The 72,089-nt window shown below is 29.5% G+C and overlaps 5 protein-coding genes across 10 annotated transcripts; 1 reads left to right on the top strand and 4 right to left on the bottom strand.

The window, feature by feature from the left end:
• Positions 1-5,014: 5,014 nt before the first annotated feature.
• Positions 5,015-6,950, bottom strand: LOC137814955 (nudix hydrolase 18, mitochondrial). Its single transcript, XM_068617933.2, has 5 exons — positions 6,625-6,950; positions 6,118-6,229; positions 5,918-6,001; positions 5,694-5,822; positions 5,015-5,602 (listed from the first exon to the last, which is right to left on the bottom strand). The coding sequence occupies exons 1-5, from the start codon at positions 6,720-6,722 to the stop codon at positions 5,444-5,446; spliced, it is 582 nt and encodes a 193-aa protein (XP_068474034.2). The 5' UTR covers positions 6,723-6,950; the 3' UTR covers positions 5,015-5,443.
• A 20,575-nt stretch (positions 6,951-27,525) lies between these two features.
• Positions 27,526-34,121, bottom strand: EMB2656 (ARM repeat superfamily protein). The gene is made up of 12 exons (XM_068617910.2): positions 33,679-34,121; positions 33,227-33,430; positions 32,603-32,748; positions 32,238-32,506; positions 31,762-31,859; positions 31,015-31,162; positions 30,500-30,939; positions 29,462-29,976; positions 29,308-29,368; positions 28,910-29,188; positions 28,238-28,499; positions 27,526-28,033 (listed from the first exon to the last, which is right to left on the bottom strand). Exons 1-12 carry the CDS (start codon positions 34,054-34,056, stop codon positions 27,720-27,722), a joined length of 3,114 nt encoding a protein of 1,037 aa, XP_068474011.2. The 5' UTR covers positions 34,057-34,121; the 3' UTR covers positions 27,526-27,719.
• A 13,023-nt stretch (positions 34,122-47,144) lies between these two features.
• On the top strand, positions 47,145-50,916 carry LOC137814954 (glutamine synthetase PR-1). The gene is made up of 12 exons (XM_068617932.2): positions 47,145-47,339; positions 48,190-48,229; positions 48,325-48,428; positions 48,552-48,600; positions 48,866-48,972; positions 49,060-49,147; positions 49,273-49,401; positions 49,538-49,612; positions 49,694-49,747; positions 49,890-49,927; positions 50,027-50,186; positions 50,478-50,916. The coding sequence occupies exons 1-12, from the start codon at positions 47,266-47,268 to the stop codon at positions 50,628-50,630; spliced, it is 1,071 nt and encodes a 356-aa protein (XP_068474033.2). The 5' UTR covers positions 47,145-47,265; the 3' UTR covers positions 50,631-50,916.
• Positions 50,917-54,802: 3,886 nt separating this feature from the next.
• Positions 54,803-55,519, bottom strand: LOC137816106 (uncharacterized). Its single transcript, XM_068619200.2, has one exon. It carries the CDS (start codon positions 55,385-55,387, stop codon positions 54,917-54,919), a length of 471 nt encoding a protein of 156 aa, XP_068475301.2. The 5' UTR covers positions 55,388-55,519; the 3' UTR covers positions 54,803-54,916.
• Positions 55,520-56,173: 654 nt separating this feature from the next.
• On the bottom strand, positions 56,174-70,045 carry LOC137814951 (Tetratricopeptide repeat (TPR)-like superfamily protein). Of its 6 annotated transcripts, none has more exons than XR_016514917.1 (19): positions 69,745-70,045; positions 68,682-68,780; positions 67,226-67,413; positions 67,037-67,141; positions 65,396-65,496; positions 64,431-64,509; positions 63,801-63,812; positions 63,584-63,649; positions 62,768-62,881; positions 62,198-62,266; positions 62,023-62,079; positions 59,644-59,721; positions 58,746-58,843; positions 58,627-58,672; positions 58,097-58,224; positions 57,582-57,690; positions 57,431-57,493; positions 57,257-57,319; positions 56,174-56,555 (listed from the first exon to the last, which is right to left on the bottom strand). XR_016514917.1 is itself a non-coding variant. In XM_068617928.2 (18 exons), the coding sequence occupies exons 1-18, from the start codon at positions 69,875-69,877 to the stop codon at positions 56,454-56,456; spliced, it is 1,596 nt and encodes a 531-aa protein (XP_068474029.2). In that variant the 5' UTR covers positions 69,878-70,045; the 3' UTR covers positions 56,174-56,453. The 6 variants fall into 6 exon arrangements, 3 of the variants coding, with proteins under 3 accessions (XP_068474029.2, XP_090150151.1, XP_090150153.1); XR_016514918.1 differs by having other exon boundaries at positions 56,280-56,555; positions 62,765-62,881; XR_016514916.1 differs by lacking the exon at positions 62,768-62,881 and having other exon boundaries at positions 58,746-58,821.
• Positions 70,046-72,089: the final 2,044 nt, after the last annotated feature.

The raw sequence follows: 72,089 nt of genomic DNA, 5'->3' as shown, positions 1-72,089 counted from the left end.
CCCATTTTTTTGAATTAAAAGAATAATGGTAAACTAAACCCTTTGTAGCTTTTTAAGTGTAACCTTTATCAGTATTTTGAGTTTGAATATACTAGCGGATTAAGATAGCGAAAGTCGAAAGTCGAAAGTCGAAAGTCGAAAGAGAAAGGTACATGCTACGTATCCAGAAACAAAGTGACGAACACAGCATGGCTCGTAGTTGTATGATAAAAATCATATCATCATATTAAACTAAAATTTGCAAGACATAACTTAGACTTCTCGTTACTAAGGAAGGTTGAGAAAACAAGAAAAGCCAAGGATGAAGTCGGTTCACTGTTACCAAGATCTCACGTACGTACGCACTAAAACCAAGTTCTAAAATCTAATGACAAATATTAAAAAATAATTTTATCTCCGATTGTGGACATGCCATATATAGATATGCATTGACATGTATGGAATCCAGAGTCTCTGAAAAAGAACAGAAACCAACACAGTTCATAAGAAGGGGCTTTAAACTTTCCCTGTTACTCACTTTATCATAGATTAATATATGTATTAATTGTAAAGTAAGGCTATGCACTCACATAGGAACGAGCTTTTAACACTTTTTGCCCTACTGGCACACGATACCTTTTTTTTCAAGTGAAGACGCAAGAGTACAACTGTGACATCGCACTACACCACATCTTCATGATCTCACCTTCAGTTTAGCAAAACTATAGCTACAGTATTCAATTTAGTGTAGCTTTAATTATTGAGGATTGCAATAGCTAGCACTGAACATCGAGTTTGTATAGCAGCATGAGAGTTATAGAAGCTAGTTTCTCGTGTGAAGTTGAAAGAGAAACGTAGTGGGCCTTAAATAATGGCATAACTGTTGAGAACACTACAGGAAAAAGTCACGAGAAGGTTTAGAATACTGGCAAAATCACAAAAAGGTTTTTACCTGTTATTCCCATTTTCCACCATGTCCATTGCAGTTAGTGAATTACAGTTTCCAATTTCAAAATGGTCCCCTACTGATATCACCTTTAACTTCCAACATATAAAGGTACAAAAAACAATAGGTCCCTAGTAACAACCATTATCAAATTTCTGCCTTAAACAATATTTGGAACTCATCTCAAGAGAAAATGATAAGAAAAACAATGCATGCATCGAAATTTGAAATTTTATTTTAACCTGAAATTTGACTTTACCACCAATAAATCATGCAAGAACTAAATAAAGACAATCCAAATAAAGCAATCTGTAAGTTGTCCAGTTAAAAACTGAAAAATGAATTTACAAACAAGCTATATATTTTGGAGAACTAAAGTTGAAAACGATGCAATCAAATAGGTCAGAAAATATTGGAACGAAAATAGCTAAAAAATCTGTCTAGGCTGAACTGTTAGTATCACAACAAAAGGGCATTTAGTATGGTAATTATTAAGTTGATGACAATTGATGTTCCCTCTTTTTCACTCGGGTCAAATCCTAATCAATAGACTAGACGGTTAATTAAGAAGCAGACACTGCAAATTTAATGCATTGTGAGGTCTTGCCCTCACTAGGGAATGAGGGAGATATGAGAGGAAAACGTAACTTTCAATTTTGTCTTCATAACATAACTTATGCTGCGCTGTCTTGGTCTCTTTTCTTATAGTTTCTAGTGCCCACCACAACTTCAAATCATATGGGCCAGCCCATAATTATGCATGGGCCCAAAAGAGTCCAAACCCTCTAATTCATATATCCAAACATCTATCACACCCTTCTTCTTCCTCTTCACCTTTTCTTTCTTCATCTCCACTTACTAAACCCAACACAGTATGCCTGAGATCACCATTTTAAATCACAAGGTCTTTTGCGTATTTGTTGGAACAACTTTCCTCATTAACGTTTTTAAAAGAGAAAGCTGAAATTAACTCATGCGTAAAAAATAATTCTCTAATATAACTTCTTTAAATTGTTGTTTTTTAATTTTTGTATAAGCTAAATTTTAACTTGTAACCAAATTCATTTAACTTCTTTTTTTATTCTTTTCTATGGAAATTTTTGTTCAAATACACACCTTTTATGATAGCTTACATCTCTTCAAGGCCGAACATGATAGAGACAAATGTGTGAGCCTACTTGGATAGGCTTATCTTGTGTTACTTAAGAAAACTGAGTCCATCCAGCTCAGTGCATGTTTTTCTATTGAGAAAAAAAAATATATTTGTACTTAACTCATCAAGTTTGTGGGTCCAGTTAATTGACTCCTATGAGTTGGTTAGCTTTAATTTTTAAAAAATTAGAAGAATAGGAAAACAAAAAGACAACAAGCTCAATAACAAATTGTACTTATCCGTAACAACAAATTCAAAATATGGAAAATAAAAATAGGAAGAAAACTTAAAACATAAATCTTCCTCTAGAACCGCATAATTTCTTATATTTAATGTTTTTCCTTTTTTTTAGGATTTAGGTCTTCTATCTCAAATTTTTAGTCTTTGTTCTTAGTATGTACAGGATTATATTTCACGATTATATTTCAAGTCAGTTTTTGTTAATATAAATGATATATAACAATAGGTAAAAATTTATTATCTTCTACCTTATTGTGTTTATCTTCTTATATCAAACGTATTAAGAGTATTACCAAATAGGTTTTGAGGTCTTTAATAATAATTTATAAGTTATTTATTGTACCATATTTATTAATTATGTGTTTAGACTTTAATTTTGATTGACAGTGTTTGTGTTCGGTGTTGCTGAATACCAAAAAATCTTGATACTCGTAACAATTTTAAAATTAATTAAGTATAATAAAAATTTACTTTGCTAGCCTAACTTAGATAACTTTGACAAGAAAGTCAAATAGATAGGATAAAATTAATTAAAAAAATTATAAACTAATAAATTTCTAACCCTTTTAATCAATGAGTCAACTTTATACGGATTTTCACATGAATATTTTAGTTCATATATGTACGAATGACAATGAGATAGAGTGGGTGTGAGTTTGACTATCTTATCAAATAAAATTCACTCTCGTTTCATCCCTATACTCAACATATGAATTTTTGTTTCATCTCATCTTCGTCAGCTGTACATATCCATTACTTTTTCAAATATTAATTATTTTTTATAAAAATGATAATATTATTAAGTATTTAATGTTAAAATTATATATATTTTATTTTCTCTAATATCAAATATAACAAAATTATAATTAAATAAATATAAAATAAAAATAAAAAATAATAATTAAATAAAAGTCAAATAATTATAAAGAAACTTATTAAATGAATGACGTAAAAATAAGTTACGAAATTAAAAAAAAAAATTATAAGTTTGAAGAAAATATTTTCAAAATAACTGCCTATAACCTTTTTTTTATATTTCATAAAAAAAAAATCAAACTATACAAAGGAAACATATTTATATTTATAGAGAGATATAACGAATTGAAGTGTTGTAGGAGTGTTTTGAAAGGTTAAATGCTTAATAGCAAATTGGGGGATTTCAATAGAAAGGATCTAACACAAACTCAAGTCTTCCTTAAACTTCAGCACTACTAGGCTTAGTCCAATTCATTAATTGTTGGACCCTAGTATTCAATCACATAGCAAAGGAAGAAGTCTTTTCACACCCCATGCTTGCCTTCTGCACGTCCTGAATGTTAAAAAAAACTTTAAGATTATACAATTTTAGAATAAATTTTTAGATTAATTTTCAAACTATGCAACTCAGAATACCGCTCCTCTTCTTTAGCTTAGACCTATAGTTAATAACTCTACGGCTGTTTTTTAGATAGTAATTATATTTTATGGATTGATCTACACCACTTTCAAAATAAATTTCAGATAACTTTCAAGATAACTTTCAAAATAACATCCTGATAGTGCAATATACAATAGACTTCCAGGTCCAGAAATCACTTTCAGAATTTGGAAATTATTTCAAAAATCTATAATGGATTACACAAATCATTTTTAAGAAAAAAAAAAAATTAACTTTCAGATTGTGCATTATGGAAGTCAAAATAGATTTCAAATCTAGAAGTGAGTTCCGAATTGCATAATCAGAAGTTACTACTCCCAAAACAAACACTTCCAGATTTTACAATTGGAGAAATAAAAAATAACGTAATCCAAAAAGGTGAAAAATATGGCTGTGCAAAACAAGTTTGAGACTGAACTTCAAATGATCTAACCGGACCTTATCTGAGTTCGTGCTTTTGCATCAGTATGTAATGTATCCTTGTTAACTGGAATATGGAGGGTCTTGTAGCAGGCACTCTAGCTAAGCTAAGTGACTAAGTTATTTGGTGATCCATTAAAATAAGCACGTTTTGTGACAGAACAGAACTTGTCGGACAGAAAAATGGAGCATCTTGAGTCTTGAATGTCATGGTCCTAAAAGTTTATTGAGCTGGTATAATCCGTTTTGTGCCCAGGGAGACTAATTTGATTCTTAACCAATAGGTCAACTCATAACTGATTCTTTTTCTTCACAAAGGAGAGAATATTCAAATTTTAAAGTGTAAATTTCCTGAGCTGGCTTTTGGAATATGTCAAGAGTTTCCTTTGATGCTCCTCCACATATATATATATATATATAGTGGGTGTTGAGTGTTTTCCCAACTCAGCAACACCTTTTTCGTGGGGTCTTATTGCTAATGCAATCATCTTCCTCCATTTATTACAACCACAACTTCATTGCTCAATATTAATGCTAACTCTATGCCCCACAACCTGTTTAGTTACATTTCAAAACTCTAAAACCACTTGCACTCTGTCATGCCAAGACTATATCCTCTATGAAACTCTCAATTGCCATTCCTCAAACAGCACTGTGAATAATGAACATATAAGTTTTAAATCTTTCCTACTGATTAAGGATCCAAGTTTAACGTCAGATAAATCTTCAGATCAAATGTCCCCAAGAAAAAGTGTTCCAAAATGCAAGATGGTATGATCTCAAACAACAGGTCAGGCAATATGATCTAGTAATCACCCTCACCCTTGATAAGGACATTTAATCACGCTTGATAATGACATTTGTACTTAATGGCGCCAGATAATAGCCCTAAAGTTTTATTTGAACAAAGTCCATATACGATTAACATATCACTTTTTTTATTGCAGATTCTCATTTTTGTTTTCTCAACACAGCCTCATCGATTGTGTTGCTTGACATTAGCACAACTCTCTTGCTTGAAAAACATAGCAATTCGATTGTGGACTAACTGATTTCCACAAGTCTCTCAATAATACAGATACAGTGAATTCCCACAGATAGATGTAAATTCCTTTTCTTAGGGAAAAAAATTGGGAAATCACCAATTTCTATTGGATCTACTACTACTAATACTAGTTTATAATATTTATATACTACGACTTTGGCTCAATTCTTTTGGATCCTACTCAACTTTGTGCCGTCGGAGAAACTCAAAGAAGTTGAGCTCTGCCCTTCATGATTACACTAATTACAAGTCAGATTTGGCATCTCTTGTGCAGTTCATAGAACCAAGAACTTGCTTATTATCTCGACCAACTTTTTGACCCTCGAGACGGTTTACTAATCTGTCTAGAGCTTCCTTCATCCACCAGTGTTGACAAACATCCCTTGCTTCAGTGACGCTCATCTAAAGGGAAAGTTTCAAACAAAAATCAGTGACCCTTTCAGAAAAGTACAACCCCACCAAATTCATTCAATTTGTTCATCTGCTTACTTACCCATACTCTTTGACGAACGTTTTGCTCAGGCCAGAACTCCAATTGCTCTTGAACAAGTAAAGGGAACATGTAGCCTTCATAGAAAGTGTCATGAGTCTTACTCTTGAAACTCCATTTACCCAATTTACCCTGCACCACCACAAAGATAGAACATTTTTTTAAATTTACTAAGCATTCTTTTGTAATCAATACTTTTAGCCCAGCATCATGATTAAATGGCTTACCCCAACAATGCCTCTCACCCCAGCTTCCTCTATGGTTTCTCTCAAAGCTGCCTCCTTTTTTGATTCGTCTAATTCCCAACCTCCCTGTTATCGGTCAACCAAAATAAATACAAATGAATAAGATAAATCCAAAAAATGTGTAACTTGGCCCATTTGGGTGTTGGTGTTGATTATTGACTAATAATGGATTATGGGTCTACCTTTGGAAATAGCATCCCTTTTCCTTTCTGAGAACTGATAACCAGAACTTCCAATTCATCAGAAACGTCCAAAGAAGTTTTCTCCCCAATCTTAAATCTGTACGGTATGCATCTGCATGAACACAATTGCAAACACAAAATAAAAAAACAATTAGTAACAATGGAAATGAAAGTCTGTAGAGAAACAATGCAATCCCCAATTCAACAAACTAATTTACTTTCAATTCCCTCATTAGAAACTCATTTTCAAATTCCTATTATCCATTATCCACAAACCCATAACCTTCAACTGCTTTACTCTTCTCTTAACCAGAAAACACAACTTACCCATATGAAAACAAAGTTTCAAGGAATAAAAAAGGGTTTCGGTATTCAACAAAACCAAAATCCCACTGTGAAAAACAGTTTTTTTTCCCACTTAGAAGCATGAACAAGAAAAAAAAAAAATTATATGAAACCCCATTTGCCCAAAATTAAAGAACAAGAGAGAGTGAGGAAGACACGAACCCCACAACTTGGCGACGACCTTTTCTATAACGTTGCAACTCCCTACCGGTACGAGAAACCAATGCTACAACATTTTCCTGAGGAACCACAGCCACCATTTTTTTTCTCCTTTTGAACCCTTTTCAGGAACTTTCTAAACTAAGTGTTTAAGGAACAAGAACAGAAACAGAAATTACAACAACAAACAAAAGCAAATTGTGTTCAGTAGCTAGCCTGAGAGGAGGTGAAGGAGGGGAGACCTTTTAATAGTGGTTACCGGTTAGAGAGAGAGTGTGTGTCTTCGTAGGAGAGAGAAAATAATGTTTTATTTTATGTTGAAACTATTTAAAAAAAAAAAAAAAAAAAAAGACAAGAAGAAGAAAAGAAACAGAGAAGGGTAGTGACATTGGAGTTGGGGCTCACTTAGCAGCAGATCTGCCGCAAATGCATGCAACCCTATGACACGTGTTGATTACGTGTCAAATAATTTCTTACGTGGCTGTCAATATCCACTGGCTCGCTAAAGTTCATAACACTTTCCATTTTGTTTCTGAAAATAATTGTAAAAATTATAGAAATTTTAAAAAGAAAAAAACTGCAGTGTTTATCTAGATGTGAAGAAGACCTGTAATTTGATTTGAGCTACTAGAAGCTGTCATTAGCTCGGTTGATTTTCTTTTTTTCTTTTCTTTTTTGTGATTTTTCATACTTCATTGATCGTGATTGACGCAGTTTCTGGAAAATTTTAGTTGAACAATTTCTTGTTAGCAACTAACAATTTTGTTGTTAATAATTTTACTTTTATTCGTATTTTATATAAATAATAATAGAAAAATCAATTAAACTATAAATGAATGAGACGTTAATGAATATTTGAACAAAATATAGTAATAAACTTTATATCGTGATTTATTTAAAATTTTATATAAATAATGACAAGTTGGGAACTTATGGGAATTGCATTAGGCGCATAACTATATTTTAATATACACCTTTGTTTGGAAATATAGAAAGATTTATTCAATCCTAGCTTTTTGGATGAGAATAGAATAATAGTATATGTATGATTTAATAAAAATGAACGGTTTTAACTAAATTCTAATAGTATAATTAGATAGGAAGTTTTATTATTTGTAAGAAATATTAAATATATTGAATGGAAATGTTTTTTTTTTAAACGGCTTGCTTTAATAAGATAATTTGAATTTGTTAAATATTATTATTATTATTTTTATTTATATAAAATATTCCAATTATTACCAAATTTTAAAATTATCTTGAACTTCCATAAAAAAAATAATTTTTTAGACATCAATAAATAATAACCAATACATACTTTAAAAAAAGTTGTTGATTTTTCTTGAAAATTCATCTAGAAGACTCGAAGAAACGTTAACTGAAATATAACTACTCTGTGCAGTACATAAATAATTTTAATAATAGTAACTCATCTTACTGAACATATTTTTTATCAGAGTAAATTTTATGTTTTCTTTAGTTTTTGAGTCCCTTCTTCTCTTTTTTATTACATGTGGTCTCACAATCCAGCAGATGTATTTCTATTAATCTATTAAATCTCTAATGGTGTGTTTGTTTGTTGGTTAAGTTTATAGGATCTTTAAATTTCCTCTTATATTTGATAAAATATAATATTACTTTATTGTACAAGTCAAGTTGTTAAATAATATATATTGTGACATATCTTAAAGATGAATTGGTGTTAGTATTTAAGTTTGATTAATATCAAATTTTTAAATAATATGTAATATTTTATAGACAATAAAAATGAATTGGTTTTAATTCTAGAGTTTAATTAATGTGAAATGTTTTAAATTAGTTATTGTATTTTGTTGTTGTAGATGTAAAAATATTTTTTTTACTCTAAAAATGAAAAAAGAGTATATATATATATATATATATTATTTTTTATTTTTAAATTAATTGTTATTTAAAAAAAAATTATGTGTTGATTAGGTTATAGGACTTGTTGGTAATTTCGAATTCGAATTAGCACATATAATTTAGTTAATTTTTGTATTAATCAAATATTTTATAGACCTTAATTATGGCAATCAGATTTTTTAAACAATTGAATCGGAATTTTGAAATGTGCTAGATTATATTTTTCAGTTTGATATTAGTCACGCATTCCGTGTGTCGGCCATTATATTAAGGAGCCCTTCACACAAAAATATCTGAATGATTTGAGAATAATTTGACATGATCAGAAAGAACTGCGCTCTAATCACATCTAATCCATGAGTTGGTTCTGTAGCCAACAATGTGAGAAAACCAGTGTTCTCCTAAACTTGGCACAAGGAGTGAAATTTGATGATACAACAAAGTTTGTTGGTGTTCCTAGAGGTTTTCAAACAATGAAAAGACAACATTGGCATGTGTGGTTGGCTACGACGAGCTCAGTTACTTACCAGCTGTCTGACGAGGGCAGAACAATGTTAGAGAATCGACCGGAAACCACCCTGTGCGGTGGCAAATCATTGTCTAGTGTTTTTGGGACAAACATCACATTGAAACCTACGAAGCACCGTACAGAGGGCCATCACTCCCCACACTTTTTACAATTTTCTATTATATTAATAGTTTTTTACAAATAAATTATAATTTTTTGTAAAATTTATTTTTTAAAAATATTTTAAAAGCTTTTATTTATTAATTATTATTATTAAAGACATTGCATAAAAATAAAACAACAGTAGAAATAATCTTTATTATTATTATTATTATTGACAATTTTACGTCTGTACTTTAAATTTTTATTTCTATAACATTAATTAATTCTATTAATTTTTATTTTATTTTTAAAATTTATTTCTCATCACAGATACATTCACAATTTTTACAACGATTATTCATATTAACTCATTATATATTATACATTTTGATCAGTTTGTTTTTTAAATATAATCAAAATACAACTTACTAGTAGAATTATATATATATATATATATATATATATATAAAAGTGTGTATAATAAAGATATAGAATAAAAATATATAAATGTAGTATATAGAAGAAAAGTGATATATTTTATTTCACAAAAAATTAAATCAAATGATTAAATTTTTTTAAAAGAATAAAATATTTATATTACTCTAAGTTATAAATTAATTTATTATTTATGGTATTAGAATTATATAAATTGTTTAAATCATGGTTTAGGTTAATTTTTAAAATAATAGAATATTTATATTTACTCTAACATAGAAATTAATTTAGTGTTAATATGATAGCATGATCATCAAGAGTTCATCTTAATTTAAATTAGTTTAAAGTGTTATTTTCTATTTTCATCTTCAATGTCTTTGATATGAGAAAATGTGTTAAAAATCTCACATAAGTTAAAATTTTGACCAAATTAATTAATATATATGCAAACCTCACTTTATTATATCGATTTTGTGATATTTCAATTAGTCTTGAAAAATTCTATTCTAATATGGTATAATATGGTATGAAAGTCATTAAAATTTTATACTAATCAAGATTAGTTGAGTTTATTATGTTACCTACTATTAATCTCTTTTATTTTCATGTTGATGCCTTCAATATGAACATTTGATGTATTAGACACGAAGATTTATGTGGGATGATATCTCACACCTAAATTATAAATATATATTGTCTTAATAGATAGGTGAAGTTTAATTAAACTTAAATATTACCACTTTAATATTAATTTAGTAAAAGTTTGACTTTGTTTATCTTTTCTAATAATTTTTAAAAATATTTATTCAAATATACACTTAAAATGAATTATATAAGAAAATTTCTACAATATTAACTTGTGTAAAACTAATTTTCTATGCATAAATTAGTTTTTCTTTTCTTTTCTAAACATATTATTGTGAATTTCGTCCAAAAGCGAATCCATATATTTGTAAAATAAAAGTTTAATTTGGTATTATAAGTATTTTAATTTAAGTTCAGGAATAATTTAATGTATCTTTTTTTCATTGTAATCAATCAATTTTACTTTTGTGTGGTCTTTTTATTATTTTTCTTATTAATTTTTAAAATTAATATCAAATATTTAAACTTCAAAATATATAAAACAGCATCATCTCTCAAATGTTTTAATCTTTAAATAATTTTGGAAATATTTATTATCAAAATTGCATACTTTCTCTTGCTCTTACTCGAGTAAAATTAGTTTTACTCCAAAGCTTGTTTTGAAAACTTGGGAGTCGACGATTTCTCATGATTTCTTAATCCCTTGAGATGACTTCTCTTTTATAAATTCCATCAAACCAATTCATAAATAACTTAAAAAAACAATTAATATAAGGTAAAGTGAACGCAAAAAGAGTGTGACAAATGTTATTGAAATACAGTGATAACATAACAATGTTTTATACTATTATTCAATATAGTGATAAATATAGTAATAAAAAATAATTAATTGTTTTAAAATACGTACCTTAAATCATGTTTACAATAAGTTTTAATCAGTGATAAAAAAAAATAAAAAAATAGGGAAATGGTGGAATTGGATGAGAAGAAGGGACATGGAGAAGCAGAGGGTCCAGTGAATCACATGGAGTTTGCAGTTGAAGATGGCGTGGCACATTAAGTTTAAAAAGAAAAGCACATTATTTAATAAATTGATTTGTGTGTGAAGTGTGAAAATGTTTATGAATACTGCTGTTGCTCATCCAAATCTAGGGTCCTGTCTTCACATGTCCTTATCATCCCCAACATCATATTTAATCCTCTCTTATCAAATTCCTTCCATCATTTCAATTATGGATCCATTCTTTCCCACCAATAAAACCCACAAAACTATCATCCTTTCTTTTTCTTTTATTTTCATTTTTTCCCCTTCCAAGTAAATCTTATCCTTTTTTTTTTAAACATGATTTTCAATGTTTTTCATTAACTAATATATAATACTCATCAAATAAATATCTAGAAAGAAAATTGTTCTTTAGTATCAAGATAATTTCAATTAATCTTTCAAGTTTTTTTACTTTTTTTACTTCTCATTCTTTGAGTTGTTTCTTTAAGTTTCATTTCTTTCTAAGTTCACGACTTCTCAGTTTGTCGGATAGGTTTGTCGGATAGGTGAGATATAATTGCAAGGTTTCTGATTATAAAGTCAAAATAAGTTTAATTATGTAATTTCTCTACAAAAAAAATACTCTCCTTATGTGTTCATTGAACTCCCTATCTATACTACAAAATATTGAACTTCACTAGTTTTATTGGACTTTTACTATTTGTAATTTTATTAAATAAGTTTCAAACCTTATTATTAGTCCGAATTCAAAATTGATATCGGGCTTTATGTTGGATCTTACTAAGATTTGTATTGGACCTTATCAAATTATTTTTATCTTTGCGTATGAAGTTTTAAATCTAATAAGTTTTTCTGATTTGATTTATTTCTAATTTATAGTCGTTGTACCGAAAGTTCGAATGATTTAGGAAGCATCAAAATTCTTGACGATCTTTCAATATTTTGACTCTTGAATAGATACTACTTTAAATTTTACTAAATAGACGATTCAAAAATAACACTCGTAGATTTATAAGATATATTATGAATAAGATGAGATATTGAAAAAATGTATTTAATATATATATATATATATATATATTATTTTTATTTTTTTAAATAGAGATGTATATGTATCAATGTTTACTTTTAAATTATCACAATAATCATAAAATGTATTTATTAATTTTTGTTACTTTAATAAATAATTATTGTCTATAAAATTTTGATTAATATTTTTAGTGTTTTTTATTGTTTAAAATTTATATATAAAAATAAAGTTATTCTTATTTTTGTATATAAAATATTTCATCTTTTTGAATTTTAGAAAAAAAAAACTTTTTTTAATATTTTTTTTCTTTTCTTTATCATGGTATCAACTTAAAAATGTGACAAAATCTAAATCAATACGAAATAATTTGGTTGTGTAACGTAGGAACTGATTAATAATTTCTTGATTTTTTTTAATAAGATTCAGTTTTTATCTTTAGTAAATATCATTTTAACATTCTTTAAATTATATTTAGTATACAAATTTTATCGTCTTATATTTATTTCCTTCACATTCTTGAAAATTATAAGGTTATTGCTCATATTATGTTTAGGCAAGTTGACTCAATCTAATTGTGTTTTTGAGTAATTTTCTTTTTCCTCTTATATAAGTTTTCCTTTGAATGTAAGATTTATTCTATATGTAAAATTTAAGTTGAATAAACTAATTCTTATCATTTTATATTTTGAAATAATATTCTTAAGATCAATCATTATATTTATATTTATTGAAATAATATTTTTAAGATCAATCATTATATTTGAGGTGTTGTTTGTTTTTGACTTCGTAGTTTCATCATGATTTTTTTTTTTAAATCATTTTGGAGGAATGTGTATTTAAAGTGTTATTGACGTTGACTTCTAAGTGATGTAAGACTATGCCTCTCAATTAAAAAGTCAAAGAAAACGATGATTATTTTTTGAACCACTATTATAATCAATATTTTATTTTACTTTATATCTTGTTTGTTGAAATGGTTCAACATTAATTATTATTTGATTTTTCAAGGTAGTGCATTCTCATTCATTTCCTTAGCTCGTTGATTTGGTTTGTATTGTACATTTTTTCCTTATATTTTCATGAAATGGGTGAACATTGGTAGAGATCTTTCAATTAATTGATAGAATTTTCAAAATATATGGGAGATCTCATCAACCATTTACTCTAATTATTATATCATAGTTTTTAATTATCACATTCGTGTTCTTATTTTTTTTATAAAATTTGGTACACACGATCCAGTTAATATATAATAGCTATTGCTTAATATATATTTAGATTGATATAAAAGGGTTGATGATATAATAATTTGTGAAGTTGCATAGTTTTTCCAATATATAAGGTCACGCATTAGTTATATTAATTTATGAAATAAAATATTTTACTTAATTTTAGTTAAATAAATTATTTACTATATGTTACAAATTATGTAGTTATTTCAATCAATATAATATATCATTTATTTAAGTGATACTATATTTTTCTCAACTAAAGAAATTTTAATCTAATACTTCAAATACTTTAGCAACATAAAATAGATTTCTATCATTAAATCATTTTTGGACTTTTTTTAATTTAAAATTTCATTACCAGCAAAACAAAATATTATTATATCTACTAAAAGTGGTGGGCTATTGATTTTATTTTTTAAATACAGATGTAAAAAGAAAAATGGTCAAAAGTTAAAATAAGAATAACTCAATTTTTTTTATCAGTAGGAAAAAGAAATAACAGCCAAAAGCAAGATTCTCATCATAATTTGTCTAAAGAATCAGCAAGGCAAAAGAAACAAAAAATATTACTTTGACAATAACTTAAAAATGTAAAGAAAACATTGAGGTTTCGTCCAATATATATTAATTTCGAAATGATTTTAATTTAATTTAGAAAGATGATTTTCAATTATGGAAAAAATGACAAAGGTGTTGGCTTTAGCTTGGTGACGCTAGAGAGAAAGTTATGGATGTTTACAATTATACTTTTGTTGTATAGTTTACTTTTTAATTACAATAAATATATTTTTTTATTTTTGTTTTTTGTTTTTAAATATTGGTATAAAATAGAGAAAATTTAGTACTTTCTACTCAAATCTTTGTAAACAAAATAAAAATAAAAATTACAAGACAGTATTATATTTAAAAAAAAGTAAAGATAAAAAAATAATGAAAACAAACAAGTAAACATCTCCTTAGTATTTTTTATTGTTACAGCTGTATTTCTCACATAAATATTATTCAATTCAAGAACAAAGTTCCCAAATTTTATTTTGCACAGATTTATTCCATAAGAGTATCACAATGCATATAATGTAGGCACACGTAATTGCACTATATGCATGCTGTCCTTGTATTTATAGAAATTTAGAAAATGATATTGTAATTGTATAGACTGATGGGTCTAGATAGGTACTTATTATTGGTTATTGTTTCTGGAATAATTGTCTTTGATGTTTTGGTTGCTCCTCCCTCGTCTTTTTTCTCATATTCACTTCTTGGTCCTCGATTGTTCTTCCTTTCTCTTCTCGTACTCGCTCTTTCGTATCTGATCAAGAGTTAATCTGCAAAATGTTTTCTAACAATTAAGTAAGTACTTTTTTATAAAAGAATATGATGACATACCTTATTTCTTTTGTAGATGATTTATTTATAGTATTTGGTGATAAACCTCTGTTATGATGAGTCAAATCTATTAAATATTAATGTTAACTTATTTCTATAAAAGTTTCTTGATTTTTCGGGATTTTACCTGAATTTGGTGGAATGTGTCCTGATTCTTAAAAATTCTCTGCTGCCTTAACTACTATTTATTATAACTGCTTTAAATGTATTCTAATCTAATACCAATACCGAATGAAATGGTTTGTCTGGTGGCGATGAATACATATATATTATATATTTATACTCTAGTAGTTTAGTAAGTGAAATATGATGTAATAATTTTTATCTCTGTGGGCAAAAAAGGGACATTTTCAACTTAATTTCTCATTATTTTTTAAGTGAAATAAATATAGGCATTTTTGTGAACGTTTTTTAAATTTGAAAGATTCGTGTATTGAATTGCGCACTGTCTCATCGTCTAATAAAAGCAGCCATTTTCTACCTTAAACTGCTATATGCATGTACAGAAATAATAATAAGTTAAAATGAAGTAAAAGTTTCAAATAACTACGATTACTATGAATAACTTTTCCAACTACAAAAACGTGCTGATTCAACTGAAGATGACGTGTAGAAACAAACACTGGTTTTGGTAATGATTCATCGTGAATGTAACACAATTAATGTAAACAGTTTCGGCTCCCTACGACTGTAACAAGCCCATAGAAACCCTTGTCTGGTAAAATAAGTAGATTTACTTTAAAACAATGGCTGAGAATGAGACAATCACTTTTCACTCAAAAACACACTTCAAACGAAAGCTGCTCTTTCATGCATGCATGTAATACAAAGTGAAATTTTTTTTGCCATCGTTGTAACAAGCCCACAGAATGTTGTGTTACAAAACAAGTAGAATATCCCTTCAAAACAATGGCTGGGAATTAGTTTATAATATTAATTAGTAATTAATCAATTTATAGTAAATATTCATAGACAAATCTTACAAGTCAATTTTTAAAAGTAAATTATTTTCAAATACACACTCTATAATAGGGTATCAAAGTCTTTATCAATCAAGTTTATTGAACATATTATACTTATCACACCACTCATAAATATATAGTTTCATACGTATTAATTTCATATCAACTAAAAATTAGTCAATTGACCATATATATATATAAAATTTTATTTTATAAATTAATTTTGTAAATATGTATTAAACTTAAACTTATTTTTTAATACTATTTGTTGATGTTATTTGTCTTTATACAAACCATAGACATGAATTAATCATTCAAGTGTACATTCATATTAAAAGATTGAAGTATTAATAGATGAATACATCTAACATGTTAATTGCTCCCACGAGATAATTTTATGCAAGTTCCTCAGTGGTCCTAAATACATTAGTTAGGAAAGAATATTATACATGCAAAAACTGTATTAAATGGTGGTTTTGGTCATAAAATATGGAAAAACTGTGTTGAGCAATTAATTAAGGGCGTGTGTTTAATTAGAACTTTTAATTGAATGATAATATGATGAGCATATGCAAGACAGGAATTGAAGGGACCATTCCTAAACATGAAAGGTGCCTAAACTTTAGCTATCATGTGGACGTGGTTGGTGGATCGGTGACCCTTTCTATATGTATACATACAAAATAAAATTATAGCAACCCAACAAATTTAGGATCAATTTAATTTTCAATTAAATCTGCTTTTGTGGAAAATTATTTTTTAATTTAGCCTGTGAAACAGTTAGGTACTTCTATCAATTAAATATGTTGCTTTCAACTCCATTTTATAAAAATGATGTTTGAGAAACATTATTTCAAATGTAGAATAATTTATTTCTGTACATCTAACAATAAAACTTTGACCATAACACATGTAAACGGAAAATATGTTTTGAAGTCATCTTGAAACGAGGGCATCTAAGAGGTTTCCATTTAAGTCTGAGAAGGATGACTGTTAAAAACATGTTATTTTTTTAATAAATTTCTAGTATAATCTTATTATTAGTTAAACTTTATCAAAATCATTAAATAAGAAGTGAGATCTAAAAAAGTTTGTGATTTATAATAATTATATATAAAAGATCAAATATCACTAATAATAATATTAGTATAAACATGAAAGTTATTTTTTTAGCATACTCAACAACTGTGTAGAAATGTGAGACTGGTCTTATAGTGGATAAGCATTATTTAGTTACATTTTTCTTTTTTGTGTAAGATACAAAATCACATTATATAATTATATGAGACCATCTTCAAGCAATAAGGGAACAAAAAGTCTGCTGAGAAAATAAAATTATAAAGAAAAATGGATTGTAATAATGATAAAATAATTTTTCTAGAAGAGAAAAATGGAATAGGAGAAAGATGAGATGAATGATGAGAAAATTAAAGTCAACCGTTTGGGGATCCTTGAATAAGGCAACGCCGCACTGCGACTAAATGGATGGACGGTGAAGAATTGTCCCAAATCCAAACAAAGTCTTAAGGAATAGGAAATTGACTAAATCTAATATAATTTCGGAACTAAAATAATATTTTAATATACAACTTTTAAAATAAAAATAAAAAGTAAAATAAATTATGTAATTTCACGATTTTGAAACTTTACAATTCAGTCTGAATTGTATTTAAAATTAATAAATATTATAATTTTCATTAAATTATAATGTTAATAATATTGTTAAGAGAGTGAGAATATAGTGTTAAAAAGTGTAAAAGGGAGGAAGACGGTTGTGGAATTTTGATATGCTTTGTTCCTATACGGCGTTATAAAGTTTGCATGGAACTTGGAAGAAGCTTTAGGATAGAGATTGGAGCACCAATGTGGAGTTATAGAAAAAAACATCACGTTGATTTATATTAAATAAATTTTTAGATAAAAATAAGAAATTTAAAAAACATGAAACTATATTAAAAAACTAAAATAATTTTTTATTAAAAAGAAAATACTCGAAATATAAACCTTTCATGTTTTGAGCATTTTCAATTGTTTTAAAGTAATTTGAAAATAAATGGTATTTTTTTTAATTTATAGAGACTGAAGATCTTCGATTTAAAAAATATTTTTTTTATTATATAATACAAAAAATTTCATTATAAATTTTAGACTTTTTTTTATATTTATAATAAGAAAACTATTAAGATATAATTAATGGATTTTTATTGATTGTATTATAAAAATCTGTTTATCATATAAGAAAATTAATAAAAACTTATTTTAATAATTTTTTAGTACAAATAACTATAAAATTTAAATTTTGAGCTATATAAAAAATCAATTTTACATGAAAAAAATATCTTTAATTCAAAAAAAAAATGTTCGTTAAGCGACAAAATTATGTGATTTGTAAATTTGTCGACTTATTTGTAAATAAAGATGTGATGACATGAAGTGTTTTCATAAATTTCATTTCCTAATTAATTTAATTTTATTGTCGCGTTCGCCCTGCCTGGCAGTCATAATAGAAATAATAATGAAGGTGAAATTAAGAGAAAGTATGCTATATAACTAATTTCGAGAAGAAATAGATTTAAAATTTATGAGTTTTACGTATTTATTACATTTTTATTTTATATTTCTCTTAAAAAAAATTCACTTTTACTTGTTTTAGCACATTCATTTTATTATTACGTAATATTATTTCTCTCCTCGCTGTCAACTAATCATAAGGTCAGAACTGAAAAAAAATATTTTTCTATATACGCATTTTTTAAAATAATCATTTATTAAAAATAAATAGAACTTACGTAAAAATTATTTATTTTGAATACAAGCAGACTACACAATACACTAAAAGAACTGTAATCTGCTTATTTCAAGATAAGGGTTTAAAATTTAATTATATTTTTTACACAACAACCTGATACGGTTGTTATACAAAATATGAATTAAGATTTCAAAACACTGATTAAAGAAACTGTTGCACCAATTCTTGGAAAGAGTGTAATTTTAATATAATTTTGTTAAACATAGTGTCGAAGATCCCATCAACTAGAGATTATAGTCTTTCATAGTATGTAAGTGGATGCAAACCTCACCTCATGAACCGGTTTTATAGAGTTAAGTTAGGTTTAAAGTCCACCTCATAATATGGTATCAGAGTCATTTAAAAAGTCTATCCTAACGAGTGTTTAGTGGCCTTATCAGACTACCCACTATCGGACCATTATCGAATAACTCATAATATGTTATTCCACGCATGTATATAATTGAGTTCAAACTTCACCCCATGAGCCGATTTTATGGATTGAGTTAGACTTAAAGTTAATTTCGTAATACATATAACTATAGTTTATATTATAAATGAAGAAATGAAAAACTTAAAAGAAAGTAAAAAAAATGTTCTAAAAATTCAAATGAGAATGACGCATGCATTCGTTCTCCTCATGTGTGTGTTCCAGAGTTATATGAATTTGTCCTTATATGTAAGTAAGCATTGGAAATGGTCGAAATCAAGACTGTATCAAATTGGCTAAAAGCATGCATCAATCCATGCATCTCCCTGCGCCCACCTTCCAAGAACACTATGCAAACTCCACCACAACTCTCTCACCAATAAGATTCTTCTTTCGACACACCAAACTACTATTATTGTAATTTTTAATTAATGAAAAATAAAATATTCTGATTTTTAACTCATGCATGCATTCTCCGATTCAGGGATAGCTAATAAAAAAAGTACTAGTCATACTCATTGTTATTTCTCTCATCACTTCCGTTTTAAAGTGTGCAAATACGTATACCTTTTCACTATTGCTTCTGTTCTCTTGCGTAAGAGTCTTTGAATGTTTCTTCCTTAAAAAACAATGGCGGTGATAAACCAAACCAAAAGACTCACGTCCGTTATATTTGAAATATGTCTTTTTTTTTTTTCTGTTTGCATTTGTAAAATGTTCTCGAATTGCAGAGTCGTTGAAGTTCACACATGATATATATGGTGTTCTTCTTTGACATATTAATCTCAGAGTCCCACCAAAGTTAACCACTAATTCGGCGCTAATTAATTTGCAAAGACCAAGATAAATAATACTATTTTAATCTATCTCGTAGATTTTTGTATTCATTATAATAGTAATATTTTTCAGGCTCAGTGATTATAATAATAGTACGTGGTGGAGGAACTATAGTTTATGTGAGGATGAAGTTAATAATAATAGTATGAATTATTGTTAATTTTAAGCTTTGATTGAATGGTGAATGCGAGATTAACGCTCTCGCTCGTGCATCTGTGAATAAGATTCCCTAATGCGATTATTTTGCATGGTTACAAATAAGAATGCAGAATCTTGCGGAAGTGCGCATGTTTAGCAATGAATAAGCAAAGTTTTTGTTTTATTTAGTGTTTTTTGTTTGCTGAGGTTCGCGAACACAGACCACGCAAATAGTTGGTCGGTGTGTGGTGGACATTGGGTTTGTTACCTATAACCTAACAAAGGATGTTTCGACATGATTCGTCATGCACCCATATATATTCAACTACTACTTTTCTTTACCTACACTTACGTCTTCCTCTATCATATAAAACCACAAAACACCTAATAAATAATAACAACGTTTAACACAAATTTTGTTCCTATAATTTAGCGAGTTTTTAGTTATTCCGATTCCTATATATAAGATAAATATAAGCGACAATGTCCTTATTGTTTTTTAAAATTTATTAAAAATTACAAAAAAATGTTTCTATCAGCAAAGCAAATACAATAAAACTGTTGCGGGTAGCAGAACTACTGTGTAACAGCCTCACTGGAGCTTTGTGTGTTTCATTGTTTGGATTTTTGCACAAAATATATATAAATTCAAAACTACAATAACCTTCTTAATAATTCACTTGGTTTAAGGGAAGTAGAATTGAAAGCAGTAGGAGAAAAAAATAACTTATTTATTATTAAAAATTAAAGTGCTAAAAAAGAGAAAATAAGGAGATTATAGATGGTGTCTTCTCATTTTTTTTCTATTATGTACTTTAAAGGGAAGAAATTGTTTTAACATAATGAGTATGCTAACAAGACTATCCTTGAAATTCATTTAACTATTTGTTGAATAATTATAAGCTTCTATGATATTTGATTGTTTAAATGAGTTGTTTGTTGTAAATTTGAGTCTTGGAGTATAACATAGACTTAAAACCTCAGACAAATCATTCTAAAACTAAATCTGCTAAAGTGAATATTTTCTAGATTGGTTCTAGTCCATAATTGGTGTAGAAAATTTCATTTTATGTTGTCTGTTAGTCAAATGTGGAATTTACAAACAGTTTTAGAAATTAATTGATCTATAATGTCCACCTTCTACATCAATTAATAAATATTTGTAAATTATCTTACTTTCAACATCGTTTCATATAATTGATTTAACATGACTAAAATAATCAATGACAAAATTTAGGAAATTCCTTAATATAAATCATTATCTTTATTTTGATCATAATAAACACGTTGACACATGCAAAAGTGTTGAGTATGCAGTATAAGTTATGTTGCTCACATAATCATCAAGTTGTTGCAAAAGAAATAGGTGTTTTAAAGTGTCTATACATTCATAATCAATTGTGTGATATTTTAATAGTTTATCATAATCAATTAGGTGTCACTTATAATTGATTATAGATGTTTTTATATATTTTTATTATTATAATAATAATAATAAATATTTAAAATTACTATTAATAAATAAATTATGTTAATTTTCACTTATTTTTTTATGTTTCTTATAATCCAGACAATTTTCTCTTCACTTATAAATTTTTCTTTTCTTTCTCATTATCTCATTTCTCATCAAGCAATTCAAACAGATTATTACAAAAAAATATCTTCTCTCTTCCTTTTAACCCATTGGCCCGCTGTGAGTCACCTTGCTAAGCCCACTAATCCGGTGGCTACAGGGAAGGCAAGGTGGATGGGTCCACCTACTATTTTTTTTTCTTTCTTAAATTAAAAAAAAGTAAAATATTAACTTTTGGATTATATTATTTGAAAGATCTAAATATATAATAATATTATAAACTAAATCATTAATATTTATAAATTAAATTACAATTGTTAATTAAAATTATGAAAATTAATATGTAAAATTAATAGTTATTTTAATTTATTTCATTAAAGATATTAAATTAATTATTTTAAAAAAATATTTACGTAATTAAGTATGTCTCATATATATATATATATATATAATTTAAAAAATGGACCAAAATATTTAACTTGTTATGTTTTTTTTAGGTTAGATAAAAACCGATTAAACTTGTTGTCACCCTTATAATTACACTTACATTAAAAAAAAATAGAAAGAAATTAAAATTACACTAATCTATTTTAAGAAAGATAAATAAAAGAGATATGAACTATAATTAAGTTACACTTTAAAGAGGATGATAACTATAATGGGTTTAGTAGTAGATAATTTGGGTGGTATAATTGTAAACCAAAAACACTTTCTTCAAGAAAAAACACATTAAGAGAGGTTTTAAGTAATACATGTCTTCTTTTTTTCTTAAGTAGGATCATGAATTTGAATTTAGTTTAAAATAATCCTTAAAAATATGTGGTAGAGAGTTAGTTTATTAGTGAGTCAAGATTTTCAAAAACACTGTTTTCCCTAACCTGATACAGACAATATAAGGAAATATTGGTTCACGGTAGTTTATCATGTTTAGGTTTTCAAAAACACTGTTTTACTATTGAAATTAGAAGTGACACATGTTAAGGGTTAAGTAGTAATATTTTTCAAGATGAAATTATAATTTGAATTAAAAAATATTTATGATAATGATGAAGTGAATTGGGCAGTGACAGTTTCCAAGTTACCTTTTAATTTGCTTTAAAACTTTTCTCTTGCTTACCTCCACCAAAAAGAGGAAAAGTGTGGCCACTTTAAAATATTATTACTGCATTCACTGAATACATTCATAGGATTCTTTTATGAATAAGTTCACAATCTCTACAAGTTATAATGGAAAAAAATTGTTCAAATAAAATAATTTAAAATTTTTATCAGTCAAAATATAGTTGTAAATTTTCTTTTTCAATACGTAGTTCTCAAGTAACATTTTCATTTTTCTATGAATTCATGCTTTGAACGGAAAAGGGAGGGAAATCCATATTACAACTCTGTTACATGAACTGTTCTTTCAAATCGGATGATTCTTCCAAGTAGTGACATAATCCAAGGATATGCTTGGTCACTCATTTAATTCTTAAACATATTTTTAATAGAAGTTATTCAATATCATTAGTCTTTTAAAATGGATTTTTTTTTTTTGCTTTTTATCAAAATGGAGTTCATTTAAAAAAATTTATAAATTTAGGCAAGTCGTGCCAATTCGGCACGATTTCATATGCACAGATCGTCCCAATTAGACACAACTTTTGCCTTGTTATATTGAAATCATGTCAACTTGGCACGACTTCTGCCACGTCATAATTTGTTTATTTCTAATTAATCTCTTTTCATCATTACTTCTCAAACTATTTATTTTGCAAATTCACAACAATAATTCTCTATTTATTTTTTAAATACAAGTCAAAAACCCTAAATATTCATAACCTTTAATAAAAAAAACTTTACAATTAACTTTCTAATAAATTATTTTGTCAATATCTAGAATTACTCTTCTACGGTGAAGACCACCTAGAATCAAAGCATTTAAGTGTATTATGTCTCATTATTCTGTTGAATGGCACTGTTATAAAATTTGGATGTTTATTAATTGGTTCCCGACAATGCAGAAGCAATTGAGCAAAATATGAATGTTGTGTTACATACAAATAGTCAACAATAACATGCCAAATTCGTACTATTTTGACAACCCATGTGTGTGCTGAGATTTCATGCCTTACTTGAAGGATGCAGCATATGGTCATATATGCAAATGAAGTTATGTTAAAATATATAATAATTGGTATTTTAGATACACACTCAATGAAAAATGATTTTCTACCTTCTCTACAACAAAAGTTTAGGCCTCTGGTCCACATATATATTGTTTACGGAATCAAAAGTCGTAGCAAGATATACTCAGAAAAACCCTTTTTTTTCTTACAGAAATTCTTCATTTGGAGTATCATTAATTGACATGCACGTACGCAGTTACCAAGGAGGAAATAATTGAGAGTGTAATCACAAGTGCATTCATGATAACATGGAATTCTTACTTAGACGCAAAGGACACTGATATGAAATTGCATTGCATCCATCACCAATCACTATTCAGTTTTGTGGTTGCTTTTCTGTGGTAATCTTACTAACACTTGTTAAAACACTTATTACAATATTTTGAATCATTAGAAATGCGTAGGAAAAGAGTTTTAAGAAAATTGAGATGAGAAGTTAATGTAGTTCCTCTTTCTTTATTACACTCAGTTTGGTGTGATGTAGTTGTTTAAGTGATGTCTTAAGAAAATGAAAGGGCAAAGCACAGGGAGCAGTAGGTATTGTGCAGATAGGGAAATTGTCCATTTGAAAGACTTAGATAGATGTATATAGGTGAATAGGCCCACACTGATGCATTGAATGATTGATTGAGATAATGTTGATTTTAAAAGGAGAGAGAGAGGCCACGTTATTTTGTTTCGTTTATCTAACAATTTGGTATCTTGAAGAGCTTACACCTTTTGGGTGCATTATATGAAAATGGGGAATGCCCCCACTGATGGGTATGGTGTCCACAAAGGAATGGTTGGGAGGGCAAAGGTACCCTTTTTATGGGGTTTGGATGTGCTCTCCATGACATCGACCACCAGTATGAAAGGGTTTAGCTAACTTCTTTTGAGGATCTTTTGCCCAACTTCTGCTACCTTAAAAAGAAATTTTAAATATTGTGATTATTTTTGGGTGTTTAACATCTGTGGAACAAAGGTACCCTTTTTATGGGGTTTGGATGTGCTCTCCATGACATCGACCACCAGTATGAAAGGGTTTAGCTAACTTCTTTTGAGGATCTTTTGCCCAACTTCTGCTACCTTAAAAAGAAATTTTAAATATTGTGATTATTTTTGGGTGTTTAACATCTGTGGAACAAAGGTACCCTTTTTATGGGGTTTGGATGTGCTCTCCATGACATCGACCACCAGTATGAAAGGGTTTAGCTAACTTCTTTTGAGGATCTTTTGCCCAACTTCTGCTACCTTAAAAAGAAATTTTAAATATTGTGATTATTTTTGGGTGTTTAACATCTGTGGAACAAAGGTACCCTTTTTATGGGGTTTGGATGTGCTCTCCATGACATCGACCACCAGTATGAAAGGGTTTAGCTAACTTCTTTTGAGGATCTTTTGCCCAACTTCTGCTACCTTAAAAAGAAATTTTAAATATTGTGATTATTTTTGGGTGTTTAACATCTGTGGAACAAAGGTACCCTTTTTATGGGGTTTGGATGTGCTCTCCATGACATCGACCACCAGTATGAAAGGGTTTAGCTAACTTCTTTTGAGGATCTTTTGCCCAACTTCTGCTACCTTAAAAAGAAATTTTAAATATTGTGATTATTTTTGGGTGTTTAACATCTGTGGAACAAAGGTACCCTTTTTATGGGGTTTGGATGTGCTCTCCATGACATCGACCACCAGTATGAAAGGGTTTAGCTAACTTCTTTTGAGGATCTTTTGCCCAACTTCTGCTACCTTAAAAAGAAATTTTAAATATTGTGATTATTTTTGGGTGTTTAACATCTGTGGAACAAAGGTACCCTTTTTATGGGGTTTGGATGTGCTCTCCATGACATCGACCACCAGTATGAAAGGGTTTAGCTAACTTCTTTTGAGGATCTTTTGCCCAACTTCTGCTACCTTAAAAAGAAATTTTAAATATTGTGATTATTTTTGGGTGTTTAACATCTGTGGAACAAAGGTACCCTTTTTATGGGGTTTGGATGTGCTCTCCATGACATCGACCACCAGTATGAAAGGGTTTAGCTAACTTCTTTTGAGGATCTTTTGCCCAACTTCTGCTACCTTAAAAAGAAATTTTAAATATTGTGATTATTTTTGGGTGTTTAACATCTGTGGAACAAAGGTACCCTTTTTATGGGGTTTGGATGTGCTCTCCATGACATCGACCACCAGTATGAAAGGGTTTAGCTAACTTCTTTTGAGGATCTTTTGCCCAACTTCTGCTACCTTAAAAAGAAATTTTAAATATTGTGATTATTTTTGGGTGTTTAACATCTGTGGAACAAAGGTACCCTTTTTATGGGGTTTGGATGTGCTCTCCATGACATCGACCACCAGTATGAAAGGGTTTAGCTAACTTCTTTTGAGGATCTTTTGCCCAACTTCTGCTACCTTAAAAAGAAATTTTAAATATTGTGATTATTTTTGGGTGTTTAACATCTGTGGAACAAAGGTACCCTTTTTATGGGGTTTGGATGTGCTCTCCATGACATCGACCACCAGTATGAAAGGGTTTAGCTAACTTCTTTTGAGGATCTTTTGCCCAACTTCTGCTACCTTAAAAAGAAATTTTAAATATTGTGATTATTTTTGGGTGTTTAACATCTGTGGAACATCGACATACATTATTAAATGGGACCACTGCATCATGGGTACTTCAATTCGGTCCATTCACCTTAAAGCTGCATTAAATTATAATCCTGCTGCTACTGCATTCATATTTGGATTCAGCTATAGTACTCTGCAACTTTTCTTTCTTCCAACTTAAAACAACTAACGTTGTTTAAAGAAACTAAACAGGTTAAAACACAAAACTATAATTTAACTATGTAACTTGTAGCTTCACTTTGTCTTTAGCTACACACACAGCGTGTTATGCAGACAATTCCGTCACGTACTCAATCACCAATTATTAGATTATTATTGGAGTGTAGAATGAATGAGAATTGGGTTAATTATGGTATGGTGGTAATAAAAACATCACAATATTATATTATAATTATTATAATTAAAATGTCACATAAAGTTTTATTCTTACAGCACTTGATAACATTCTGATGAGTAATTTATTTCAAAATACACGGTTAGATTAAAAATCATCTCATAATTTACATTTGAAAATTGTTAGAAAAATTCATAATTGCCATAATATAGTGTTCAAACGTATAAATCATATTATATTAAATCGTTCAACTTTACAAAACATGACATGAATAATCTAATTGATATTTAATTGAAGTAAGAAATAGAACTGATGAAAATCACATTTTCTGAAAGGGTATTAATACTAAATAAAAAAGTAATATAGCTATATTATTTTAGAAATAAGGGTGAATAATATTATTTAAGTTATTGAATAAAATCATTTTATCAAAAATTCCTTTCAAAGTAACGCGATTTATCTTCTCTAAAAAATAACCTAGATATGAAAAAAATATCAATCAATAGACAGTTAAGTTTAAAACATATACAATGTAACTTTCACACTCAATACATTCTTTATATGATTCTATAAAGGAAAAAATTCAATTGACGATCATACTTTGCAATTGAAATCTCACCTCTAAACATTCTATTAATCTAACATTTGAATTAAAGAATGCACATGAATATGTTAAAAAAAGTGTTCCTAAGACTGAGGTAGAAAACTATGAATTATAATTTTGATAACTTTATCTTCTTGAGACCAATCCAGTTAGTCTAAGTTTTTTGTTCTCTGTAGGAGATAGTTAGCCTAGAAATGAAGCTTTAAATAATTTGTACACTATTTGCATAAGCAATGCCATGGAACTACCTACAACATTTCATATCACAAAACAATAACATAAAAGAAAACCAACGAAGTAATTCCTAAACACAAGAATTTCATTGCGATACTAGTACTGTTATATACTCTGACTTACAATTAAATGCAAGCTAAACTATTTATGCACTCTTATGTACATAACCTGCAACCTAAGTATTGAAACAATACAACAACATGATGTTAACAAAGTAAAGACTATTAGATGTATCATGTCAGGTACATATTGACAGTACTAATCGGATGCACAAGAATCGTCAGATGTCACATCAGAGTCTTCTTCCACTAGTTCACCCATTTCGTCAATTTTGAGCGATCTACCAGCAGAAGACATTTTGTTAATTGCTGCGGTTTTGCTTGCTCTCACTGAGCGACTTTTCACAGTATGATGGGTGGTAGGAACCACAGAAGGTAATTCTTCGTCAGAACTTTCTTCCTCAATCCTTACCCTTCTCCTGGAACGTATTGGTCTAGTCAGGGGTGCAGCTGGTGTTTGAGGCATTGAAACAGGGCCATCCAAATCCAGGTCGCAGTCAAGTTCCAATTTCCCTTCAATAAGGTAAGAGAACAAATACATCAGCAGTAAAAAAGGTTTTTAAAGGACAACAATGCACAAGGACCAAAATCATTGGTTTAAAAAGATATACCATGGGCAAATGAATGTTGATTATACAACGAATTTAAGATTAAAATTGACTTCCAAATACTGCATTCCTTTTAAAAACATATTTGAAGAGAAAATTAAAGAATTACCCAAAATAAGATTAACATCATCTTGCAACAATTCCTGATCTGGTTGGCTATCAACTGTCCTAAGACGCTCAGACATACGTTTCAATTCTTTAACCAGGTCTTTCTCTGAAGATACACATTCAACCACGCGATAAATAAGCTTCCTCATAAATTTTATTGGCCCTTGTTCTGATATCCGAAAATGAAGCAAAACAAGTGTTCTACATAAAGCCGACACGTAAGCCTTCTCAGCAGCTGTCTTCTTCGATTGAAAGCTCGCCACCTTAAGAAAACACAGGTTAAGAAGCGAAAAGAGAAAACAATAATCTTTCATTAAATGTGAATCATGCAATATTCTCATTTAATTGTTAACTATCTAAATCCATGCAGATCACAACCATTTAGTGAAATTTTTCTTCAACACTGTAAATAACTTGGGTAAAAGATTTGAATATGCTCATTAATTTAATTTTCAGACTATAGTGTCCACTGACGTTTGTATGCAATGAATGCTTATGAAATGTAGTTTATGTGTCAAATTCAGAACATAGCAAATAAATCGGAATAGCTAGTACTGCCACTGTCGATTCATAGCAAGGTGAAGCCTTTGTATACTGTACCAATTGCGGGGTGAAAAAAATAAATAACAAGTATTAGCGTTCAATTAAATAACTTCAAAACTTTGAGGATTACCTCTACGGCTATGCGTAGTGCAAGCCCCTCCTCACCACATTCAAATGGAAGTTCTGCACATTTATCTATGACTTGTGGCTGTTCCGTGTCAGTACTTTCACAGTCAGGTTGAGTCTCTTTAACGTACAAGTGAATTTGCACCATCTGAAGCATAAAACGGGAAGCTTGAACAGCACGCTTTCGCATCTGAGACACCGTAAAAGGAGAACCAGCATAATTGCCAAAAATTCCTGGCCACATTGAACGCATTACTGGAATGAAACTCTTCGCTATGCACCTCTGTATTTTTGGAAATAAAACAATTAAGGCGTTAACTGACATTTCAATTAAAAAAAGAGTAAAAACTAAGAATGGTAGACAATGTAATACACAGAAAATAGGATATCAGAAACACTTGCCTTATGATTGGCTGAGAGACATGGGTAAAGCTCAAAGAAAACAGACAAGCATTGCTTCAACCTGGTCGATAAGAGACAGATTAAATCTCATGTGCCGCTAGTACAGAGAAAGAATAGTTCAAACATGGACGAGGAGGAAATGAACAGATCTCACCTGTGCAAGTGTTCCGACACGTCACTGAAATACAAGTAAATGAGTTTTGATAAAAGAACAGGATGCAAAGAAATCGGTAAACTTGGATAGTTGTCACTTAGGAGAAGAATTTTCGCAAATCCCTCTCCAAGTATAGCATGCACGCACTCATCTTCGTTGCTAGGCAAAGGACTCGCCCAATCAGCATTTTCAAAGCCTCCATATAAGATATCAAGCGTCTCCACATCTAAATCCTCTTCTGAATCAGAAAAGTTCACAGGACAAAAGGTCGACTTCTCACTGTTTATTTGGCATGGAATATTGAGCTTTAACACCTTGTCAACTTCTTCAGGACCATGCCACATTACAAGATCAATTAATGCTTTACAAGCCTCTGTACTGATTGAATGTGGCCCCTTAATATATGAAATCCTCAACTGTTTCAAAAGTTCTGCACTTGGTTTCCTTTCCAAAAGTCCAAAAAGGCCAAGGCATCTGACTGCAATCCTTTGCACATCCAAGTGAGATTGTTTCACCTGCGCATTTCATTTCCCACACCAATAAACAATTAGTAATCAATGACCCTCAAGCATGTACCAGTATGGGCTGATTTGACTCTCATCAAGCCGTTTTCTAAATAGCAAAAGGCATAGTGTGGTGCATCTATGTATTAGCCTATATTGAATCAAAACGAAAAGGTATTTGCTTATATATCATTTCTAAGTTTCCTTGATAATTAGTCTGTTTTCATATCAATCTGTCAACTTCATTATTATCAGAATTCACCTAGCCATAAGGAACCGTAGCGATGGAATTACATCAATAAATGAGACATTTAATAACTGTTCAAGACTGGATAAATCAATATATTTATTACGTAGCTATGAATCACATTTTTCTGAATTTTCGCCCCATGATATAGATTGGTGAGGTTTTCAACAAATATTTGATGGTGCAAGAATAAATTCTTGTCAAAATAAATATGCTAAAATTTGCTAATACACAAATAAAGTTAACTAAAGCCCTGAAAACAATAGGGAGGGATGCAACAATTTTTACCCCAGGAAGTAGTAAGGTTTGGAGTAGCTCATCAGGCGTAATAGCCTTGCCCTGAAGTTTTCGCAGTGATTTTGCATTTTTTAGCAAAAGACCAGTTAGAGAAAGGCTGTGCATCCACTGCACATGATTTGCTGTTCTCTCCTTGCAAGGTTGGGCGAGCTTTTTAATGATTTCAAGAACAACTTCTTCAAATTCACCAGCAGCAGCATGAACTTTCTTGGCCAAACTGGCAACAGCTTCAGCCCAATCATTGTCTCCACCAAAACTTAATCCGTCTCCAAGAACAACAATATTCCCTTCATCGTCATCCTCATGCTCAGGACACTTGCATATAAGCTCATGCAGAAATGCACCAGCATCCTTTCTATTCGTAGCATCGGAAAAATCAAACATTGCACCAAGCAAAAGCAGCTGACGACTCGCAAAGCGATGGTTTGATCCTGAAAATATTCGATTACTTAAGTATATACAAAACGCTTTTGGTGTGTATCAGAGTTATCCACATAAACACTCACCAACATTTGTATGAGCTCTGACCAATTCAATATATTCACTAACTGTTGTGGGAAGAATTTTTTCTAAAAGGTCATTTTTATCTGATGCTTCTGCCGCATATACTTGTGCTTCAGTGCCCATTGTTGCTGCAGCATCAGAACCTTTTGCCTATTGGAGTAAATTCATAATCCTTAGTGGTATAAAAACAAAGAATAAACCCTAATAATTGCAAATTAGATTCCAAGTGGTAAAATATAAGCGCATGATGAAACTAGGAGATCAGAATTTTGATAAGAAAATCACTCTTATTTTATAATTTCTTAATAGCCTATTCTCTGTACCAGTAAGATAAACATTGATGTGATAGGAGAATTATAAATGTACCTTTATTCATATTAGAGATGGAAACTTTATCCTTTTCTCTTTTTGAAAAATAAGAAACACTACCAGAAATTCACGGAAAGCATACCATGATGCTGACCGATAAAGATCTTGAGGAGGTTGAAATAAGCACATTGGAGGGCAAACACATAATCTAGATAAACTGCATTTTGCAGAAATTATTGACGCTAGCCTACGTTGCTTAATACTACTAACATAGCAGCGTTAATTTTGACATCTTGTGTCCGCTTTGCTCTAATTATTGCATTCATTCAGACCCTATTCCATAGTAAACAATGTGAGAAAAAACAGGATACACTCTTTTTCCGGGGTTGAACTTATAGACGAACACTAAACCCTAAATATGAAAATAGGATTTTACTCACGTGCGCTTCAGACTGTAAATGCTTGCAAACAGTCCTCCAGTAAAGAGCAGCCTCAGCTTCCATCAGCTGAATGCTTAGTGGGCAATCAACCGTATCTCCTACAATTAAAATGGAAAACAATAAAGTATGCTACAAAACAGAGCCAGTTTAACCTTTATTCCCACCTAGCAGGTAAAAAAATAGGTCAACTTCTTGTTGTAGCAATCAAGAAACTATTTTTCTGGAGGGAATAAAATATCTTAAGTTGTCACACTACAAAACTGAAGGAACACAGTCACGCAGAAAATTCCTATAAGTCTTTTTGTTTGCTTTTTAAGCTCGTGCTTGTGAAATATTAAGAAGTCGAATATACGAAATTAGTTAAATGTTTAGCACCATACAAACAGGATATATCATCGATCTATATTAAGTAACATTTACCACCACTCAAAAGTAAAAGAAATAAAAAACCGTTCAAACTGCAAACGCTTACTAACCTTCTGTCCTGTCACCATTTGACGATATGTACTGCTGGATACTTGAACCATTCTGTAGTTTTATTAAACCACCTTTAAGAAGTGCCTCCATGACAGACTCACTAACTGATTCATAGGTTTCAACATCAAGATACTTCAAAAGTTCTACAGGATCACCATTACAACACTTCGTAAGCCATTCATCTTTCAATAGTTTAAAACATTCCTTTGAGACAGCAAGAGATCGATCAGCAAGTCCTCTCCGAAGAATTACTGTCCTGAGTTTAATGCTACAGAAACAGGGAAATGAAATGGAAAATATTAGCCGGGGTATTTCAGTAAATTGCCACTGGAAAAATGATAGAAGAAAGATTCGGACAACTTACCTTAAGCTTTGTAGAGGAAACTTATTAGCTAGAACACAGTACGCTGCTTTGCGTACAGATTCACTCACATCCAAAGTACAATCAATGATAACTTGAGCGGTTGCAGTAGAAGGTGGCAAAGATAGCACAATCATCTTCCGAACATCCTGCATGCCATTTCAAAATTAATAACGGAAATAATACGTCTCTGAATACACACACACACACCAACAATCCTAAATGTTCAGTACAGACATTTTCCATTCAAAGACAAGACATAAGATCCGAGACTCCGTAATTAGATTAAAAAGAAAAGTAAATGTCGACGAACACAATATGATTTTAGTCAAAATCATAAGATACATATCCCTTATAGTCAAACCAACGAAATAACAGAAAATCAAAATTTAGTGTACCCAAATAACCATAAAGGTGCAGGCTCTCAAATAATGGTATGGCCGTATACAATGCAAAGCCATGCTAATTAATGTCAACATAATATGATACTTTCGTGTAAAACCCTCAGTAGAACTTGCACCTATTATAATAGAAACCTATTAAAATCCTGAACAGAAAACCACACAATTGATCCAGATCGAAGTAGGAAACAAAAAGAAATCGACATGATCTAATTGTAACACTCACTGCATTCTGTTCCAAAAGGAGCACCTCGAGTAACAAATCAAGGATGTCACTATTCACAGAGTCGTTCACAAAGCGTGAAAGCGCTCTAACCGCAAAAGTACGCACCACAGGGATCTTGTCTCGTACCCTCACCATCATCCACTCTATCACCTCATCCCATAGCTCATTGCTCACTTCTGCATCATCTGGAAGCCGCAATATTATCTACAATTCAACAAATCCGAGATATTAACTCTAATTTCAACAATCAATGTACACTCTCACCTTCCTTGTAATCATAAACCTAGATTGTAAGCATTTTTTACCTCAGTATCAGAATTCATAAAACCATCACTGCAGTCGCTGATTTCGTAAAATTTCATGTTGCAAAATATACTAATATGAATAAAATTCAGTAATATGCAGCAAAATCAGAGATTAAATATTGCTCGGAAATTGTGAGAATTCGTTACCTCGGAGACGATCTGGCAGGCTCGGAACCTGGCGGTTTTGTTGGATGCCGTAGCGGCAGCTAGGAGGAACTTGAGGAAGTTATCGAGGAACTCGTCGGAGGCGGAAGCGGCGAGGGCAGAGACGAAGGATACGACGCGTTCAACGGAGGCAAGGCGCCTCTGGAAGTCGAAGAGAGGAGTTAGGGTTCTGGAGAAGGCGGAAAAGAAGAGCGAAGAAGAAGAGGATTTGGATCGGAGGAGTGACAGTTCCTTGAGCTTTCGGTTGTGCGTGGCGTATGATGTTCGAGCCTCATCGAGAATCGCCGCAATCTTCAGCATCAATCGCTTCGCTTCCTCCGTGCCGTTCTCCTCCATGACTTTCTCCTCTTGAACGGCCATGGCAAAGATGAAGCGAATGCGCGTGTGGATGAATTCTGAACTCTGAACTGAATCTCAATCATCGCGTTTTGATTTTTGAATTTGAGCGGGAGTTAGAGTCCGACTTGTTTTTGGGCCTAAATCAGCATGGGCCTCATACAATATATGTCCCTTATACTAAAGTTCACTATTACAGTTACTTTCTTCATAATTAGATCAACTTATCTTTGCTCAAAATTTTAAAAATAATATATATACAAAAAAGTATACAGATTTTGTAGACTTTCCTTCAATCAAAAAATTACGTGTAAGGTCAAATTGGTTTAATTTTATTATGATCAAGGAAAATCCAATGATGACAAATCTTAAATGTATACCATTGTTAGCTAACATTAACCCAAATGCTACTAAATCTTTGCATATTTTTTTATACACATATTGAATTCAATTCACATATGAATTCATCTCCAAAATCCTTGTATCATTTATTGAACTGTTGCAAAGACAAAGTTAATAATATATTCTGAAACAAAACTTGTAAGTGTAGTTTTCATTATTGATTAAGTTTAATTTTTTAACAAGTTAAAATTAATTAAAAATCGTAAATTTCAGTTTATTTAATTTTTGTATTCCCTCGTATTAACAATATGATAATTTTATTATACATTAATCCCAAATATCTAAGAAGTAGGACAGTTTCTAACTCGTCTGTTCTTGAGATTTGAACAGGAGTTAAATATTTAAAATGAATGATGATATAGCTGTCACTGATTTAATCATTTAAAATGTGCATGATGATATTAACCAGGTAGATATGCCCCTACTAGGTTGTTTACAATTCACAAACTCATTTACATCTTTTTTTTATAATTCACATTAAAAAGGTATGCTTTGTAGATGAGCTTTATCCAAAATGATACTTTTTTTAATGGTCCATGATCCACACACTCGTAAATTTTACTTTCAATTGGCTACAGATACCGGATAACATTTTCAGTAGTAGAATATGTTCTATGGGAATCTGGTTAGCAATAACTAGGTATAAAGAAAGTTTGGTTTATGAAAAACAAAAATTGACTTTTTTATGTTTTACTAGTTTAGCCATATAAGTCTATTGCTTTCTTGGAAATGTATTAAGATTAACTTGTTTAGAGTTTAATAACTTTTCTAAGAAATTTCAAAAAATAATTTTAAACTTTTTCAAATTTGTATTCACCGAAAAACATTAATATTACTAATAAATAAATAAAACATCCTCTTTAACTTAAGAACTAAGAAATATAGCATTAAATAAAAAAAATGTGAAAAGAGTGAAACACACATAGTAGATGGACACAAGAACAAAAGCTGGCATTGGCAAATTGGCACTAGATGCCACATAATTTAGAACTCCAATAACAATAACAGGAGCAGAAGCCACTATCATCTGCTACATATAATTTTGGCCCCTCGTCACCTCCAACTCCCCAAGTTTTTTCTATATTTTTTTTCATCAACAATGATAAGAACAAAGCCATTTGGTGCTTTCAATGCTTTAGGCATACATACCCAAAGCTTTTGTATTCGAAAATGAAAATTATTCTGTGTTAAGAAGTGGGTTTTAAGCCTAACTCAACTCCATAAAACCGACTCATGGAATGAGGTTTGCACCCATTTATATATTATGAAATGTCTTTATCTCTAGTCGATGTGGGATTTTCAACATTCTGAACTCAAATTCGAAAAATAACATTGTTAAATTCAATCATTATATTTGAATGTTTTGAAAATTAATTATTCATTACCATTTTAAGGATAAAATGTATTTAAATAGAAAGTGAAATAAATATATAAATTATCATTAATATCAATTTTAAGTGATTAATCTCAATTTTAAGTGATATAAGAGGATATTAATAGTCGGAAAGAAAAACCAACATTAGTTCTTTGATTTTCTGCACAGTAACAAACATGAATAAAGACAACAAACAATGAATGGTCTCGCTCTAGTTCTATTCTATGCTGCTAGCTATGTTCACAGCGTCATTCTCAATGTTGACCTAGCCAATAATAACAACAATATAACCAGATAGAAAAAAAATGAGAGGCCAACTAACATATGATCAATTATTTTTCTTTTCTGTTCAAAATACATTCTTTATTTCACACCAATGGTATTCGATTGCTGTTGCCAATAAACTATATATAACAGTGTATATACTTAAACAAATCTATGTTTGATAACTGTGTGTCAGAATTTGTCTGTAAAACACACTGTCTCAGATTGTAAACGAGATTAATGGATTAACATGTAACAAATAGACTAAAAATAACTGAGTTTATTCAATATCTTATCGAACGTTTGATTTTTAAAATAAAATTCATTTAAAGATATCTACTTCTTAAAACAATTTAAAAAATATATATGTTTGAACAAAGTTATGCATAAAGTTTTTAAAAATTATATTAAAAAAATTTATAGATTAATTTGTATATAAGCTAATTTTAGTTTATAAAATATTGTAATCACATATCGACTATAAATAAAAATATTTCATAATACATAAAGTGAATGCAAATCTCATTTATGAATCGATTTTATAAGATTGAGTTAGGTTTAAGGTTCACTTCGTAATATGATATTGAGTTAGGTTTTTTTTTATCAGGTTGTTATTAGACCACTCAAAAATGTATAGTTTCACGCACGAGTTGAAAGGTCTTTCTTTTTCACAAAAATTACACGCACGAGCTGAAAGGTTTCGGCATGAGGGGGTGTTGGAAATCCTACTTCAACTAGAAATAAGAACATTTATATATCAAGTCACCTACTATCGGACCACTCATAATATATAGTATTACATACGAGTTCATAGATTTGACCATGAGGAGATGTGTTAGAGATCCTACATCACCTATAAAAATAAAGACTTTTCATATTTATATATATTGTATTCCGATTTCCATGACCCATACTACATTGCAACAACCTTCCTTGTGTTGCTTAACCTTTGTGACAGATAACACCAATATAACACACGCGGTATATATAAGGTCTGTTAAAAAAATAACATAAATAACAAAGAATTTGTAAAACTCAATAATATAAGAAGTACAATCTCGATTTTATAAAAAGAAAATATCCTTTCTTGAAAAGTATGAAAAAATTATTCAAGCGTATACTTTTAGTAATGTCCTCATATTTAGTTGTGGAAAAAAGAAAACATAAATGATGACAATATTAATGGAAGCATTGAACTATTAGTTAGCCAGCTGCTTTCTCTCATATTTTTTACGTAATTAAGGAATTATATTATGTTTCTCTTTCTCATCCTTTCATCATCACTTTCGTCATCAATCTATAGAAAAATATTCACTCGTTTTTCTCTTAAAGAAAGTCAATCTCTTTTTTAAATGGTGATCCTCAAAAAGAAGTCCACAATCATGTTGCATCTAACGTCTAAGAGATTCTTACATTCTTCAACGGCATACATTTTATTTTTTCATACAAAAAAAATAAACAAACACATGATTCCATCGTTAGTTTATTGGGCGTGGATCATATAATTTACTTAGATTCAAATGGTGGTTTTAATTTATTTAAGGTAGTTTTGAAAGAAGAAGCAACTAATGGGCAAGTTCATGCAAGTCTACTAATTCGTACTAGTATATTCTTTGATTGATAACTAAAAAATTATGTGATGTTAGGACTAGACGCAGCAAATACATTTTAAAGTAATTTATGTTATTGTCAAATTAACAATAATAGAAGCTCAATGACAATGGAATAATTCACATCAGAAAGATGAACAATTGTGTCCTTTGAAGACAACCAAATAACATTAAGAGAACCAATGTTTCAACGTATGTTAGCATGAGGTTTTACATATTTTAAGATTTGAAGAATACAAATTACTCGCAGTTGACAAAGAAAAGTACTCTGAACAATTGTATACAGCATTTTATCATTAAATTTAACTGAGAAATATCTTCCCATATCTTCAACACTTTCATTCTGTCCTCAAAATTCCTCCTCTTTCTAATCAAAACCTTTTTAATCACATAAATTGCTTTAGCAATTTCACTTCTAAAAATACTTTAGAGTTTTTCCTGAAAATCTGAATTAATTTTTCAGTTTACATTGGTGCTACTATAATTATATATGATTCTTCTCATGAATAAAATCAAATTTTGCTTGCAGTATCCAATAAATAACTATATTGCAAATTGACCCATATAAAATATTTTTAATTAAAATACATGACGTTTACACCATGCCACAAAAATTATTCACAAGCGTCAACTTGAATAAAAAAACTAAAAGGTCCATTTTCATCCCAAAATAATAATAATAAATATATATATATATATATATATATATTTATACACACACGTTACGTTGATTCGTTATATTATCCTCGGTTGACCCGAATCAATAGTAATAACTTCGGTTACATACTGTGAATCAACTAATTAAAGACTTTTAGGGTTTAATCTGTTTCCTTTTAAAGCGTATTTAATCTCAGAAAAAATATATAAAAAAAAAACAGTTTCTAAAATTTAATAGTTAAGATTTTTTTTTTTAAAATTGATAGACTGAGATAATTTTTAAAATTTTTAGCTTTTGTTTACTTTCGATGTTCTAGTTTTGTTCCAGATAAGCAAGGATGATGTGTTTTTTTTGTCACTATATAATTTCATTATAGGACATACATAATCAATCATTTACAAAATAATTGTACATATAGATTATAATTTTTGTTTTTCATAATAATATTCAAATATTTTCTTTTTTTCTCTTCACATCATCAATCTTCAGAGAATAAAGCATAATCAAGTTTTCTATCAAAAAAAAAAAACCTTCATGTTCTCAAATAATTTGAGGAACTAAGAATGTTAATGATTAAAGTATGCAAAGTTATTTGTAGTGAGAGTTTGATATTGAGTCCGAATTATTTTTTTCTTATTTTTTTGGTGTTATCTATCTTTAGAAATATACTATTATTTTTTTAATATATTTTAAAATATTAAAAACTATATTTTGACGACGCCAAAAATTTAGTGGAAAGATTAAATTGTAGTTAATTAGATACATTTAAAACCTAATATTTCATTAATTTTATTAAATTAATTATATATATAAGGAAGTGTCTATCTAATTAAATATAATTTTTTTATATATTTGTTAGTATAAAAAAGTATTAAAACTTTGTTATCAGAAAAATCTGAAACATTCTTATTCTTATCTCGAGTAGAAAATTTACATATTTATATATTATAAAATATGTTTACCTGTAAAAATTTTAAAGTGATCTCTTAAAACATTAAAAAGTAGTAACAAATTTTGGATATTTTAATAAAATTAATTACTATCTGAAAAATATTTAAAATTGAAAGTCACGAGGAAGATTATGTAAAAGTATAAAGTTCCTACAAAATAATATCAACCTATAAAATTACATATTAGAAAATATGATGACGTACTTACTCAAAAAAAGAATAATTGAAAAGTGAATACGAAATTAACAACACTCCATGCAGTGCATGACATACTTTGCCATGCGCGTACTACCACCTCTCTAAAGTGGAGATATACTTTAGCAACTTGATAAACACGATAAAGAATGTGTTCAATTATAACAGCTGTTATAATTTATATATTAAATAAGTTTTAAAAAATGTTTTTTTATTTTATTTTTAAATATTTCAAAAATATGTTCATTTATTTAATGCCTTCAAAATTATTATGGTTGGTTTACATTTGGTTTTGTCTATGTCTTTCTTTCTAATTTTTCCAATGAAGTTTCTATTACCCTGGCTTCCTGTAGAAATCTAGAAGGAAAATACTGCTCAGTGTTGGTGGTGGGTAATCTTTGTCGTACACTCAAATCTTTTTGTGTGGATGTAATTTGGTCAAATGCCATAAAGATGCTTTTTTATATATATTAAAGAACACAACTTAGAACAAAAAATAATGGAACAATTATTATGTCGAGCAATATATGTATGTTTATATCATTCTTTTATATATATTTTCAGTTCAACAAACCTTTTAATGGAACAATTTTATTTTGTGGAGATTTAAAACATTAATTGTTTTTTTTTAAATAAAAATTTGTGATTGATGACCGTAAATACTTTTCTTTATAATTAAACATTTATATAAATATATGTATATATATATATAAGTTTTATACAACTCATGATTTAGAATAGTTTAATTATTACAAAATAGAGATGTATGGGTGTTGATGAACACCGAAAAATTTAAGCAAAATGATTTAAGTAAAAAAAAAAAAAGTGAGTAACTGTAAAATGGTATTCAACTTGTGCTAGTGATCAATAAACACTCGACTGCTTCTTAATTCAAAGTAATAAAGTAACCAGGGAAAGAAGACGAGTCAGGAGAGAAGTGTTCTTGAATAACAATAAGCAATATACTAAAGGAAAAATTGAATTTAATTTAATGAAAAATAATATCATTACTTGTTTCAATCTCAGGTTCGAGAGATAGTATTGTTATGATCAATCACTATATTCGAGATATTATTTATTTTGAACATCAGTGTTCCGTCACAGTTTTATTCTTAGAAGGCGTTTTCAAGAATGAATGGAGGAAGGTTTATTTAAATTCGTCTCGACTCCTAGCAATGTGAAACTATATTAGCCGTACCGAGACAATACTAATAATATTATCAATACCATTAATATTATTAATAGTATTAATAAATATTATATATATAATATTATTATTATTAATATTAGTAATATTATTAATTTTATAATGTTAATAGTATGCATACTTACCAACTTTAGTCCGTAAATAATATCTATCAACTTTAAGCCATAAGTAATATTAAATATAGTTCGTATGCAATACCCACAAACTTTAGTGTGTAGGTATTATCTACTCATTTGGATTTGTAAGTAATATCCACCAACTTAAGTATGTAAGTAATACATATCAACTCCGAGTAGGTAAATCCTTAGATAATTTTTGCATATCTTTCTTTAATTTGTTTTTATTATTCTTTTTATATTTTTTTATTATTTATGATTATTATTTATAATTATTATTTATGAATATTAGTTATTATTATTATTATTTATATTTATTCATATTATAATAATATTATGAATATAATTAATATTATTTATATTATGGAAATTATTAAGATTATTTATATAGTGAATATTATTAATATTATGAATGTTGTTAATATTATTAATTTTTATAATATTATAATAATAATATAAATATTAATATTATTAATAAAATTAATAAAAATATTTATATTAATAATAATATTAAATTTATCCACGAATATAAATTCGTGGATAAAATTTGTGAGTATTATAAAATTTATATATAGATAAAGATCCGTGAATAATAATGATGTAATGTTAAATTTACCTATTTTTTTAGTGATAGAATGTAAAGTGTTGTTCTTTAAAAGCTAAATACTTTAGTTAAGATGAATTTTTAAACAATGAAATAATGAAAACTTTTAGAACATATAAAATTCCAATTATGAGAAATATAAAATATAAAATTAGAATAAAATATGTATGCTTTTAAAAATTTACATTTTTATCTAGAAAAATTATGATAGTAATTATACAATACTAATTCTTTCAATTCTCACGAATAAACAATAAAAAATATGAAAAAATAATTATAAAACTAAATTCCATAGTCATTATAAATACATTTTTATGTACTTATTTACAAATCTCACCATCTTACCCTTTCCATCACTAATGAGATTCTGTTGAGTTTGCATGACAAATATTCCACATGCAAAATGACTTATATTCTGATAATTTTATTTAATTTTAATTAATTATTAGGGATTTCATTGAGAACTTTTTTTGTTTACATTTTGATAATTTACAAGGTAAATCCAATTATGAGAATTTTTCAATTTTCACTCTAATAAAAGCTAAACCTATATTCTAATTGCATGAAATAGGTAGAAGTGTGAGCAGCAATATTCCACCATAGTTCTCTTGTCTGCCACAACACCATAATCACTTACATTTTATTTATTTTTTCATTAAAAACTTAAGATAATTTGGGTTAAAGAAAAAAAAAAAGCCTTTTTAGACTTTAGTGTTTGATTAGCAAAAAAAGGTTACTTTAGATAGTTTTAATTGGGTGAGAATCTCGAGACACTCTGATTCCACGCGCTTCTTCTTTTATATTCATTAATGTTGGTCTTTATAAAGCAGGTGCCAGTTGTAACACCGGACACGTGCCGGTAAAAACCTCGTTGGGTGTGGCGTCCTTAGCCGTACAATCACGTGCACATACCAAAACTTAAAAATCTAAATTCCCAATGCTTAGGAACACTACACGACACAGTGCCCTTGTGTTTGCTTTTATCTCAGGGACCCACTTTTCTCTTTCTCATCACTTTTCATCTAAAGTTATATTTTTTTTCTCAAACAAATAAATATATAAATTAAGTAACTGTCCTACCAACAAAGAAAATAAGTCTATTAGAGATAACATTCTATATGTAGATTTTTTCTTTCTATTTTTTTTTCCCACATAAAAAATAAGTAAAAAAGTACATATATATATATATATAAAAATCAGTAAAAAAGATATGAAAGATAAAACCTTTTTAAAAGTAAGGATGAGAATGATGTAGCATTGATTATTTGGTGCTGAAATAATTAATCTTACACCTCATTATTGGTAAACCTGTTATTACTTGTGGATATATTCCTATATTCCACTTCAGTTTTAATGAAAATTTGTAAATTAATGTATTTTTTTTTTTGTCTCTTACACCTATTTACTCATAATTAACTTATATTTTATTTAATCTCTTCAGTTTTAATAAAAAAAAAAAACTTCACACTTAATCTAATGATAAGGTATGTCTCCAAGGTTATGGAAACTGACAATCTAAAATTATATTCATGTTATTTTGTATGCAGTATTGTTTATAAAATATCACTTAAAGATATATTTGTTTTGTTTTAAAAAATAAATCAAATTATTTTGATTTTTCTTACAGTTGAATTTATGTATACATAATACAATTACAATAGGTAAACGAATAAAAAAGTTAAAAAGAATAAAAATTATTTGAATTTAAATAATAATATTATATTCTAAGATATTTTTATATAGTTCATTCAATAACACATTAAAAGTTAATACTATTTCATAAGACACTTGATAGATATACACAATATCTTATCAGATATGAATTTTTAACTTAATATCTGCTTGTAACTTATAAAATATTTATATTAAGTAAGTTTTATTATATAGTAACATGCATGTGTACTTACCATTTAAGTATATTTTAGAGTTTAATGCATTAAATTGATATATAAAATTATTAACATTAAAGATGTGCAATAAATTATTTTTCAACTTCCCACAATATATTCACCTATGCTGTTTAAATCAGGAATGAAAACATTCTCTCTATATACAAGTCATATTATTCAATGCACAAATTCAATTAATAATAATTCAATTAATCTTTACGTGTCATTTCATAAGTGTGATTTAATATTTTATATATGTAAATCATATCATTTAAATCATAGTTATCTACAGTATTAATCATTTATTCAAATTTATAATTTTGTAAAAACATTTTAAACGTACTCATAATTCCACTAAAGAAAATTTAAATCATAAATATCAAAATTATTTAAATAAATAAACCAATACAAGAAATTTTTTAATTGACTAAGCAAATTTGTTAAGTTTAATTAAGGTAATTCAGACCCAAGAATAACTTTTGAGATTCTGGATGGAATCTGTTAAAAAAAATTCTATCATTAGAGGTTTTATGAAAACTTGTTTAAATTTTAATGTTCTCCAAATTAGTTATTAAGCACATGATAAGTTTAAAACAGTAACTTAATATTATTTAATCGTAACTATTTATAGTAAACTAAGTTAAATTGTCAAATTTTCATATATTTTGTAAAAAATTAACTAAAAAAATTAACTGCATTTAGATGATCATACAAATTTTAAATGCAATTCAAAGTCAATTCAAGAGTACTACAAATAACTGTTATCATATTATCCAAACATTTATCAGTTTAATAAGCTACAAATCATCTCAAAATCTCATTTAATTCACTATTCAAAAACTAATCATGCAAGCACCATGTCTTTTTATTTCTACCCTCAATTTCAATCTAAGATTAACATGATCAAATTTTTTAAATAATCTCTCTCACCTAAAAAGTACTAAAACTTCAATAAATACATTAAACAACCAATAAACTCTTAGACCTATAAAACTACATAATAAAATACAACAAAATTTCAAGTAATTTTTTTAACTGATTAGACCAATATTCATTTCAAACTTAAATAGAGAAAAAACATTAGAGTAAAAAATATTTAGTTCAATTTAAAAGAGTGAAGGATTTAATCTAATAAGTGATAGGAAACTAAGTGAAGATCTTAAAAAAAAGGAGAAAAAGAAAAACTTAAAACACTATAAAAAAATAGAGAAAATTTTACATTAAAAACATCAAATTTTATGTTAATTGAATTTTATAGTTATTTTATTAAAGTGTGCTCAAATTCGATTACATTTGTTTTTCTTAAATTGTTCACAGTCATTCAAAAATATAAATTGAATTAATATTTTTATATCACCATATGAATTATTTCTAGAAGTTATAATTTTTGTTTTAATGTTGTAGTCTCCTCTATGCATCACCTAAAAGATTACTCTTAACATGTTTCCATTGTAATTATCAATTTATTAGGTTAAAAATTTCTTTCTACAAAATATTAAAATATTTCATAATATATCGAATGCAAGTTAATTTTATAAGATTACAATATTTCAAATGCAAGTTAATTTTATAAGATTGAGTAATTTACACTTTACTTCTTAATATAATTTGATATTAAAATCAAATTATAGTTTATCTTAAAAATTATAAAGTTGAACTATATTTAAAATTTATTTCTTAATATATTTTTTAAACGTCAAAGACGGAATATAATTTTGGTTTTACTTTTAAATTTTTATAAATCAATAAATATAAGTGTAAAAAAAAAAAATTACAAAAATTGTAATTCAATTTTTTAATTATTTTATTTAAAAAGTGGCACATTAACTTTAAAACTTTTTTTTTTTATATTTCAGAAAATTATTTTTTATATAATTTAATTTTACAACAAAAAGTTATTTCAATGTATGAAGGCGATGGTTAAAATTCATTAACTTTAAAAATTTAATTTGAATGAAAGACAATTCTAAGATTATGATATTCTAGAGTTTGGAAAAACTTACATTTTCAAATATTGAATTTAACAGGTATGAGTACTACTATTCATCTTCTCCAGATAGTGGCAGTAGACTAATTCAATCCTTCGTTGTTAAACTTGTCTGTGCTTTCGACTATTCTTCTTAAGAATGTTGACAATGGTGTATGATGATGTTTTATATTGTTTTTTCCACAAGCAAAAAGACTAAAATAACATTTTAATTATAAAGAACAGAGTCTACTTTCAATCATAACTTGTTAAGTATTAGTTATCATTCTTTTATATTATGTGAAGTGTATAACCCTCTTTTCAAAGAGATAAATATCAAATTATATTTGTTTGATATAATCAGTTATCTGTGGAGTAGAAATTGTTTAGGTTAAAAAGCTTATAATACAAAATAATTATTTACATTTTTTTTTTAAAAATTCTCTATGTTTTTTTTTAAATGATAAGCTAACTGTTCATAATTTTCAAAATCAAACTCTTCTTAAGAAACTAGTAGAAAAGAAAATCATACTTACTTATCACTACAAGAAAATTATTAAATAAAAATTAATTTTAAAAATAAAATTAGTTGTTATATTAACTAAATTAAAGATAATTTTAAAGACTAACAAAATTATTGATTTCTATTATCGATCAATAATTTATAGATTGATATTTAAAATAATATTTAATTTAATCACTATAACAACTAATTATTATTTTTTTATAAATTTAGATTCTATTTAATGATTTTCGTTTGTAACTTTTGCACACAACAAAATAATAATTATGTACTTATTAAAATAAATTTACTAAAAAAAATTAAATATCTCTAAAATGTATTGTTTTTATCAATTAAAAATATAGATATTGCTTTTAATTTATCTACAGGAAAAACTAAAAGCAGAATAATTAATATTTGACTGAAAACCTAAATCATTAATCGATTTAATTTTTTTAAAGACTAAAAGTACATTTTTTTATAAATAAAGATAATATTATACACAACGACTCTATCCGATAGATATTTTTAACAAATTTATTATTTTTAAGGTATTTTTATCAAATATATTTTGAAATTGGAAAAAAATCTCTTTAATTATCTGAATTTATATTTTAAGAGAATGATACACACATGTATATAATAATAATAATTATTATTTTAGTATTCATTTGACTTTAAAAATAAGCTATGACAATAATTTAAAATAAAATTTACATATGAAAGTATCTTTTATAGAATCTAATGCTTATATTAAAGTAATAAAGTATAATATTATAAAAATGAAACAAGGAGATATAAAAAAATTTCAGGTTAGATATGATGAATGAAAAAATACATATTTTTAGGAAGAGGCCTTAAAGTACCTACTGCATGACACAATAATTAAATAAATAAATAAAAGGAAAACCAGAAGAAGCAGTACCCGGTGAAGGGTTGGTGGACCCCAGCAATTTGATTCTTCTGCCAAACGCACTTTTGAAACGGCCATGCCATTTGGACTATTTATTATTTAACGAAAGTTTAGTAATTCCACCTAATATGATCATAGTTATGATTATATCTATAATAAAAAACAAAAACATTAAATATTCCCACATGGTTCATTGTAAATCTGTGCTGTTACATATTAAAAATCCATGATCTTAATGAGTATCTTGATCATGTCATTTGAATAATTGTTTCTTTACCAAATAATGTTTTTCTTTTGATGAATCTAAAAGAAATAAGCATAATAGAGTTAAAGTTTAGGGTGGAAATGAATTAAAAAGGCCTTTTTTAGAGTGAATTACGTATTGAATCTGAGGGAGTACAATGTTGTAGGGGAACAAGAACAACCCACTATAAAATCCCACACACCTTCTCTATTCTTGTGCTCACGTACGAGTTGAATCTCAGGATTCAGAGAGAAAAGGAGAGAGAGAGAGAGAAAGAGAGATTTTTTTTTTCTGTGAAGAAGGGTCTTTCCTTGTTTCTTCGTCTCTTCATTTCTACCATGTCGCTGCTCTCAGATCTCATCAACCTTAACCTCTCCGACACCACCGAGAAGGTCATCGCAGAGTACATATGGTTAGCCCCTGTCTCTGTCTATCTCTCTTTATATATCTCTCACGCACAGAGAAAGTTTGTTGTTCTGGTTGGTTGTTCTGTACGTACGAACAAGAACACACATGACAACGTGTGAAATATTCGAGTCTGTTGTTACCTGCATGTTTTTACGTTACAAGAAACGTTTTTTGGGGTGAAATGTTTCTCATGGTGGGCGTGACTTATTTTTACCGATCCTTTGTATGATCAGCGTTGAGAATTGGGTCCAGCTGAATGGACTTGTCTCGGATGGCATGATCAACCAATGTTTTGAATTTCTGTTCTTGAACTTTAGCTTTTAGTGTTCAACTGTGTCTGGAAGAGTATTGTTATATCTTCCATGTGAGGAAGAAAATATCTTTTATTGGATCCATCACTCTGTTCTACTCTACAATACATGATTTTGTTTCATCCCCTTTAAAAACCACCTTGGAAACTTTTGACCTGAATTCTTGATATCTCATGAACTTAAATATTGCAAGAAGGAGAATACTTTCTCCAATGATTTCCCTTTTTCCCCCTCTCCCTCTTGTTGGTGTTCCTTATTATGTTTCATATAATCTTGTTTATGTGATATATTGTATTCTCTCTCGATGTTTCGCCCCCCTGTTCAATATTTGTTGGGGATAGTTTATGCTTACTTTGTGGGGGTGTTCTGAATCTAAGACGTTTACTTTACTCTGTCTTTTGGTGACTATTATGTTGTTTGACTTTATTCAGTATTTGATCGCTTCAAAGATGAGCTTGCTCTTTTGTTTGGAATTAATTTGAAACTAGCTTTTATACAAATTTTTCACTGATGATTTGTAACATTTTATTTTTACTATGGTAGGATCGGTGGATCAGGATTGGATCTAAGGAGCAAAGCAAGGGTAATTCACTCTATGTAGCAAGCTGATTTTTTTTTTTTTTGTATTTGCATGTTTTCTGTTTACTAACCCAAATGTAAAATGGATTTGGTATATAGACTCTCCCAGGACCAGTTAAGAACCCTTCAGAGCTGCCTAAGTGGAACTATGATGGTTCCAGCACAGGTCAAGCCCCTGGACAAGACAGTGAAGTGATTATATAGTATGGTTTTTAACCATCTTAGTTAATCACCTTTTTCCTTAACCAATGCGCAATTTGAATTTTTTTTGTTTTCCATTTTATTGATATTGTATTCTTTACTTATTTGGGTTTGATTCCATACAGCCCACAAGCCATTTTCAAGGATCCATTCAGAAGGGGTAACAATATCTTGGTGAGTTTCTTTTTGCACATAGAACTTGGTTTTTGTTGTAAGTTTAGTTTTGATACTGTGAAGGGGAGAATTTTCACACCAATGACTTTCCAGAAATTACTTTGGATATGGTTTTTGTAGTAGTTAATAACCAAAACTCAACAATTTTACTGTGTATAACTTGTAATCGGGTAGCAGTATAAAAATTCTTTATATAGTCACTGTATCATAATTAAATTACTTTCAAATTGTTCCTTGGTGTAATCCTCTTTGTTTTCCAATCTAGGTTATGTGTGATGCTTACACTCCAGCTGGAGAACCCATTCCCACTAACAAGAGGCACAATGCTGCCAAGATATTCAGCAATCCTGATGTTGTTGCTGAAGAACCCTGGTATATATTGTTTTTCCATTGCTGTTTCTAGTAACCATTTCTATTTTTCTCTTTCTGACTATTTGTTGTTGCATGGTTCTTTATTAGGTACGGTATTGAGCAGGAATACACCTTGTTGCAGAAAGAAGTGAACTGGCCTGTTGGGTGGCCTGTTGGTGGTTTCCCTGGACCTCAGGTGAGTACTCACTTTCATTGACGTTTTTAGTCTTAGGATAGTTACTTCTCCATTTCACACATTTACTCAAATGATCAATGTTCAAACATATTGGGACTAACATTGCTGTTTTATTTGTTGAACAGGGACCTTACTATTGTGGTGTTGGTGCTGACAAGGCTTTTGGGCGTGACATTGTTGACGCACATTACAAAGCCTGTGTCTATGCTGGCATCAACATCAGTGGAATTAATGGAGAGGTGATGCCTGGTCAGGTAAGTTCAAATTAGTATAAATTATGCACTATTTTTCGTACACATCATTGATCACCCTTCACACTTTGAGCTTGTGTTTGCTTTCTCCAATCTAATTTGATTTCTTATATATTGAGCATCAATCATGTGTATGTAGTGGGAATTCCAAGTTGGACCTGCAGTTGGGATCTCAGCTGGTGACGAGTTGTGGGTAGCTCGTTACATCTTGGAGGTAGGTAGCACGTGACTAGTACTGGTCTTACTCTACCCATCTCATCAATTCAACTAACTTTCTTTCTTATGGTACTAACAGAGGATCACTGAGGTTGCTGGTGTGGTGCTTTCCTTTGACCCCAAGCCAATCAAGGTTAACATTTTCTCCCTTCAAAAATCTTAGGCCATAAAATTATTTCTTGAGTTTAATGGGCATGCATGGTGAGAGTAAAAGTTTTCTTTTTTCATTTACTTTTTTGAAATGATATTGAGTTGTTGACTAATGTCAAAATCAGGGTGATTGGAATGGTGCTGGTGCTCACACCAACTACAGGTAACCTTGGTTACTTGATCAAATAGGACAAAATTAAAACTACATCACTGAGTCCATCGAATTAATAATATTAATAGGAACAGTATTATACTTTTGCAGCACCAAGACCATGAGAAACGATGGTGGCTATGAAGAAATCAAATCAGCTATACAGAAATTGGGGAAGAGGCACAAGGAGCATATCGCTGCTTATGGAGAAGGCAATGAACGCCGTCTGACAGGACGACACGAAACTGCCGACATCAACACCTTCCTATGGGTAAGCAACAAAAAGAACACCATACTATGCTCTTTTGGTTCCTCTGCCTTTCATTTCACACATTTTTCGATGTGAGACCAAGCATTATGGACCCTCTGTACACAAAAAACGACACAGGGACCCCTTCTAGAACATGTTTTTTGTTTTCATTTTTAATAACAAATGTCACTTTCTTTTAACTTTCAAGGTAACAAATGTATTTTATCAACACTTTCTTTATTCACTAGTTTTTAACACATGAGAGGAATTTATAAACAAAATTGAATCATATTTGGTGTGGTGATTGTTCAGGGAGTTGCAAACCGTGGAGCTTCTATTAGAGTTGGGAGGGACACAGAGAAAGCAGGGAAGGGTTACTTTGAGGACAGGAGACCTGCTTCTAACATGGACCCCTATGTTGTCACTTCCATGATTGCAGACACAACCATTCTGTGGAAGCCATGAGCAACACCTGCACTTTGTCTCTTCCTTTCGGATGAAACAAGGAACACTACTACTTGTGCTTTTCTAAGTAGGATTTGGTCCTTTATTTTTCACCTCTTACTTTTTAGGATTTGGATTTGTGGTAATTGCTGTGGTTCGCTCTCTGCTTGGAGCCTTGTTGGTTGGTACAACTAACTACCAAGGATTCTTCATTGCTTTCCATTTCTTTCCCATGTTTTCCTATTGTTATAATAATAATAATATCATTAATAATCATAATAATATATGAAAGTGTATTCCCCTGGTATATAATTTTATCTGTGAGCTAAAAATGCAGTTTTTTTTTCAAGTCTCCTCAACCGTGTTCTTAGTGAATGTGTTATAACAATATCAGTTTATGAAAAAAAGTGGTGAAAAATTCCTTATTATCAATGGTAGGTATTTTTTGAGAAATAATAAAATTGGTTGTAGTTTAGAGGTAAAATGAAAGAAGAATTCATAGTTATTGACGGGTAAAGATACTGTGATACATTATTATAATGAAAATGCATCCCCATCATTATATATTTTTAATAAATACATTTGAAAGGAAAAGAAAAAAGTTTTTATGGCCTCGAATAATGGTTAATGAATGTTTTTGGCCATTTGAAAACATATTATTAATTACATTACTTTATTGTATTATCATGACTTCTATTTTATTTTTAAAAATTAAATAGGCCCAATATCCCTTTAATCACGCTTTATTATCTTTAACTTGTCTTTAGTTTTAATCATTATTTAGAGAGAATTGGGTAATCGGCTTATGGTATACTAATCTTAACCTTAACTCTAATCTTAACCTTAACTCTACAACAAATTCTGACTCTAACCATATTCTTAATCTTACCTTAAATCCTAACTTTAGTTCTAGCCTAAATCCACACTCTAATTCTATTTTTTTACTCAAATTCAAATCTTTTACACAATTATTTACTTTTTAATTAAATCAAATAATTTTTTTGATACTCATAATTATGTTTCGACAATTTCACATCATTTAGTATTTTTCCAAAGTTAATTCTTACACTATAAAAATAATGTATGAATTACAAATAACTATAATCCACAAATAAATTAATCAAATTTAATTTTTAACCATTTTTAAAGATAAAGAAAAAGTTATAATTTTATTTTTTTATCAATTTAAAAAATATACAATTTCAATCACATCACATAGATTTTTATAACTTTTTTTTTCAACTTCCATTCTATTTACCTTAATCCTAACAACATTATTTTTTTCGCAATTTTTCTTCAAATTATCTCGAATCCAGTTCCTAATATAAATAAAACATTAATATATGTTTAGGTAAAGATGATCTAGGTTATGTGACGTGTTTTCATTAAACCTTTTAAAACCTATTTGTCCTCTGCATTTCTTATTATTTTACAACCTTCCAGATTTGGATAAATATTGTGCAACAAAATAGCCTCAAAACTTCACCCATCCATATATTCACCTCATTTGTAAACCTCCTCGTCTTGTTGCTCAAAATATGAGAAAGAGCCTATTTTGTCTTATTGCAAAAAAAAAACTACCCTTATCATGTATCTAACAAGAATTGGTATTACAGTTTTAACACCCTACCTCATGGAAATTGTATGTATAATTTTTTTTAATTATTAAGTTTAATATAGTTTATTTAGTGTATACATTTAATTTATCTTCTTTTAAATGTGAAATCAGGTATTTTTCTAAGAAAATTATATTCAATTATATTTAGTGAGTACTTAATGCTTTAAAATGTAAATTAACTTTTTTTTATAATAATACGCACGTGGTAGATCAAAAACATTAATCTCACATCATTATTATTTCTAATTGTCTTTATTTAGGTCTTTTAGAAAAAAAAACTCAAAATTAAATCACATAAATAAAATAAATCTTTTTTTCATCTTTTTACCTTATCTATGCATCTTTATATTAATTATGAAAAGTCGATTTCATCATGTGTATGAGAGCTATTATATATTCGATGTTCCCAATGCAATTTTTTTTTTTAGTTTTATATTCTATTTTTGCACTTCGTCAATTTTTTTCTTTTAAAATTTTATGACTTAAAAAATAACAACTAAAACACAATCAACACTAGAAAAAACATTGCAAAAACTTATCTCAACCATTAACTTTAACACCACCAATAACCACCATTAGTTTGATTTGTTGTTATGAGATTAGAAGCAACTAAACAACATGGCTAAACCCAATTATTTCTTTTCAAATTCGGTCAACTTGTAGGCTGTGTTTGGATTGGGAAGAGGATTTGAGGGAGTGGATTTGGAGTGATTTGAGAGGAAAGTGTAAAGAAAGTGAGGTTGTTTAGATTAGGATATAATAGAGTGAATTTGTGAGAAAAGTTTATTCAAGTTTGTGAGTGATATGATGGTTGTAAAGATATTTTTATTTTTTTTAAATGCGTAAAATATAAGTTTACAAATTTACCCTTTCTTTAAAAAATATTTAAATAATAAAACATGAGATATTTTTTTATAAATTTTAGTTAGTTAAATTTTTATAAATATATATAAAAAATATTTTCATAAAATTAAATCAAATAAAAATAAAAATTATTTTTTATTACTGTTAATATTATTATTTAATAAATTTATTTTAATTATTATTAAATATGCAATTTATTTTTATTATTATTATTATTATTTTAAAAATTTATTTTAGTTACTAGTATTATTTATAATTTTATTATTTTTTATATATTATTTCTATTTTAAATTTTAAATATATTACTATTTTATTTTCTTTTACTATTACTATGTAAATATATTTATATTATTATTATATAAAATATAAGTTTATAAATTTATCCTTATTTTTAAGAATATTTAAATAATAAAATATAAAATATTTTTGTGTAAATTTAAGTTAATTAAAATATTTGATTTAAAAAATATTTATTTTTATTATAAATATATATAATAAAATATTTATATTTTTATATTCATAAATTTATTTTTTAGAATTGAAAATTTTGTAAATTTATTTATCTTTTTATTTTTTAAATTTAGTTATGTTTTAAAAATTAAAAAATAACTATGGACAAAGTAGGAAAAAGTAGATGTTAACGTGTCTTTCTCCTCTATTTTGTGAAGTTTTTTGCTTATATGCAAATAATATATTTCAATGAATCACCGCATTTTTCCGCTTGCAAATTTCTGTCAATTTGTTGAAACAAAAGCAAATTCTCCCGCAAATTTGTTGAAACAAACAGAGCAGTAGTGAAATTAAGGAGAGAAGATTTTGATTTCATTTATTATTCATGAAATGACGATTGACAGAAAATTGTCTAGAATTTTTGGCACAACTGGTCATGATGGGCAAGGAAGCATGTTGGCAACATATTTGGGTGTAATGACAGTGTTATCAAAATGAGTGGCAAGACAGTAACAGAAATGAATGAGTAGCCTTCACATGAGCTTCCATTGATTTAGGTACTTCTGACATACTCAGCTAAAGATTATGAAATATATGTTCTATATTTCCTACATTGGATGTTAGGTTAGGAGTCCCAGGAATCACATGACTCACTACAAAAAGATCTTTTCACAACCTACCATTCACCGACTCTTGTTTAATTACACTCACTCCTCATTATCATCCTACAACTTAAACCCTTTCTATTTATTTTTTCAATTTGAAAACTTGTTTGATCACTCACTTTTAATAATTTATAGTCTTTGTCAGCAAAACCTAACTAACCATTTTTAGTAGAATCTTTCTTTTCAACTGCTTTTTTCTCATACACAGTACTCGAACACGAAACTTTGTTTAAAGGAGAATGAGTCCAGAAAAAGTAACATATCGACATAGGTATGTTTAACTTAAATTTCTTCTGTGTTTGTTAACAGATTTATTTCATAACAACAACATTAAGAACAGCAGATCAAATATACATAAAGTACTAAATATGTAAATGCGATACTCATGTTATTGTACTAAATACCACCGAATTTAACGATGACTAATCTTTGTTAAGAAATTTGGTTGACCACTGAGTTTAATAAAATCTAATCTTTTTTGGAAAAAACTAGCAATTTCAAACATAATCTCTCTTTTTAATAGTGTTTTTTTTACCATAATACTTAAAAACGGGACTTCATTTAAAGAATTTTACAAACAACACAAGTATGCTTAGTTTAAATTTCTGATGTTGGTCGACAAATTTATTCTATAACAACATGGATTACATGCAATTTAGACATATATCATCAATCAGTAAACTAACCTAGTGATGGAAAACAGATAATGATCATAAATGATTATTGGCCTTTGGCAGACAAATAGCTAGATTAACCGCAGGTACACATTTGACTGACAAAGGAGTATAAGCCCTTCTGTTGATCCTCTTCTTATTCTCCATCCTTCTGTTACCATTATCCTTACGATCACTGTTATCTGCATTGTTGTTGCCAGACTCTTTAATAAGCCTATCCAATTGCTTTGAAATGCATTGAACTTCATATGAGTCAAGAAGAGGTTTAATTGTACGAACTGATGCTGTTTCCTTGGCCATTCTCATAGCTTCTAACTTGTAACGTGAAGGCCTTGCTAGACTTTGAGATCTTGTGACTTCAAACTCACTCTTGGCCTTTGCTTTAGACCCTGAACCATGTTGGTACCATGCCCGTGCAGCAGCTTTCACAATGGCCAATTCATCTGTGGTTTCTTGAGGCTTCTTTCTCTCAACTAGAGATTTCAGAGAGAAGAGCTTGAAGGACATGATCACATGAGACCACTGTTTTTTGAAAAATGTGGATGTGTTTGGAAAATTTATGCTTCGCCATGCAGTGCAGTGTGTTGTGGTTGAGAGCTTCACGTGTCAGGAATGGTGTGTTTAACTTTTTTCAAGTGTTCACAAATCACAATGATGTTGTCAGAATTTTAATAACCTCATTTAATGAAATATGGGTATTCGGACCTACTAGAAGTTTAAAGATATGTGGTAGTTTGGCTCCTGTCAGAAACTGTTTTGAGTTTTAGCAATGTATTTTTCTGACTTGTCTACACCAATAGAGGTTTATTCTTCAACCTTTTTTAGAGGCTTTTAGGTTCAGTCAGAAACCACTCCAAGCTCTGTGGTGTGTATATGCCCCACTATAGAGTGGAGGTTTACTAAAAGTTCACAATCACCACTTACTTTATGTTCCCATCATAATCTTTCTTTTGGGATTTGTTCAGATCCCGTAAACTGCATCTTCCTCAGTCTTACTTTCTGCTAGTTTAACTTTTTTTATATAAAAGTTCATAAAATTACTCTTAAATCGATAAATGAGATGCATATGTTCAAATAAATATGTAAGATTGTGTTGCAACTTCAAAATTTTCAAATAATTTTTACTTAAAAACCAATTGGAAACTTAGTTTGATCGTTTCCTTTTCTCAAACTGAAACTTTTTTAGACTAGACCCTTAGATAAGCATGCATGTCTGGAAATAGAGAACAAAAATATACATGTTTTTCAGTGAAAAAATTATGGCTTCGTCAAGAGAAATTTTAGCACTGCAACTTTCCCAGAACGGAAAAATATTATTTCTTCAATCAAATGGGGGTCTACTAACAATTGAAGTGATATCAAAGCATAATACTATAACTGAGCATAGAACAGTTAAATATAAAGGTAATGTGATTAACTTATATTTCTATGCTCAGTAACATTATTTCCATTTTTAATTATTTTCTTTATCAACAAAAAAATTGCCCTTGAATTGAAGTAAGCACATACACATTAAAAAATAAAAGAAAAAGGGGGAAAAAAAATCCTGTCATGGTGTTTCATTGCTTGGCTTCTAATGAAGTTTATGTCCAAGCAAATTTTGAGCGCGCTTTAAACATGAAAGGTACTCGTTCTTTATTTCAGGGGTATCAGCAATTGACCTCTCAGATACAAACTGCAAAGCCAGAATGAAGTTAGAACAAATTTTCAGAATCCTATATGAAAGAAATGCATGGAAGATGTTCACACCCTTCACGTAATGATTTGCTAATGAAACATTATTTGTATGGTCTCAAATGCATGTAAGGAGATGAAACATTTGTCTCCTTACATGCTACATGAAATTCATGAAGCATCAGATTTGTAAACGTGTCAATAACAACTTCGACAGTCAAAATATTAGGGACCATGGATGGTTTAGTGATCCAAATCATTCATTTTGTAATATAAAATGGATGACTCTGTTCTGTAGAACATCCATGACTCTTAATATCTTGGACCATTGTAGAAGCTACTGTTATGCACAATGTCCAATAATAACTTTTCATCCCCAAACTACCCATCCATGTATGCTGTCTCATCAAATATTTCATCACCAGAATTTCTATGCGGAATTATTGGAATAGCAAGAATTAGCGATCAAACTTCATTTCATATTTGATTACTCTGATGAGTCAATAACATAACTTCTATTTTTTTTAGCAGAAATGGAACCATCAATCAACAAAATCTTATATAAATGCTCTCCTCAGAAAGGAAAAAAAAAATCAACTACTGAGTAATATCCACAATACTACATTAATTATCTATGACGATTAATTAACTAGAAAAAATAGAGCATACACAGCTGCCCAAAAAAACATCACAAACGTTTACCTCCTTGTAAGCAGAAATGCATTGAAGAAGTGCCTCCTGAGCCTCGAGGTTAGTATCCCCTTCCTGCTTACAAAAGAACATTAACACTTAACTTAACCAAGCACAAATATGATATTTGCAATTTTTCTCATTTCTTGAACGTAGTTGTACTGCCATAAAAGCTTGTAATCTAACCTGAATCTTTTGCACTTCTTGCTTATCTAACTCAATTGATGACAATGTATTGAGTGATTGCAACTGAAAAGGTTGCATTTATATCATAATAAACCAATAATTATTAATAACAGAAGAGAGCAAATCAATATAATAATCCCATAAAACTAACCAATATGGTCAATGCTGCTTGGTCTTCCTTTCTAGAATCTCCAGGCTTACTGTTTTTCTTTAACTTGTCCTTTTGTTTTGATACCTTCTTTAAACATTCACGTGCAATCCTGAGATGGAACAAGAAATGGCCTATCATAAATGTGCTTCATTCTATAGACTCGACAAATTCTTGAAATTTCAGGAGATGGCTAGTAATTGCTAGGCAAGCTAAGCAAATGCCTTCACCTTAAACCAAATATTATCCATGATAGTTCAAATTATGTTAATGTTTACAATTAAAAATCATATAAGGCCAATCTAATTCTTAATCAAGAAATTACTAATGTAATCTAATAATATTGGGAGGAAATTAAAACGCAAGAGTTTTCTTCTGCAAATATAATTCAATAAGGTCCACCAGGTTACAGCACAATTAATGTTTAGCAGTTGAATGCTCCTTGATAAATTGATTGAGTTTCCATATTCAAAAGTAGTTGTGAAAGAGATAGATAGGCATGTCAAACTAATACCAACCTTATGGAATTATGCAAATAATTCTTTGCAATGTCAAGCTCAGCTTTAGCTCTAGAAACATCCAACTCTTTATGTTGACTGCAGTCAACCATTGCCACTCTTGCTAGATGAAGTAGGTTTGCACCAATCTGACCATGGATAAAGAAAGAGAATGTCATGATTTTTCTTAAAATAAGAACTGTTCAAGTGGAAAGAAATAAATGAAATATATTTCTGAGATATCTTACAAATGTGATTACAGTCTCTATTTATAGACTGTTTTACAACCTAATTAAAGAAAGAAATAATAGGCAATGAAAGCCAGAAATAATGAGTGTTTAAAGCTGTACAAATCAAATAAAATCAAATTACTAACAAATCTGTCCTAATAAATATAAAATGGAATCTGCACTTAATTATAACATAATTCTCCTGATTATGCAACAAGAACAATATTTGTGTAAGAAACACCAGCTCGGCAATCAATTTTAGGGGTTTGAAATGTAAATATAATTGGAACTGCCAAAAATTCCTGTCAAAGAAAATCATACCTGAATATGGTCACTGGGAAGCAAGTCCTTCCGGACATTAAGACATCTGAAAAGAAAAAAAGTGAGGATTTCATTTGTGTAAAGTTAAATTAATTTCCCAGGTTCAAGTATATTACAACCTTTCAAGAAGATCTTTTGAATCTTTTGTATTGCCAGATGCTAGAAGGGTCAAAGCCAGAGATTCAGCTGCAATAACTGTGGCCAAGGAATTCCATCCCTATATTACACCAAATGCATGTGATGTTGACAATTCATGTGACATTTTCTAATTTCATTGAGTAAGACCCACAACTAATTCTAAATGAAAACAGAAAGTAGCAAATGGAAAAAGAAGATTACAAATTCCTACCAAGGAACACAATAAAATATCGATCTGACATGAGTGCCACTTATGCTACTTGCTTTCCACAATTGTTAAGTAATAATAATAGTTTTATGAATAATCAAATCATGATTGTTTTGTAAGAAATAGAACTCCTAACTAGCTTGTTTAAAAATTGGAGTCCATTTATCTACTATCACCCACTGCTATTTGATGAAACAAATTAAATATGCTAATAATAAAAAGTCTATCTACATAAGTTGAATCTTTAACTATTATTCAGCAAGAATAGAAACAGCATTCTATCACGACAGAACTTATTATCAGAAAATAATAGCAGCCAACCACCCTATCTATGGGCCAGCTCATACAGTGACAGTAAGAAATAGGAAAAGAAACCAACTTGCCATGGCCATCCTTGTATCCCCTAAACCATGACAATGGCATGACATTAAAAATGGCAGAAAAAGCACCAAATATGACGCAACCACCAATTCACTCAGAAAAACTCAACCAGCTTAGAGAAATTGTATTTTACTAGTGAGAATAATTTCATCAACCAGAAGTTTATCTCACTTAACCACTTTCCTAAAAAAATTATCCCCTTACTCAGTACTTACATATTTTATTAAATATACATGCATCATCATTAACAAGAAAGTTGATAGCAAAGGAAAGAAGTTCACAAAAAAAACCTTTGACAATTCCATAACATGCAGGATCTTTCTCTGAACCATTTCAGCTTCAGCAACTTGATGTGACTTCATATATATCTAGAAAAATGTAGCAATAAGTAGATTTAGTTAAGAAAGATAATATGGGAAATTAATAAACAGAAAAGTAGGAACAGATCCACTTTGAGGGATGAACAACGCACAAACTCATTCTGGCTTTATATGCTGGAATTCATAATTATATTACGAAGGAGGTGAAGAATATCAAACTCCTTACCAATTGGTTAAAAAAAATCCTATACAGAGCCAAGAACCAACTCTTCTCAAAGTTAAAGGTTGTTTGGTGGAGAAACAATAATAGTTTTTATCTGTTATCTTAGTTGTGTCTGAAAGCACTTATATGTGAACAATATTTTAACTTTCAAATCAACTTGGATTGTGTGAAATAAGTTTTAGGTGTCCTTTCTAAACTTATAGACAGTGATAGAACACTAATTGAACATAATCACTAAAACAGATAAAATGCTTAGAACAGAACAGTATGTCAGTATCTGCTGTCTCCCCGAGTCACAGACTCCTAAATATATTAGTTTCTGTCTTAAAAGACAAACACATGATGTATCATTCATTCTATTTAGACAATTACACATTTTAATAATATGCAATAGCATCATAAAAAAAAATGCAAACAGCTCCTAACTTTCTGCCCTTAACTGTCAGCACAATAGTTGCTGATGAACATATTCTAATAATACAAAACTGCTAATAACAGCTCTTATTACTATTACACATTCTGATAATAAATTATCGTTCCAACTTTCTGCCAATAACTAACTGGCCCTAAATTGATTCCCATGAGATAGCACTAGTTTATATTAACCTTACATGCACTGTGGTGTTCTACCTCCTAGGCAGTTGGAAGATATTCAAGATAAATATTAAATTTCATCCTTGCCAACATATATAAATATACAATGTAAAGGTTTTTCGTAGAGTTATGCATGATAAGATTGTTGACTTCTATAATAATTACCTGGGTGATTTCTAATTGGTTGACACTAAAAGATCTTTCCACTCACAATGTATGAAACATATACATATGTATATGTGTGTGCATACAAACATATTTTCTAGAAGGGATATTACTTTTTCTCTGTTAGATATAACGGGCTTAACCCATGCGTATGGTATTTTTCTATCTACAAATACCTAACCCTTTGTGTTCATTATACACAAGGGATTAATTCTATACCACTTTTTATCTTAAGTTCAAATGGTATCTAGAACTATTGTAAAATCCTTGACTTTTGTTCACCAGTTGCTTTTTTTCCCGCCACTGTCGTCGTTTGGACCAGCGACACATATGTTCAGATTGTACCAGTCAGACGACCAACACACCACAAAGATTGTGGCAATCGGAGCTCCGACGCACCCTCACACGCCTCTCCAAGCCTTATCACCGCTTTCTGCTGGCATGTTTGAACCCTTTTCAGCGGCGATTACCAATGTCGGGATCGCCTTGTCGTCCTCGTTCTGCTCTTGCCATCCTGATAGGAGTTCGTTTGTTCTTTTTAGGGTTTTTCCCTCTCCTCTTCATCCATGGCCTTTTCTGCTGCCACTGTGCATGATCCGTCCATCTATACAAATTATGTCAATGTACATCTATCCATTGATAAATTGGATGGAACTAATTGGATTGACTATGGCTTAAGAGTCAGCATTATGTTGATCATTTTACCTAGAGTGTGGCCATTATTGCTGAAAATGAGGTTTCCCATTGGTTGAAAATTATTGTTCTCAAGTCTACTATATACAAATCTTTAAAACAAACATTTTGTGCTTATGAGACATGTTCAGAAGTTTGGGAACAGGCCAAATGATTGTACACCAATGATACTCAATGTCTTTATGGTGTTTGTGAAAATCTCCTCAATATTGTTGCTCCTGAACGTCTTAATGGTACAATGGCTGAATATCTCGATAAAAGTCATGCCCTTCTTCATGACTTCAATGAGTTATTGCCTTCTACCTCTACTCCTTCTAAAGAATTCAAGCAAAAGTCAAAGTTCATGTTATCTACTATATTCCTTATAATTATTCACATGTTCGTGATCAAACTGAGTTTGTTAATTCAAAATGATCAATTAATAGATATTTTCACTAAATCTTTATATGGACCTAGAACAGGTTATATTTGTAACAAACTTGGTACATACTATTTAGAGGCATCAGCTTGAGGGAGAGTATTAGATGTAGCAGGCTTAGCCCATATGTTTTTTATCTATAACTACATAACCATATGTGTTCATTATACGCGAGGGATTAATCATATACCTCTTTTTACGTTATTTTCACATTATCAAAGATGATTTGGGAGGAAAAAGACTTAAAAGGGGCCACCTGTGAGAGGTATCGTAGTCTTCTAATGCATACATGTGACTCTCCTTCACCACCTTCCTACATTCGTAAACAAATTAGATTAAGCACAAGAATGACAATAATAATAATAATAATAATGGCAATTACCAATTACCACTGTGGGGGGATTCAAGTTACATAAAATTGTTCCACATACCTCTAGCATTCTTATAGAGTCCTTAATAAGGACCTCAGCATCCCTTTCTTTTCCTTGAAGATACAACACCTGAACACAATTATTGTAGAATAAGATCCAACAAAAATTCCAACTTCCAAGAAGCATCAAAGAGAAAAATAATTCAACAATGAGGCAAATTGCATTCAAAGCCCCTAGTAAGCATTAGACCTAAGAGAGGCAAGAAAACTATTATATCCCACAGAAATTACATAGGTTATCCTTTTAAAACTCAGTTTTTTTTAATAACTACCACAATATTATGGAGCATTGCTTCACAGCAGAGACTGGACATATGTATATATAAAAACAAACTTTCTTATTTCAATGCTCCTTCAAGCATCACCTTAATTCATAACTTTTTTTGTTTTTTGTTATTGGAGATTTCATATTGACTTAAGATAAGACCAATTTACAATATTTAAGTGGGGACAAACCTCATCTTACTGAACCGGTTTAGTGAGGTTAAGTTATGCCTAAATTTTATTTCCTAATATGGTATCAGAATCATTCAAAGTATATTCTAGTTGAGATTTGAGCCTATCGTACCACCTGCTATCGGGCCCCCCTTGATTCTCACGCTCGATGTCCTTGGCGTAAACGCACGATGTTCTTGGTGTGACAGGGTATGTTGGAGATCCTACATCAACTAGAGATAAGACCAATCTACAGTATATAAGTAGAGGCAAACCTTACCTTACTAACTTGTAAAAGATGTTTATTAAAATATCAGAAAGTAGAAATACTCTTTTATGTCAAAATAAAGAAAAAAATTGAAATACATGTAAAACTTAGGGCATCAAAGTTCCCGCATAGCTTTACAACAGAGCAAGTATTAAGAATATCTATGACAAATCAGTATTTTGTTTCTCCCCTACATCCAAAACAAATAAACCGCTTCCCATCCACATTTTTACTCATTTTTGGGGTTAATCTGTTGTGGTAGCTATAGCATGTCTAAATTATGTGAAAATAGTAGTGAATGACTTCATCCACAAAAAGTTGTTTCTATCTTCAACTCTTAATTTTTTCAATCTAGTGGGAGATAAAAAGGCCACTGTTTCATAATACTTCTGGTTCCTAAGATGTTGTAGTAAAGGAAATGGTGGAAACAAATTTTGTTGTTTTCATTTTCCTTTCCAAATTATTAAAAGTAGTAAACAGAAAAAGAAGGTGGAATTTTTGTAATTATTAGTAATGAAGCATGTCAACTGAAAATTAACCAGACACTACCTTTGTTTTTTATTTTGACCCCAAGATCAATCTTCCAAAATCTAAATTTCTTTTTTCTTAATACAGTATTAGACTACTTTAACAAACACAACAAACAAGAATAAAAAATAGTAGTGTAAAAGGACAAATAATTACCACTCCTAGATGATACATTGTATCTGAACATTCTGAATGGCCAAACCCCAGAACGCGCCTTTTTATCTGAATCAATAGACATTACCACATGCTATAATCAAGACAACATAAAGCCTCAATCATCAAACACAAAAAGGATGTCAAGATATAAGAATGAAATACAAGGTGATACACAGAGGAGAATAGTTGTTACTCCCTGAGAATAATAGGTCCATACCTTCAAAGCGCGCTGTTAAAAAAAAGAGAAAAGGCGGTCACTAGAACTGAAAAAACATAAAGGAGTAGGACTAACTACAAACAAAAATCTATACCAACATCAAGATCCAAAAATAATGAAAATTGGTTCCATTACATAACATTAAGAAGATTCCAAGTGCTTAGAAAATTGAGTGTTTTGGTTTCTTTAGGTTCATTTAACCTTTATTCAGGACCTTCTCTTAGAGAAATTTGTATCTAACTTTTGTCTTCATTATTGTCTTGATTAAGAGACTCTTTAGCCACGAGTAGGAGAAAAGAGATCCAAGTGTTCAGTTGGGGACTTTGTTGTAGGCCAAAAAAATACGAAGGCTTGGATCTTATCAATTTGTATAAAAACATTGCATGATTGATAATAGCAATGGTGGTTTTCTCAATTAAGTAAATGCTCCACAATACAAGACTAGAGTGTCCCAGAAAGTGGGGTAATTCATGGTGTTTAATTCCTGTAGTTCAAAGTATAGGACATTTATGAGAGTAGGGTAAAATTGATGGATATTAATTAGAATAGTTGAATAAAGTTATACTTTATCCAATAATGGGAGAAAAAAACACGACACCAAGACCAAGATTGTTGAGTTCAACCAATTACCTCATAGTTAACACGGGCTTCTTCCAATTTCTGTTGTCCAAGGTAGAACTGCCCAAGGTTGTGAACAGCAACTCCAACCCTACACGATCAAATATTCAAAATTAAAGACACGTATGGATATGTGGGAATCCAAATGAATATCCATCCATATCTATGTCCATACACACATCTATGTAGCTTAAAGGCATTTTTTACCCTGTAATTTACTTCAATTTTGGTTTTGGTTCCTACTTTAGAAGAGAATATAAAATTGTTTATTTAACGACTACAATACCATATTTATACACAAGTTTAAGAGAATTGATCATGAATTTAGGGATTAGAAACAATCTATTAAGGGGAATAGTGGAAAGAAGTACGATTTCCCTAATATTCCTTAATTATACCATATATCTAAACATACCCTCTGAGGCAAGAGCATACACATCATTAGCATCCCAACTTATCACATATACATTATTCTTGGTCCCCGGAAAGATTTTATTGAAAATGCCAACGTGTTGTTTTGTATAGTGGACCGAGGAGTCTTAACCTCTTTATGTTTTGTCTTTCCATGTAAAACTGGATTACAAGAGATTCAAAGTTGACTGCCTATATCATATATATAACAAGTAGGAACTAGGAAATCAATTGAAACAAATTTGAAGGTCTGTTCCACAAATCTTGAAGCAGCATTTTTCATTTACTTCGTAAAATAGGCTTAAGTTGAAATTTTCTAGTATTGTCTATATCTGTTCCTCCTTTTCGGAATATTATGTTTCCATGACCCACGTCCAGGAAAGCTCTAGATCATCCTTTATATCCCTTAAATGAGCATTAAACCTGATTGACCAAGCCCCATACAGTATCATAATTCCTATTCATGTATTGTATAAAAATTTATAGTTCCTAGTAATGATGCTCAACTTATACAATTTAAAGTAGATGAAGCATTATTTGTGATGGTAACAGTTATTGCACCCTACCGTACATCATCGGGACCAAAAGATTCCTCTAATATATTGATGGCTTCCAAATACAATGGTTCTGCTTTGTCAAATGCCTTTTTAACCCTGTAGAATTCGGCCTGAAAAAACAATAATCAAAATGTGGTGCATATTATGAGAGTCATTTTCTTTTTCAACTAGCCTAAACAACAAAGAATCAACCAACCAAACTGCTATACAAAAAATAAATAAAAATGACTAGAAGCTGAAAGTGTTGATCACATGCATACCATTACTATCACCAAATTATGTGAGATTTGACCATTGCAAGTTGTGTATAAATATAAATACCATAAGCTATTTTTCCATGAAAAACATAATTACAGTAGATGTACCAACGTTCTTACTATAAATCTTAAAGCTTCAAAAATAGTTCAGCAAATATCAGGAAAAAAATTCAAAAAATATAAAAATACAAGATATTTCCCAACTGATGATAAGAAATGCAGCATAGGCATCAAAGAAACTACTAGAAGATAAAAAATACACTTTGAAAAAAGAAAGAAAAATTGTGTTTTCATCCTTTATGAAATGTATTGAAAGGATTGTTTGTAGATGTGTGCTGTGTATACACATGACATGAGCATATTTATTTATACTAAAGAGATACAGTAATAAAGAACAAAATAATTAATAATGAGAATTATTTGCTAGGATATTTCCCTATTTGATGTAATCAATCATATCATATTTCCCTATTTAATGTAATCAAATCATATAGTTAACAATCTCCTTCAAACTAGAGTAGGTGTAGTGGTCAACAAAGAAGAGTAGCAGCACCAGTTCTAGGGTTGCATCAAAGGTCAAAGGGGGCAGCGGATAGCAGAAACCAAAAAATGCTAAAAGGGTGTGGTTGTCAAAGAGAAAAAAAAATATTGGAAGGACGCAGTGCTTGCCAGAGAGAAAAAATACTCAAAGGGTGTGGTGACAGCTAAAGAGCAAAGACACTGTGAGAGCACAATAGATGTTGAGGAGCAAAAGTGCACAGAGGGCACGACAACTGCCAAGTAAAAGTGCTCGGAGGGCACAACTGCTTGCAGAGAGAAAAAAATGTTTGCAGGGTGTGGTGGCAGCTAGAGAGAAAAAATATTGCAGTGGTTATTGTTTACCCAAGAAAGTCAAAGTAAAAAAGTCAGGGCCAGTGCCTCTATGGAAAAAGTCATGGAGCGGATTAGTGACAAGTCACGGAGGACGGATTGAAAGGATTACTTGTAAATTGTAATCGTGTTGTGTACACACGTTAGCATTCTTATTTATAATGAAAAAGAGATACGATAATAAGGAACAAAATCAATAACTAATAAGGAGAAATATTTCTATGATATTTCTCTATTTGATGTAATCAAATCATACAATACTTCCCTGTTTAATATAATCAGATCATATCTTTAACAAAATGCACTAATGATTATTTTGATGGAGAGTATCATGTTTGATATGCATTTAGCTTGGAAAGCCTTATTGCATTCATAAATAATGTTGCTTGATCTCTCATTTTAGGTTTTATAGATAACCTTGCCCTCTCCTAGTTGAATTCATGCCTTGTGTCTCACCTATAAAACTCCTTTATCAAAAATAAAATAAAATAAGAGTAGCAATATCAATTGCAAGTAAAATGACCAGATTGTTGCATGCAGAAGCAACGTGCGGATCTTGCTCGCCAAAACCTTCTTTAGCTTCTTGTATGGCAGAAAGGAAGAGTTTTTCAGCTTCGTCTAGTTTTCCCTGGCAAATAATAGATAGTCAACAACAATCTTTTTCCACTACATGGAGTGTATAATAGAACTTCATAACAAAGAAACACCATACCTGTTGAAAAAATTCTCTAGCTTTATCAGTAAAGACTCTCCATTTTGCTGTATGTAAGTTTGATACGACAGAACCATCCTCAATCTTTCTCAAGCCAATTAAGTCCTCTCCTGGGTCACTGTTAGAAGATGCTTCAGTTCTCACATTTTCTGCATATGCGACACCGGCACTAATTCCTAAAGTCATTGCTGCACAAAAATCAGATTAGTCAACTTAAATTATGTGGGAGTATTGCCTAATCCATTTTCAATGTTGATATCGTGTGCTACAATATTAAATATTTATCCATGGGATGAAGTTTTTGAGCAAAATTTCATTGAGTTAAATGATATAAATCTCATCAAATAGACCGTGCCCTAAAAAAAAATTTGCAGCCTTAGGGAAGCCAAAATACAATCATTCATGTATCTTGACTTAACAGCTTTAACTGCTAAAGATTTTGGTATTATTGGCTGAAGACAAGGTATCAAAAAATCTATGACCAAGTGATCTAGAGCTAAATCCTTGTTCTACCCATTCTCCGAATAAAAAGTTAGACTTCAATACAAGGTGGTTGTAAGCGTTGTAACCCAGGGTGTGCAATAGACATGTTAAAGCAAAATCATCAGTGTTTTCACCAAACATTTTAAGCTCGAGTTGAGACAATTGGCACAGGACATTTCACATTAACTTCATTCCAACATAATATCATGAGATTAATGTAAAATGTGATTTCCAAAGTAAATGGAAACAAACTATTTTAATTTTTAATTTTCCTTAACATTTTGTTTTTGTACTTCCAAGTATTCAATTCATCTTAAATGTGTGTTGGAGTAATCAACTTAATATTATCTCATTATCCAATCCAATAGACAGGTCAATCAAAATAACATTTTTAAGTTATCCAAGAGTGTATTTAGTATGTATGGAATGTATTAAGTGATAGTGTACTCAAACATCAAAAATCACACTCCATGCTTTAACATCTTAGTTTCTTTTACACCGTATTATCAAAGAGTTGACAAAGGATTTCAATCCTTACTATCTTAACTAAATTTAAGCGGGTGCAAGACTTATCCTTGCTTCAAGCTTGAAGTCTTTAATGAGGGTCATCTTAGAGACGAAACCTAACCTTTTGAGTGACCAGTTTTCTTTAACAATATAGGAAGGGAAGTTGATTAAGACTTTTTCAGCATTGTTCTATAAGCATATGAAATAGCAGCCAGTAAAAGCAAAAATTTTGATAGGCAAAGAATAAAAAAAGTGAGGGATTAACATTTTAAAAGATAATGAACTTTCCCCTTGATCCAAAGGATTCAACTCTGCTATCTGCGTGTCACTTGGAAGAACTTTCTCCGCAAAAATTAGATGCAAAAGATTGGAATACAACATGAAATAATCATAAAGAATTACAGAGATAGCATCATTACAATTTGAAAATGATTAAATGACAGTAGCTTTTAGTTATAAAACACACCTACATGTCCAGATATAACAATCCATAAACAGGGATCCCAAAGATTTATCCTCCAACCATGTGCACCAGTTTGGTACCAACGACAAACTTTGAGTTTAACTGGAATAACATAAAAACAATAAGAAAGTAAGAGTGGGCAAATATCATCTTCCTTGCAGGATAATAAAATCATTCTCCATGCACAATTAATAACCATGAACCAACCTCAGTCCTGTGCAGCATAGTCAACAATGAGAGATGCAAAAAACCTGTTAGTATGTAAAATTTAAATGCCAAAGAGAAAAAAAATAATTCCTTTCCTCAAAATTAGGAAGTGGGTGCAAGGGTTTTTGTGAAAATCTGAAGAAAATTTTTCTGTTCTATTTTCAATTCCAAAAAACACCAAAGTCAAAACGGGCACAAAAGAAGTTAACGTCTTTCTAAAAAATAGCACAAACTAGAAAAGATGCAGTGCACCAAAGTTGCCATTTAAATTTGCCACAAACTTGCCCTATAAATTAACACCATCGTGGTATAAGAGTGACCTTCACAACCCTTTCTTATATGTAAAATGCCAGTCATTTACACAAAACCCACCATCTAAAATTTAAAAAGAAAGAGGCGTGATCACAGTCACCATAAGAGTTGAACACATGTGAAAAATAAACAAACCCAAAAGAGACAGGTGATAAGAAAATGTGACGGGTGTCATCAAATTGCAACAAAAGTGATGTTAAGAGATTTAAGATGAGAGAGTAGGCATGGTTTTGCCTACCGGAAAATACATCTGTGGTGTTTCCTGTGAAGGCAGGGAAGGCACAAGAAGCAGGAAAGCGAATTAGAAAACTGAACAACATCAGGAAACATGAAACTCAACAACTAAGTTCGACAATGTCCATCTAAAATTCTATCCTACGGAAACCTCCAGACTCAATTAATCAAATTAAAATTAGTCACGATACACACGCATAATCACTCGAGTCACCAACAATATCAAAATCTAACGATCAAAGTCATTATCATACAAGATAATCACAAAACAGAAACCGAAATCATCACTCTAACATAAACGGTGTAAGCTAACCAGGAGTCCGCGGCGGGCGCTCCGGCTGCGCCGCGGAGGGCTCGGGATTGCGAAGCTGAGGGTTGGAGACGATGGTTCGGAGGAGCCTGGAGGTGGGTCTAAGGGCCTTCGAAGCCAACAAACCAAACCCCATTTTCTCTCTGAGTTGGGTATGGAAGACCAGAGGGTTGCAGATCGTTGAATAAGTGACTTTGTTGAAGAGTTTCTTGGTGAAGAAAGAAATGGGTTTTGGGTTTTACCCGTTTCCGAAAAGGTTTCAATCTCCAACCCAATAATTTAATATTTTCAAATTTACCTATGTAGAATTAAATTCATTACAATGGGTATTCATTCCGTTAGAGTTTGTATACGTGTAGGAATATTGTGGTGTGTTTGGTGATGGTTCTTGGTGTATTTGTGATTTCTGCAAGAGTTGGATGAAAAATCCGAGATTATCAAACAAATTTACAATTTGAAATATTAAACATATTTTTTTAAGTTTTGTAATATATAATTTATAATAAAAAATTGTATTTTTGAATTTTACTTTTTTCAATAAAAAATAATAATTTGTATTATCATTGTGTTTTTATTTTACTTTTAAGTTGTGTAATTGCGATACAAACTCAAAATTAATTAGTTGGAGAAGATTGTGTTTTACCATATTGAAAATGTGTAATTAATAATAAATATAATGAATATAAACTGAAAATAGTTCTGATATGAACCATTATGAGAAATGAGCAAACATTAGATTAACATGAGGAATAATATTCCTAAATATTATTCTACAAATGCAACTATGACCTTTAAAATTTTAAATTATTAAAAATTATTACATATAATATTTTATATGTAATATATATATACACATGGACGTGTTACTGAATTAAAAAAAATAGATAAAATTATATATAAATGTATATTCATACATATTTATTTATGTATATACATTATCATTATATAAATTGATATATATATATATATATTAACATATTAATATATATTAACTCAATGAATAATTAAAAAACATTTAAATTGTAAATTAAGAAAAGAAAATAAATTAGTAATAGGTCACTGAAGTTTAGATTAATTTATAGTTGAAGTTGTATGCTGATGATTTTGATGTACATAGAAATAAGGATATGTAAAATATTTAATAAATAATCAAAATATTTTATTTTGTTTTAAAAAACTATAATTTATGAGTTCAATCGTCAAATTAGTACAAAATTAAAATTTAATTGTATTTTAATAAAAGCTAATAAAATTGATTAAGTAAAAAATAATGTAAATTTTCCTCTAAAAAGATTTACACGTAAAGTCTTGCAACATAATTGCAATTGAAATAAAGAAACCAGAAATTGAATTAGAAAAAGAATCATGTTACCTACCATTCACTTTGTTTGTATATTTTTTGTTTTCAAATTTCACTCTATATTTTCACTATTTTTGGTATAGGTAAAGTTATATTTTTTAAATAAAATTATTCCCATTATAAGCAAAATTCTTGCAACATGTTTTGAAACTCTTTTAAATATTCTTTGATTTTTATAAGATAAAATTATTAAAAAATTAAATTATGTTACTTTCACTTCTTTTACCATATCCCTAACTTATTATTTTATAATTTGTAATAACTTTTAAGTTAAATTATATTAGGTTCCATCAATTCTCCTACAGGGAGGTTAGTTGGTTAAATCACGATAATTAAATTGCTATTTGTAAGTAAAAAAATGTGTATTTACATTATTAAATATAATTTATAATACCGTGATAAATATTTAATTGAATCATTATATCAAAGTCAAAATTAAATTTACATCAATTATCTGGTAAGGAAGTAAAATCAAATATAAGTTATAACATTTATTGAAAAAGCAAGTGATTGATAAATAAAAACAAGACCCTTGTTTAAAAAAGAAAATGACTAGGGAGGGGTGCAATTGGTAGTTGAAATTTGAAAAGGTGGGAAATTTTGAAAAATAGAAATCATGCTTGACCAATATTGGAAATGTGAAACGAAGGTGTTAAAAGCAATTTGTTTGACATGGATGAATGAGAAAAAAAAGGTCCCATGAGTTGTAGTTCCCACTAAAGCAAACTTTGTTTCTGTCTGCCTCCATCCCAACCAAGCACCAACTAAAGGCTAAAGCAACCAAGCACCACATCGCATAGGTGTCAAAACCAGTGTTCACATCATTTTATCAAAAAGTTCCATCAATTTATCATGGATAAGTTTTGAACAAAAATTTCATATAGATTCTTATAAGAAAATGTTTCATATCAATAACAATTTATAATATCATCTAATACCAAATATCAAAGATTTTATAGTTTACTCTCAAATATGTCTCAAATATCAA

Source organism: Phaseolus vulgaris, chromosome 1 (assembly GCF_051622355.1).
Source record: "Phaseolus vulgaris cultivar YP4 chromosome 1, ASM5162235v1, whole genome shotgun sequence".
Taxonomy (NCBI): Eukaryota; Viridiplantae; Streptophyta; class Magnoliopsida; order Fabales; family Fabaceae; genus Phaseolus; species Phaseolus vulgaris.
The sequence above is the reverse complement of the archived record's forward strand: the minus strand, read 5'-3'. Positions and strand labels throughout refer to the sequence as shown.

Excerpts from the sequence above, each read along its gene's own strand:
- LOC137814954 (XM_068617932.2), top strand. The coding sequence starts at position 47,266 with ATGTCGCTGCTCTCAGATCTCATCAACCTTAACCTCTCCGACACCACC. Across the intron at positions 47,340-48,189 it reads GTCATCGCAGAGTACATATG|GATCGGTGGATCAGGATTGG; the intron begins GTTAGCCCCTGT and ends TTACTATGGTAG. Across the intron at positions 48,601-48,865 it reads GAAGGGGTAACAATATCTTG|GTTATGTGTGATGCTTACAC; the intron begins GTGAGTTTCTTT and ends TTTCCAATCTAG.
- LOC137816106 (XM_068619200.2), bottom strand. The coding sequence starts at position 55,387 with ATGTCCTTCAAGCTCTTCTCTCTGAAATCTCTAGTTGAGAGAAAGAAG.
- LOC137814955 (XM_068617933.2), bottom strand. The coding sequence starts at position 6,722 with ATGGTGGCTGTGGTTCCTCAGGAAAATGTTGTAGCATTGGTTTCTCGT. Across the intron at positions 6,230-6,624 it reads GGTCGTCGCCAAGTTGTGGG|ATGCATACCGTACAGATTTA; the intron begins GTTCGTGTCTTC and ends GTGTTCATGCAG. Across the intron at positions 6,002-6,117 it reads AAGGGATGCTATTTCCAAAG|GGAGGTTGGGAATTAGACGA; the intron begins GTAGACCCATAA and ends GACCGATAACAG.
- LOC137814951 (XM_068617928.2), bottom strand. The coding sequence starts at position 69,877 with ATGGGGTTTGGTTTGTTGGCTTCGAAGGCCCTTAGACCCACCTCCAGG. Across the intron at positions 64,510-65,395 it reads TTTGGTCCCGATGATGTACG|GGTTGGAGTTGCTGTTCACA; the intron begins GTAGGGTGCAAT and ends TTGATCGTGTAG. Across the intron at positions 57,494-57,581 it reads AAGCAGCATTGACCATATTG|TTGCAATCACTCAATACATT; the intron begins GTTAGTTTTATG and ends CAACCTTTTCAG.
- EMB2656 (XM_068617910.2), bottom strand. The coding sequence starts at position 34,056 with ATGGCCGTTCAAGAGGAGAAAGTCATGGAGGAGAACGGCACGGAGGAA. Across the intron at positions 31,860-32,237 it reads AAATGGTGACAGGACAGAAG|GAGATACGGTTGATTGCCCA; the intron begins GTTAGTAAGCGT and ends TTTTAATTGTAG. Across the intron at positions 29,189-29,307 it reads GTCTCTCAGCCAATCATAAG|AGGTGCATAGCGAAGAGTTT; the intron begins GCAAGTGTTTCT and ends CCAAAAATACAG.